Source organism: Cydia strobilella, chromosome 10 (assembly GCF_947568885.1).
Source record: "Cydia strobilella chromosome 10, ilCydStro3.1, whole genome shotgun sequence".
Classification (NCBI taxonomy): Eukaryota; Metazoa; Arthropoda; class Insecta; order Lepidoptera; family Tortricidae; genus Cydia; species Cydia strobilella.
In genome coordinates this window covers 10,438,083-10,510,171 of record NC_086050.1, presented here as the reverse complement: position 1 = coordinate 10,510,171, position 72,089 = coordinate 10,438,083, and the positions used below count along the sequence as shown (strand labels likewise).

Here is a 72,089-nt window from a genome sequence, read left to right as displayed (position 1 = left end):
GTAATCGTAAGCCCTCGCAGTTTTTACGACACCTTCGCGACCTGGCCGATACCGACTTGTCGGACGACTTTCTGCGCAGCATATGGGCTAAACGTTTACCGCCGCATGTGCAGACTGTTATTGCTACGATGTCAGATGCCAGTTTGGATAAGGTTGCTGCGCTGGCCGACCGAGTGAATGATATTGTGGTACACACACCTCATGTTGCGGAAGCTTCTGGGTCAGCTGTTCCTGTTCTCGCGTCGTCATCTGTACCTAGCACAATGGAGGAGCGTCTCAACCGCCGTATAGATGACCTTGTGCGGCAAGTAGCCGCCTTAACGACTGGAAATTCCCGTGGGCGAGCTACATCGCGCTCGCGCTCCCGGGGACGTCACAGCTCTCGCTCAAGGAGTCGTGCGGGGAGCAACGGACTATGCTGGTACCACGACAGATTCGGCCCCCGTGCAACCAAGTGTCGCGCGCCGTGCAGCTGGACCGAGGGAAATGCCAGCGGCGGTCACTAATGACGACGAGTGATTGCCAAGTTTCCCCTGGTCGTCTTTTCGTCACCGACAAGAACACTAAACTGACATTTTTAATAGATAGTGGTTCCGATCTTTGTGTTTTTCCCTTTACTTCTGTAAATCCTCAGTGCCGCACTAAAGATAAATATCAATTGTTTGCCGCTAATGGTACTCCTATACCTACTTATGGCGCAATTAGTCTTACGCTTGATTTTGGTTTACGTCGCGCTTTTCATTGGCGTTTTATCTTAGCCGAAGTAACAAAGCCTATTATTGGCGTAGATTTTTTAGCTTTCTATAACCTGTTAATAGATGTTAGGCATAAACGGCTTATAGATTATTGTACTATGCTAACCGCTCGTGCTTATTCAGCCTCTTCTTGCTCTGTGAGCAGTATTAAGTCGATTGCAGGTACAACGGCGTATCACGAATTATTGCAGCAGTTTCCTGAAATCACGAGGCCTGCGGGTGACCCGACGGAGCGAGCCGTGAAGCACAATACGGTTCACTATATCCGTACCACCCCTGGCCCGCCGGTGTACTGTCGTCCTAGACGGTTGGATGCAGAGCGGCTCAAAATAGCCAAGCAGGAGTTCGACGATATGGTGCGTACAGGTATAGCACGCCGCTCCGATAGCCCCTGGTCGTCGCCCCTTCACATGGTTCCGAAAAAGAACAACGGCTGGCGACCTTGTGGCGACTATCGCGCGTTGAACGCCCGCACCATACCAGATAGGTACCCTGTCAGGCATCTTGCCGATTTCTCACACAACTTACACGGCTGTCAGATTTTTAGCACATTGGACCTGGTTCGTGCCTACAACCAGATTCCGGTGTTTAAAGATGATATTGCTAAAACGGCCATCACGACGCCGTTTGGGTTGTTCGAGTTCAGCTTTATGGGGTTCGGGTTGCGCAATGCCGCGCAGACATTCCAGAGATTCATTGACGAAATCCTCGGTGACCTGGAATTCTGTTTCCCGTATTTAGACGACATTCTGGTGGCATCTTCATGCGCGACCGAGCATGAGAAGCACCTTAGGCAAGTATTCGAGCGACTGCGTGAGCATGGTGTCCTAATAAACACCGCGAAGTGCGTATTCGGTGAGGCTGAGGTTACATTCCTTGGCCATCGCATCTCCAGCTCAGGCACGTCACCCTTACCTGAGAAGGTGAAGGCCATCATGGACTTCCCTCGCCCCACCAACATCAAGGCACTCCGTCGTTTCTTGGGTATGCTGAATTTTTATCGGCGTTTCCTTCCACACGCAGCCCAGAAACAGGCACCGCTAAACGGTTTGTTAGTAGGTCATCATTGCAAGAGCTCTGCTAAGATCGAGTGGAACGCAGACCTCAACGCATGTTTTGAGGCTTGCAAGGCGAGTCTAGGTAAGGCTACACTTCTTGTTCATCCACGTCCGAATGCGGATTTGGCTCTGGTCAGTGACGCCTCGGATGTGGCGATCGGTGGTGTGGTACAGCAAATGGTAGGTAACACGTGGGAACCACTGGGTTTTTTCTCACGTAAGCTGAACCCAGCCCAGCGCAAGTATAGCCCGTACGACCGCGAGTTGCTCGCAATTTACGAGTCTGTCAAGTACTTTCGGCATATGCTGGAGCTGAAGCCGTTCAGAATTTACACCGATCACAAACCTATCGTGTATGCCTTTACTAAACCCTTGGACAAGTGCTCGCCTCGCCAGTTTCGGTACTTGGATTTCCTTGCGCAGTTTTCCACCGACATCCGCCACATAGCAGGTGAGGAAAACGTGGTCGCCGACGCGCTCTCTCGTCCTGTCGATGCAGTCAGCGGCAATGCCATTGACTACAACGCGTTAGCTTCTGCTCAGGAACGCGATGCTGAGTTCCAGCAGTTGCTAAAGACCGGATCGTCATTGCAGCTCAAAAGGTTAGTTGTTCCTGGTACAGCTGGTGACGCTGCAGTTTATTGTGACACGTCTGGACCAATGGCTCGTCCGTATCTGACTCCCGAGTTCCGTCGACAAGCTTTCGATTCGATACATGGACTTAGTCATCCTAGCCCTAAGGCTACGACAAAGCTTGTAACTCAGCGATATGTCTGGCCTGGAGTAAATAGAGACTGTCGCAATTGGTCTAGAGCTTGTCAACACTGCCAGCGATGCAAAGTATCAAGGCATGTGCACTCGCCTGTAATGTCATTCGCGACTGACACAGAGCGTTTTGCACACGTTCATATTGACCTGGTTGGTCCACTGCCATTTTCGCAGGGTTTCCAGTACTGCCTGACGGCATTGGACCGCTTTACAAGGTGGCCTGAAGTGATGCCAATTTCTGACATTAAAGCAGAAACCGTCACTCAAGCATTTTTCTCCGGTTGGGTGTCGCGATTCGGATGCCCCAAGCGTATAACAACAGATAGGGGGAGGCAGTTTATTTCCGAGACTTTCCGGCGCTTGGCGAAGTCTATCGGAGCTGAGCACATACAGACGACTGCCTACCACCCCGCAGCGAATGGAATGTGCGAGCGCTTCCACAGACAGATGAAGGCTGCCATTAAATGCCATGCGAGCGAAGATTGGGTTGAAGTCCTGCCACTGGTTCTTTTAGGAATCAGGACGGCATGGAAAGACGACTTGGCCGCTTCCACCGCGGAATATGTGTACGGTCAGCAACTGCGCTTGCCAGGGGATTTCTTTGAATCCTCGGGTCAAGATGCGCCAGCTGATTACACAGACTTCCTCACTCGCTTGCAGCTTATAATGCGCAAGTTACAGCCTTCACCAGTGGCTCGCCATGGTACGCATAAAGTGTTCGTGCATAAAGACATGGCTACGTCGACGCATGTATTTCTACGCAATGATGCCGTACGGAAGCCCCTGCAACCTACGTATACTGGGCCTTATCAGGTGATTGAACGGGGAGACAAGTTTTTCAAGATCCTTATTAAAGGTAAGCCAAATAATGTCTCCATCGATCGGCTCAAGCCCGCGTACATGCTAGGCGAACCCGATCTTAGTCCGGCTCCTGATCAGCAGCTCGCAGCGCCACAGCCAGCAAAGGCCGAACGCAGAACTCGCTCAGGACGTGTTGTACGTTTCCCTAGTTACTTGTAATCGACCTAAAGGTCTCCGAAGGGGCTGATGTAGCAACACATATTATATTATGTTTCAAATAATTTTATTGTTAATATTAGTTGCCCGCGCGCCGCGCTCCCGCGGCCGAGCGATGTACTTAAAAGTAACGGCACATCTTCGGGCGCATTCGTGCGCTCCCGGTTTTTCTTGCCAGATCAGTCGAATCCGCTACACGACGCCGGAAGGCCGCGCGCAGGCCAATCGCTCTCGCTTATGTTTTAAATACGTTTTACATGTACTTTTCTGTATTTCTTCTTCTATGGTGTCCTGTGCTATTTTCTTTCTTCCGTACTGTACTGACTATCTTCTGTGGACTGTGTTTAACCCTTAATAAACTTTATAAACATTAAACTGCGTATATGTTATTTAATAGCTCCGTTGCTATACAGTCTTTTATTTCTAAAGAAAGCCTTTTAAACGCCTGTTTACTTCAACGAAATTAGTTTTGCTAAAAGGGGAACGTCACCCAAAGAACACGAATTCCCTCGAAATTGCCGCGTTATTAAAAGTCCAGATTTCACTTTTCAGTTAATGAAGTTCGCTTGACATGGCTTAATTAATAAATAATTAACTTTCGCAGAAGTTTTAGTCACTGAAAGCATACACCTTAACTCATAATTTGGCAAGAAACAAAAATATGAAATTTACATTAATTATTATATTTTATTTATTATTTAGGTATATCTTAGAAATGGCCAAAAAAATTAAAAAAGTCCATTTAAAGCTTTCCTGGAAATTGTAAGTACAATATAGATGACAAAAACTAATGCTCCTCAAACGTAAAGTGTCAATTACCTATATACTTAACAAATTGCATAGTGGGACAAAACATGAAATATAACAATATGTATAGGTATATGTTTACGAATTTAATCAAAAAAATCAGATATAATGAGAAAAAGAGTCACGAAGAAAGCTATTAAGTTATAAAAGTGTATCAAAACCGTCTAGTTTTTATGAAAGGTGTAAAATTAAACAATTACGATTCGTACTAAACACAATTGCACGTTGCATTTAAATAAATTTACCTATAAATATTTGTTTTTGACTAACCATTGTTCTCTCTTACATTACTGTAAAATTATGGTAATGACTAATAAAGCTAATGTCAGTCGGTCCGTATAGAGCTTTTGAATATATTTGTTAGGATTACCTTAAATTCCCTCCATATATTTTCGACGGCATTGTGTAAATACCTACCCTTTTTATCCCGCCAATACATCGTGGGCGACACCACTTTGTTTTGAGTTGACTTGCAAATAACGTTTCATCAGGCTTTATTATTCCATGTTAATAAACTTAAACAAGCCTTTATGAACAGCGCAGTGAATGTGTTCAGAGCTTCAGAGGTTTAGAAATTTAAATTAATGGGTTGGCTTTAAAGTAGTGAGAATTTTTATTTTCGAAAACACAAAAATAAAGACAATAGCTATTGGTTTCAGGATTTTACAATGACAAACTAGAGCATATTTGTTATTACAAGAAAACATAATAATGTAAAATAAAGTCCTCCACCTTCGATTTCTCGTAACTGTTTTCTTACCGTCCGCATCATGCTTTGGACAACATTTAAGTAAATTTTCATAACTGTTTTTTTGCCATATTTTTATTATTATTTCGGGAGTATTAGTTTCTTATCCATAAAATACCATCGTTCACAATGCTAATTGATTGGAAATTGCCAAAAAATCTGCAATTGATCGAGCTTTAGAGACGATCGGAAAGTTGCATGTTTTTGTAAAAATGTATGCAATGGCGTTCTTGACTAACTTTAGGCACTCTTGGCAGAACTACTCAACCCTCTAATATTTCTAAGGCTCGATCAATCGAAGGTTTGTGGCCAAGTTTATACATATACATTGGTATGTATATTACGATGGGTGGGAAGAATATTCGAGGATAAAATAAATTTAACAATGAAAATCCAAAAGAATTTAATGAGAGTCGACTTGAAACTCGTCCAAAGTGTAATGCGAACGGTCAGAAGCATGTTACAAAAAGTTAATAAAAGGGAGCCTTTTATTATATTATAGCGTTTGCTTTCAAAGTTAGATATAATTGTTTTTCATTATAAAGTCCAGAAACCATTAGCTATTGTCTTTATTTTTTGTTTTCAAAAATAACAATTCTCATTAGGTACTTTAAGCCAACTCGTTAGTAGGTACTCGTACAGCCATGTGCTTAATAATATTTCATTTGTTATTTCATTTATTCTTTGTTTCTAATTCCATTGTGTTAATGAGCGCAGCCGCACCGAATGTACCTACTTACCGTAAAAAATCTTCAGTTCACCGACGCGAGCAGGTCCACATCGGGTTGCGTGAGGGCCTTGTAGAACCGCACCTTACTCTCCCATACCGCCTTGCGGCCCGGTGTGCTCTGTACCACAGGTTTGCGCCAGTTCTCGTTTGTCAAGGAGAGCGGCATGAGGTTCCTGTCCATTGCCACCACATCACGATATTTATTATTATTATTATTTATTTATTATACTTCATATCGTTTTCATCTACATTTATATATTAATTAAGCCAGAAGGAAGGGAGGAATACTTTAAAAACCAGAGTACGTCTCCAGGACCTGTTCGATTGATCGGAGAAAAATAAATAAACTGGAACATATCAGCAAATAAACGATGAAGAAATAATAGTGTTTCAAAGGAACCCTCAAAATCCACTATCTTAGGTGAAAAATATACGGCGAATAGGGCCGGAAAAATACAGAACCGGAACGGGAAACGGAAACGAGCGTGCTCTCGTGTTTATTATACATAGTACAAAACAAACACACGTGTACTTTGTTTTTAAGAGCGTTTACTAAATCGACCGAGGTTGCAATGCAATAGTCGCCCAGGTTGCGGTTCCTTCAGTAAATATTTCCTATTTATTTTTGATTTCTGTAGTTATTTATGTTTTGTTTTGTTCGTAACTGTGTCGCTACGTTTTTTAGTCAATTAATTCATTAGCAGCGCATTCAGTTTTATAGATATGTGTTCATAAAAAAGAACAAAATAATTATTATAAGTCGTTTTAACGCTTCGGAGAATCGCATGATGCGCATATTGGATATGCCCAGCCACATACACTTATACATCTAAACTTCCTCTTTTCTGTAGTGGGGTGAAAATATTTTGGTGTGTCATACACAATTATTACGAAAGGAAGTAAATATTTAATCGGTCAGATCAAAGCTATATACTCTTTCGAACGTACTTCGCTGTACGCCTGCAGCTTGTGGACTAGGTACACGTGTACAATACAATGACACGTTCAGGGTACCAAATACTGTTGAGGCTGCCGCGTTACTGTAGCGCGTCGGGCATGTCATAAGGGTCGGGTAGGTAAATATTCTTCTGTCTATTTTCATCCTGTTTACTGCTGCATACAAGGATTTAATTTCGCGTTTTTCCTTAGGATTTAATTTAATTACGCGTCTTTCGTCTAACCTAAGCCAAAAGACTTTAAGGTCTAATTTTTGGTTGGACTCATAATGAGCATAAATGGCATCTTTGTAATAAATAATTTTAAAGGAAAAAAAACCGACTTCAATGGGGGATGCCGCTGAAAGTTCACTTATTGTTGGTGCACTCTTAGATTCCAGACAATAAAATGAAAAAGACAGCATCTTTTGCCTAATTATGTAGAAAAGGAGGTAAAACCACCCATTTTTTTAGAAGCATTTCGTTATTGTAAGGGTCGCAGTTCTAACCTAACCTAACCTACTTTTCTGATAGCATTTCGTTTCTGTAAGGGTCACAGTTCTAACCTAACCTACTTTTCTGATAGCAGTTCTTTTCTGTGAGAATCGCAGCTCAAAAACCACCCACCCACCTAACCCACTTTTCTAGTAGCATTTCCGGGTCCGGGTCTGGGTCCGGGTATGAGTCCGGGTGCGTGTCCGGCTGTACGGGTCCAAGTTTGGGTCAGAGTTCGGTCCGGGTCCGGGTCCCAGTTGGGGTCCATGTCCAGACCCGGGTCCGGGTCCGAGTCCGGGTCCAAGTTTGGGTCTGGGTCCATAAGGAAGAGAACAAATCGCCAAACGTGAACTATGTGTCATTGAAGAGTTCCATTCTGATCATCATCAGCAGTTCCACTTCATCAAATGTCACTTTTTTAAATGTAAATGCTGGATTTGTTGATGAAAATACAAAAATCACTATATGTATCCCTTTCACATTTGAGGAGTTCCCTCGGTTCCTCGTGGGTCTCATCATCAGAACTCGAGCTTGACAAAAATATGTCTTAAAAACTTAAGTTGCTTAACAAACATAAAGAAGAGGACAAATCGCCAAACGTAAACTATGCGCATTCTGATCATCATCAGCAGTTCAACTTCATCAAATGTCACTTTTTAAAATGGAAATGCTGGATTTGTTGATAAAAATACAAAAACCACTATATGTATGCCTTTCAGAATTGAGGAGTTCCCTCGATTCCTCATGGATCCCATCATCAGAACTCGAGCTTGACAAAAATGTTTCTTGAAAACCTAACTTGCTTAACAAACATAACGAAGAGAACAAATCGCCAAACGTGAACTATGCGTTATTGAAGAGTTCCGTTTTGATCATCATCAGCAGTTCCACTTCATCAAATGTCACTTTTTTTAAATGTAAGTGCTTGATTTGTTGATGAAAATACTAAAATTACTATATATATGCCTTTAACATTTGAGGAGTTCCTTCGATTCCTCATGGATCCCATTATCAGAACTGCTTTTTGACAAAAACGGGACCAATCTGTATATATATACTTACAATCAAAAAAAGAATTTTCAAATTTGGTCCAGAAATGACGGAGTTATGGAGTAACAAACATTAAAAAAAACAACCGAATTGAGAACCTCCTCCTTTGAAATCTTGAAGTCGGTTAAAAATAGGTTGTTAACGGCTGTCTCCAGGAATGACGATTTGTTTACAACTGGATGAGGTGTGCAAGGCACGAATTTTATCTTTCACTGGCTTCGGTCTTGGCAGATTAGGCAAGGTCCCGTCCCACCCGTCCCCAACACATATATATCTTCTACTTTGGAAAGCCGCCAAGTAACAATAAGGTGACCTTATTTGTTTGGACGTCCTGAAGGTGGCATGAAGGATATGATACCAAGTTTATTAATTATTAATAATTATATAATGTTGGACTAAAGCCGCATTCCCATTTGTCTGCCGTGTTGTGTTATGATGCTTGGTCTTGATGGCTATTGTTCACATCTGTATGAAGTGTTATGACACATTTTTTGATCAGGACCGTCTTGGTTTCAAACATTCGTAATGCTTTTTTTATGAATCACAACATCACAAATCACAACACTCTGTCTGATCTTTTGTGACGTATCGCTGCGCCGACCACCTCACCCATCCTGACGCAGACCGGGATCGCTTGTGACGCGACACAACATAAGCCGTCATAACATACTGCATAAGAAAAATTTGACCGCTACCTATCATATTAAATGTATGAAACCGATACCATTATTCTGATGCGTCACGAAACATGTCTGGTAAATTTAAGCGGCTCAATAGGGGGCTAACGCAAAATTGTGGTTTTTATATTGAATTTTTACAAGTTTTAATCACAAGCCAATGCCACGTAAAAAAAACACACGTAAACGGCTATATCTTCAGTTGCAGTTGTTTCGCTCGGCGCCTCATATTTTTTGTTTCCCTCTAACTTCCTGGCTTTACGCCCCCTTTTAAGACAATGTTTTATGTAAACTGAATCCAACTCAATAATAATATCTAGTTTGGTACAAAACGTTTGGCAGTCAAAGCGAGACAATCGTCACTAATTGGGCCAATTGAATTGGTTGCCAATAACAAATCGCTGTCAATTACGGCATTGATAATTTTATTGCCTTAATCACCTGACAGATAGAAGGCAGAAACCTGGTGCCGGCATACTGTGTATATAAATAGCCTCGTAATGGGGTTGGCGAAGTATTTTACAGATGGCGCCAGCGTAGCTTGCCCTGTTAATCCCTAGTTATGTATTTTTTTATATATTATGGCCTGGATCACGGCCTTTTAAGCCAAATATCACAGAACAAAACTAGAGAAAGGGGCGAGCTATAATGGCGCCAATTTCTATGCAAACCTTTGACACTTGCCAACCCCATTAGAACCTTGCACAAAATAAAGTAGCATTTCTTTTATTTCATTGCTTTCTCAAAGAAATGAAATCATTCCAATTTACTTTACAAATTAAAAACAGGAAAATTTTGTATGGTGAGCCTTACGAGGACAGTGAATGATATTAAAATTATCTACTGGGGGGCTTTATTTAATCATTGTGGAGTAACGGAATAGTAGATTGTGTCACAAGGGAGCAAAATGACATATTTACGGCGAGGACGTACAATTGAATCCTAAACGAAGCGAAGGATTCTATAATAGAATCCCGAGAGTAGCGAGGGATTCTAAAGTAGAATCCTGAGCGTAGTGAGGGATTCAAGTGTGTTACGCCCAAGATGGAAATAATTTTGCTACCATGTGCCACATATTACTTTTCACATCACCTATGAGGTAATTATAATGTATAAAAATATTATTTAAGCTATAAAAAAAAATGCGCAAAAAAATGTTAAGATAGTGTCCTAGAACAGTAAAAGTGTTACTTTGATCCCCTTTTTGATTACCCAAGTCGATTTCGTATGGAAATACAGCTCGTAAGATGTTGAAACAAGTGTCACTTAAAAATAAAGGGTAATCTTAGCGTTCCCTTTTAAAATCATAAAAGGAATGTAAAGAAAATCTGACATGAAACCTTTGATCAAAATTGCATGTGAGCGATTTGTGATGTACAGGGCCCGTACATTTCATGCAGTTTACGCAAACATTTCGTAATTTATATAACATGCAGAGATTTCTTTTATAACACAACAAATTTAGATAGGTAACTAACCTAACCTATTGACGCGTATAAACTTTACTTGTTACGTAACGTACGTACGTTACTTGTTACGTAAAATACACTGTTAAAATCAAAAATATGTATTATTTAATAAACTAACAATATTTTTAGTTAGGTGACAATAATATGAAATGCAATTAGACATTTCTGTACTGATGATCAAGTATCTATATCAAAGAGGTTAGCAAATGATTAATTATTACGGAAAAACTAATTGGAATCCTAAATATACTGTAGCGTGACGTCAATTTTCGGTCAACGGCATGACATGTACCTATGGGCCCTGCTGATGTATGACTTTTTCTATCGGAACAAGTCGCCATGTATTCCGGCACCCCAGAGCTTTTTCAATAAGATTCCACGACTAATCTTATCAAAATTCATAAGCCTTGGAGAAGTCCGTGTACACGACATCGCCTTGACATTTGTTATTTAGTTAGGTTAGTAAAAAATCAGTAAAAGAGACTAAATTGGACTCGACACGACCTTTGAAAAATTCGTGTAGATTTGGAAACAAAAAGTTGCGCACGGCATATAGATTGGTCATCAACTACTATTTTTACTAATATTTTGCCAAATATAGGTACTTACAAATTTCTAAAATACTGGTAACATCTCGGTTCCTATAGACGAAGTTATGTGGATAATCTGAAGAGTCCTGTTTAGACTTTACGTAAGTCCAAAAATTGTTTGCGGTTCAATTTTATTTTATTTTTCGCGTCTCGAACGGGAGTTTCATTACATAATTATTATTTTTTCTAAGTGCTTAGAACGGCTTCTGAGAGAAGGAAAATAATCAAATCAGACTGCTGGACATATTGCTTCAATTTTTATGACATCTGTTTTCGGACAGTATATAGTTTAATTAATGAACGAAAAAACCAGAGTGGATAACGATTGAAAGAACATAGTTTTTTTAGATGGAACGTAAAGAGCAATAAGTAATAACATAAATACATTTTCAATGTCGCCTTCTAGGTTTCTGTTGTTTGTCCCATTCCCATCATAGTTTGAACAAACATTTAAAGCAGCCTGTGAAATGAACGCTCGTGCATTAAGCCAACATTTTCACGGCAGTTTCGTAATTAGTCTGAGCTAGTTTGTAAGCCGAGGGGCAAATTGTAGTTGCACTAAAACTTGAGGTAAACGGTTTTTGATTGACATAAGAGTTTTCACTTAATATTCATGGAGAGTTCAGCAGCATTGCGGATAGCCTATGTGTTTGACACTATCCAACTTTTGTACTCACTTTACAGAACCCGTGTTTTGGGAAACCCTAAATACCCTGGAAGTAGTTCAAATACCTGCGTGTTTCTGTTCACTTTTCAGTCATAAGTTTTGTTTTAAACATGCCGCAAGAATGCGTGGTATTTCTACGTTGCTCCGTATTATCCTGTTCGTAGTCTACGTAGCTCCGTAAATTCTTAATTATTTAACACAAGCTACTTTCGGTTATTGATCGCGATCGCGTTCGATAAATTCTTATAGGTAAACTTTATTAACAAAACATATCAAACTTAATTAGACTTGCTAATTTTGGTAGGTACTTCTGTTAAAGACTAAAGTAGGTAGAAAAGCTTGATTATGGTTGCGTCACTAATATGAAAAAGTCTTGATTGGTGTACCTACATATAATTTTGAAGATAACGACACAAAATAACTCGATGGCGTGTTAGTCCGCAATAAATACTTTTCAATTCACACGCTGGATTTTTCTTTCAATTTTGTTGCCCAAATTCGTTGGACAGGAAAGGTTTAATTGTTATATAGTGGTCGATTAAGTCGACTTGAAACAGTTGCTTTAACACAATCTTCAATGCCAAAAAGGTTTCATCCGCTAGATATTTTCAAATACAAACTACTTGTCATCAGGTAAAAATACCCGGCATTGTATTCAAATGAGTTTAGATGCAATTGTGAATTAAATAAACCGTCAGCTACTTATATTGCGGTGGAAAGTCCGTCAGCTGGTCACATGAACGTGTAAAAATAGGTAAGAAAAGACCGTCAGCTGATAAGCTACCGCGAACATTGAAAATTACTATTAATATACGGCTCTTTCCTGGAACCATGTTTTAAGCCGTACCTAAATATCACAAAAACCTTATTTTTTAAAACAACTGTGTCAAGATTAGGAACTATGTAGGTATTTTTTAAAGTATAATAACCTTAAAACCCCTTTGTTCGACATGCACTCAATATAATTATGCTACTGCCCTTTTTTTACATGAAAAATATTGTTATTTTTACGGTCTGTCTTTAATCTTAATTTTTAACTAGCGATTTTTTAAATTCACAACAGCATCTAAATTATCATCTAACAAAGATTTAATCGGGACGCGATGTCAGTTTTTTTTTCGCATTTGGATGGCAGACGTTCCTCAACCCACCAACGGAGCGGCAGCTGACGTTCACGAACCTTCATAATACATCTCCCTTAACCACTCTACGAGTTATCGCCCGGGATACGATTCATGCGATGACCGACAAAATTTTCGCCTGGCCCGCGGACTATATCTGTTACTTACTCAGGAATGCGTGATTAAAGCCAACCAACCAAGCTCAGATAAAGTACTACTACTATACTACGATGTCGACGACTCATAAAATTCCTTTGGAAACAATAGGACCTATTCCTATCCCTCTCTTATTTGTATTTCTATACAAATAGACTGAAGTTGTGTGCTCTGCTGATATTGCACTATAGACTTTATTATGAGAAGATGAAGTTCAGATTTAATACTGCACCAAAGATCCTGTCGACAGTTTACCTACTGAATACTGAACTTAAATACACGACGACGTACAAACGGCGTCGCGGTCTACAAAACTTCAATAAACTTATTCTTATTCTTAAGCCGATAAGGTATAGCAGGTATGCATATTATGCATACACTAAAAAAGGTAAGACTATGACGCGTGTTCATTGTTTTTGTGGGTATTAATGTAAATATTTAATGTATATTAGGTATACTTGTTAATGTTTACTTGTAAAATACGTAGGTAACGTATCTTTTATAGGTATACGAAACCTTTAGTAAACAAGCAAGTCTAACTCGCACTTGACAGATTTATGCGAAAAAGGAAAGGAATCTGCCTTGGCTTGTAAAAAGTAGTCCGCTTCAGCAGTTAATACCCAAAAAGTAAGCCTTCTATAGCATAATTCCTTCAAAATCCACGCTTTGGTTGTTTGCTGGAATATATAGTCCTCCTCATCGTTTTCGACGACGGCGACCCCAAATAAACATTATGGACGTTGTGCCCTAATGTGGCTGGCCAGGCCGAACTACTTGTTCTTAAATGTTCTATTGCACGCGTGACAATAAAGTTGGCCAGCTGCGTTGAACGTGTACACGTAGGAGGGCTTAGGTTTTTCTTTCCGCAACTGGCGTTTTATGTCTAGGCTGGTGAGGCGGTTATCTTCAAATATTTTGACACCGATATTTTGATATTTTGCTGGAATACGCTGTTAGTATAAGGCTGATACTAGTCGAGCTAGGAACCTAATTGACTCCATTCATTGTTAGCTATTCTGGAGTTTATGTGGGGTTATGTTTCACGTTGAAGTCGACTACTCATGTTAAGATTAAGCTGTGTTAAAGAAGAGACGGGTGTAATTTGACAATACGGATGCCATAGTTGTTAATGAACCTACGAATCATTTTGGCTTTATTTATCTAAGTAGTACCTAGGTAAAGAAGTAAATTTCATAAAAAAATGTTCAGTATAAACTAAGTACCTTATTTATTCACTTCAGAATATGGTCAGATATAATAAAATAAGGTTATGGTCAGATTTTTTTTCTAAAATAAGCTAGGTAGTTAAAGTTTGTTATTCTAAGGAATACATTTATGGCACAAAAAGTTATGACGTGATGTGGACTTGGCAATATTTTCATAGCATCCGCCATTTATTAAAAAGAAAAAAATCGGCCAAGTGCGAGTCGGACTCGCGCACGAAGGGTTCCGTACCATTACGCAAAGAACGGCAAAAAATCACACTTTGTTGTATGGGAGCCCCACTTAAATATTCATATTATTCTGTTTTTAGTATTTGTTGTTATAGCGGCAACAGAAATACATCATCTGTGAAAATTTCAACTGTCTAGCTATCACGGTTCATGAGATACAGCCTGGTGACAGACGGACAGACGGACAGTGAAGTCTTAGTAATAGGGTCCCGTTTTTACCCTTTGGGTACGGAACCCTAAAAAGGTTTTACTTGTATATTTTTTTATGTATGCCCGTTTCATAAAACGGGAACGTTGTACTAATTAAATAAAAATTTTACAATCATTATTTCCATGGCTTGCGTGAAAATGTGGACGGAGTGGCGAGTCAAAAGAGCTTGAGCTTTGGAGCTTTTCCTCATAAATTAATCCCATTTAGCATTTAGGGCGGCAGTGCCCACTAATTAGAGGGTTTATACGTTGGTTATGTGTATAAGAATGTTACTGTTGAGCGATCGCTGTGGTGTTAAACGAAGTACGAGTATATTACATTTGAAATTAACCTTAGTTCCAATGAACAGGACCGACCATGTAGAAACTTGTTTCAGCACACAGGGTGGATTTTCTTTCTGAGTCAGTGAGGGCAGCTCTACCAGATCCCGTGCTGCTACGCGAAAACGGTCTTAGAAGACTTTCAGACAAATATTTAAAAAAATTGAAATCGTGTTTCAGTATTTTGCTACAAATATGTATTTATAGTCTGGCCAGCCAACTAAGTTAATAATTTAAGATAGAAAAAATACTAGCATGACAGCGCAAATTGTAAGAAATAATAAATATTTGGTTACTTTGTAGTGACAAAGTTACAACTCGGAACTCGGAACAAGGTTACACCTAAGTAGATAAATACCTGCTCTCTAGCAAAAATTATTTCATGAATATGAATATGACACATAAATGAGGAACGGTGCACTTCAAAGAGCCCTTTGGACATTTGGAAAACGTGTCGTGAATTATTTTTAATTAAGTCTGAAGTAGCTTGACATATTATAGTGCAGGAAATGAGCAAACAATAAAATTACGGAGATATAGCACAATATATATACATTTATTTTTATTTAATTTCTTCCCCCTTTGTTCTACATTATGTTATGTCACATGTTTCCCGAAAACCGGTGAAGTGTGACGCGCCATTATGAAGAGGGTTCCTTAACTCTGTTAATAAAGGGTATTCAGTTTGCTTTTGTTCTGAACAGAGAATGTGTATAAATTAGTAATTCAATTCAATTCAATTATTTATTTCGAATCATTTTGATCCATAATGTACCAACTATGGGTTTGGCCGACTAGGCGACTAATCGGCGCTCGGCGGTCAGCTAGTAGGCCACAAACAATCATTTTGATCCTTGCTTTGCTATTTGTCATATTAGACCTAATGTTATAGCTAATGCTAATGCTCTGAAACCGCCCTTACAGGTAGAAATTGACATAGGCAAAAGTAACTAATTAAGGGTCCCCGGCAAGCTCGGTTCTCCATACAAACGTATATAATCAGTCACGCTCTCATTTTAAAACGAGTAGCTGGTTTGCTCTGAAATTTTGTATTTATAATAGGATAAGGTATATCTATGTCTGTAATTAGTTTTTATGTAGCTTCAGATATCATAGTTAAAAAAATACAGTGAATTTAAGTTTTTCATACAAAACTTGTTTTTGCTCTATTTCGTTTGTTTTATAAACTGGAGCTATATAAACTAATTACGGACCTAAATATACCTCATATCATTGTATGTGCAAAGTTTCATTACAATCCAACACGTAGTTTTAAAATGAGAACGAAACTCCGTTTGTTTGGGAAGGTGAAATTCGGCCGAGCTTGCCGGGGACTGAAATCACAAATACGTACGTCCAAACAATGATCAGGATGATTATGAAGTATTTAGCCAAATTCAATTTCAATGCATCTTTAAAAAATACCATGCAACTACGGTACCCAAAAAAGGAGTATGCAAATAGGGTTAACATTCACATAAACAAGCTTCGCGTTGACATTTACAGTTTGTTATTTTGCGTCTATATAATTTGCGAGACACGTGAGGTATACGAAAATATACGCATACAATGTAGAGATCCTCCATAAGATTGCGAAGGAGGTAGCGATGCGAGAGTAGACAATTTTCTTGTGTTTCGCATGCTCAAGCTTTCACTGATTTTTGTTCAGGAAAGTTGTTATTATTTTTATTTACACGAGGTACTTATTGGATTATGTTATATTTTGTTGTGTTACGAGTTAAACGTATAATCTTGCCTTGTTAATATTATTTTATCATTTGATACTTTAAAGATACTTCAAGGAACTTTTTACTTTAGTAACAGTGAAAATATTTGCTTACGTATTATTGTTTAGTATCTACGTTAGGAAAATATATTAGCCTTTAATAATATTACGCTTTAATAAATCACACGATTGTATGATGTTTACACGTACATTTCGTAACTGTTATTAATAAGTTATGTAACTTTTAGTTCAAAAAACTAGAAAAGTATATACTTACTTGAAGTTTCGTCTTTGTAAAGCTGAAAGAAAAATTCAGTATTTTTACTCCGCTCCTATATCATGTGTTTTAATAACCTCAAAAAAACCCAATCACTTCATTGTCTTTCTTTTCTTTGTCTGAAAAGACCCTTTTGTCTCAAAAATGCTTGTGCGCACTTAATTTAAATTAATATCGAATGTTCAACTTTGCTATCCCATAAAGCTGTGAAAAAAAAAAAAAACTGCTTGAAGCAGAGCAAAACTCCTAAATTTCTCTAAACTGACGAAAATTGTGGAAATAATTTATTGAAAATGATTATTGAAAGGATCTTTATATTTAAATTGTTTTTTTCTGTAGGTCATTTTACCCGACGATTCCTCGAATTGCGATTCGCAACTTAACTTGAAAACCATAAACAATTAGCTACGAGTCACGTTTTCCAACACGAACTAAAAAAAAAAAGATTAATTGGTTTGTTGCTTGTTTAGAAGTTTTGTAACTTTTCTAGATGATTGGCGAAAAATATTTACAATAATCTGGCTAAATAATTTACAGTCAATTTTCTTGTTATTTAATATTTGTGTGGCCCATGGATTGTTTTTTTAAAGAAGTGGGTAATAATACTAATAATACAAAACTTCCTCTTTAAAGTTGGCTAAAATATAACCTAAGTCATCTGAAGTCACCAACACGAGAGTTAACACGAGTGACACAAACATTGGGTAAGTATATTATGTTACCCCATATACGCAAGTATGTCATATCGTTTTTTTAGCCTGTTTGTGTGTCCCACTGCTGCGCTAAGGCCTCCCCTCTCCCTTTCCAATTCTCCCTGTGCTGAGCAAGACCCCGCCAATCCCGCTGGAACGCATCCAAGTCGTCCCGCCATCTCTTTCTCGGTTTGCCTCTGCCACGACTACTCCGGGGATATCATATCATTAGCCCACCGATAAAATTACCCAATTTATATAGTACATTTACACCCCATTGATTTTTCCGTAGTAGCGTAAAAAAGGAAATGAGAAGAGTTTCAAGAACAAAAAACTTTTACAGATCCAAAAATAATGTATTTTTTTACCATTTTGTTGACTCCGCTGAGTTGCCTGAGCCCGTTTGTAGACAATACACTCGTAATTTTATTTACAGATTACATAAAACTTCGAACATATATTTAAGAACGTCTTAATTATAATCTTTCACTCATAATAACCTGGTTCTATCGCAGAATATAACTGACAAGAAAATGACAAATTATTTTGTCTTGTTTGAGAAGCGGTCAGTATTCGCATCATTCAATTTGACTCATTATTTTGTTTATAAAGGTGACTGTCTATTTCCGACTGCCGCTGCACTACTGTTGCGAAGTTAACGCGGTGCCGCACTACTGTACTACCACAATCTGAGGGTCTATCGCGAACCAAGATGAAAATCGAAATTTCGTTATCTAACATCTCTCTCACTCTTGCATATTCGAGCGATAAAGAGGCAGATAGCGTAATTTCGGATTCGCGTTTTCCGGTAGGTCCTCTGTAAACAAACCGCCTTGATGCATCAATGTCATATTTTGTTATCTCTGAAAACTTGTCAAAAACCTGTGAAAGGTACAGTATGTATATGTATACGTTACTCTATGGTTTACTAAAAAGGCTAGTCCTGCACTCTGGCGGCAGAACATTGCAGTAATATCCCCTTTTATCTTAGGCTAGTTAAGTAATATACTAGCACCCAAAGGAAATGGATGAGTAGATTTTTGTTTGTTCCTATTTACTGACAAATTGGGTTTGCCCTTCGAGCAACACGGAAGGGAGTCGGCATTTGCACTATTTCCCCTCTGCCGAGGTAAAATATCAATTGTGCATGCATACAACTAGCGCGGTGCGTGTTGTACACAATTATTGTGTACAACACACACCGCGTGTTGCACACAATAATTGTGTAATTTGCTCTTTATTAAAAAGAGATCAAGGTGTGCAAGACTTATCTTCAGGCTTATGGTCAGGCTTTATTAGTTGTCGGCAGGGGCACATTTTCTACGTTAACCTGCATAGGCTGTTTACCTATATTATCGGTAGTAGTAGCTACAGGTTGTCTAAGATCGAACTCTAACAGCTTTGTCTTATCCAGATTTAGGATCATTCCGTTTGCCCGAAACCACTCTAAGAGTCTACAGGTGACAGATTGTACGTTCTCACACAGTTGTGCCCTATTTTCCGCGTTTACTATAGCGCAAATATCGTCGGCATACATGACAAAATCAACCGTAGGTAAGTCATAGGGGAGATCATTCATGAGTAGAACAAACAGGTTATTGCCTACGTTAGACCCCTGAGGAACTGACCTATCACCGATCGGCTCAGCCACTGACCGCTCACTGTTCACCTCCACAGCCTGATACCTGTTCGCCAAGAAGGAAGTAATGACCGCGAGTGGTATACCGCGGACACCATAATGCTCGAGTTTATTTGCAATAAGTCCGTGGTCTACCAGGTCAAAAGCGCGCGATAAGTCGAAAAAAACGGCAGCCACCCGCCTCCTGCCTTCCAAGTGACATAAAACGGTACGTAGCAAATGGCGAGCAGCACCCGTCGCGGTGAATTTAAATTTTAAACGCGGTATCCTTCTGCTATCAGAATGACATCCAAGTGTGACATTCAGTTAACGTGCATTTCGCTCGTACTACCGTGCATGTATTGACGCGGCCGAGACGCACGATAACTTAATAACATTGTTTAATCTTTCGATGTCAGTATAAATACAATATGTACATACATTCGAATTGGCCTGTATGCCGTCAACAGGCGTTATATATTGTGAACCCAAAATAAAACAAAATTGAATACCTCTGTATTCGCTCACTGACATCAGTAATGTTACACTGATATTTCTGTTAGGTAACTTATTCGCGCTGAGTACCCTCTCGAGCGGGTTACATTATTTATCACTCGAAAAGCCTTTTCTTTCTGAAGTACTTGTCCCAAAAGATGGTGAGAGAATAAAAAAACAGAGCTATATTTGAATGTCAAATATTCTGGAAAAATGTACCATAAGGTACGGAACAAAGATTTATGTTATAGGAATTAAAATAACTGTAGTAGTTAAAAATGTGGTATTTTCTATAAAAAGGGACCTTATTGTCGATGGCGCTTACGCCATTATAAACGATGCTCCGATATAAATACAATGCCGCGCGACGCTGTGCGGCGTAAGCGCCATCGACAATAAGGTCCCTTTTCATAGAAAATGCCCCAAATGTTAAACTTAATTTTTAGCCTTGAAACATGTTTTTGTGTTACAGTCTTGAATGAAATCGCTGATGACCTAGCGATAAGAGCGTGCGATTAGTAATCCGGAGGTCGCGGGTTCAATCAAACCCCGGCTCGTAACAATGAGTTTTTCAGTCGCTCTTCGGTGAAGGAAAACATCGTGAGGAAACCGGACTAATCCCAACAAGGCGTAGTTTCCCCTCTGGGTTGGAAGGTCTGATTGCAATTGCTATCGTAAAACCTAGTGCCTACGCTAATTCTTGGGATTAGTTGCTAACTTGCTAAGCGGACCCCAGGCTCCCAAGAGCCGTGGCAAAATGCCGGGACAACTTGAGGAAGATGATGATGAGTCTTGAATGAAATCATTTTTTTGCCATTTGAATTTCAGGAAGATCCTGTATTAGATACTAATAAACTGGGCTCTAGTTTTTGTCCTGTTTCTGTTTTTCTTTTAATTTTTTTATTATACAGGATGGCTAAAAAATAAGTGCATTCCTGTTGCCAGGGAGGTTTTGGGATTATACTGAGCAACTTTTACTATGAGACCAACCCCGAAATCGCGAAAAATGGCTGGTCCATTTTCTATGGGAGGGTATTAATTTTTTTCGCGATTTCGTGGTTGGTCCCATAGTAGCAATGGGATCGAATGCACTTATTTTTTAGCCACCGTCTATATTTCACGACATACTGAGACGTAACAATTGATTTTGTTACTAATGAGTTAATCGCTCTAATATTTAGACATGAGGAGGAGGGCGGCTCTGAAGAAGCAGTACATCGGAGATTTTATGTTTCCAAACATTTAACGGGCCTATCGTTTGAGCTTACTAAAATCTGTGGTATGTTTTGGTAAATCCACTGCATAAGTTTCAGGAGCACCCCAAATTCAAGGTAGGGGCCGCATTAAGCGGTGACTTATGCCGGATGCAGGTAACATACTTAGTGGTTTCGTAATGGTCACGTGTAAGCTTTTGTGGTTGGTCTTGGTGTGTTTTCGTAATTAAAACTAATGAGACCAAGAAGTGCTATTTTAGATAGGGTTGGAATATTTTAGGTTTGGTATTTCCGACAAAAGTGACGACATTTTAATAAACAAAGAAATATAATATGAGCTTGCGGTGAGCTTATTAATATAGGTAAGGGCTTTGTCCTCGTCCAGTCTTTGAGTATATTGAATATCAGTAATACCGTATTATTAGTCAGTCCAATATTTTTTAATTATTGTCTCTGGCTATTCTCAATAGATTCTGTGATGTCTGTGATGAGAAGTATGAAACTATGAATTTTATTTTTTGTTTTTTGTAAATTATGAGTTTGAGCGGAAATAACAAAACACGTGCCCATTACTTTCTCATTTTACCCAACATAATATAATCAAACGAGTAATTAACTAGCAATTTTCTTGAACAAAACTCGACAAAAGTTAAGAGGGTTTGGTCACTTTTTAGTACTTTGGAGGACAATTTCTTCCATTAGGTTGTTTGTGCAGCTAAAAAAAATACGTGTCTGTTATTTTAGACTACTCTATAACATATAAAAAATAAATCATATCGGAGACGGACAGTTGGGTACCTTTCCTTGTTAGTCACTTTTTCTTTAGTATATGACATGTATTTGAGCTTATAATTTATATGCAGTAAGTAAGTCTTACCACTTAAAAGCACAAAGTATTTGGAAAAATAATTTGATATGTTCCCAAAGTAGTTAAAATTACTAGTTATTTTAACAACTTTGGGAACATATCAACGGGGATAAAAACGGGACCCTATTACTAAGATGAGACTCCGCTGGTCCGTCTGTCCGTCTGTCCATCTGTCCGTCTGTCTGTCACCAGGCTGTATCTCATGAACCGTGATAGCTAGACAGTTGAAATTTTCACAGATGATGTATTTATGTTGCTGCTACAACAACAAATACTAAAAAGTACAAAACCCTCAGTGGGCTAGTCCGACTCGCACTTGTCCGGTTTTTTTATTAGATTTGTGAGTTTATTCTTATATAGTTCATATTTATTATTTTTAGCCTGTACATATATTTTTATTGTAATAAACAAAAAGGTAGATAACTAAGAAGGAGGTTCAGAATCTATTACTGTCTATCTAATAGAAAAACCTTTTGGCCTACCTCTGTAATCTGACAGTGTATACCTACTGTTGTAGTACTAGCGAAAGCGACACAAGTATTAGCGATACCACTGCTGTTTCCCTAATAGATAGTTGTAATGGATAAAAGATGACACCGAGGTATATTTGCATTTAATAGTCGTATTTTTCGCTTCTATAATTTTCATCGACGCGTTAGTTGTGGGATTTTATCTTCTGAACCGTTATTATTCTTTGCAAGTATATTTCCATATTGTCAGGAGGTGTTCTTGCTACGTTCTTTTTTTTATACTACATTCGTGGCAAACAAGCATATAGCCCGCCTGATGGTAAGCGGTTACCGTAGCCTATGGACGCCTGCAACTCCAGAGTTGTTACATGCGCGTTGCCGACCCTAACACTCCGCACTCTCGTTGAGCTCTGGCAACCTTACTCACCGGCAGGAACACAACTCTATGAGTAGGGTCTAGTGTTATTGGGCTGCGATTTTCTGTAAGGTGGAGGTCCTTCCCCAGTTGGGGTCTGCTCTAGATCTGGTATGACATCCGCTGTGCTGTGCCCTATCACACAACGCAATATGATATTCATAGTGCCCCTACCTCTCTTTTGGAGGTAGTTTAAGGACATACCCGGGTTCTTGACGAAATACTTCAACTGTACGCTAAAAACAAGGGACGGATATCATTTAGGCGCAGAGATCTAGCACGTCGATGCTTCTCTTAGATTTTGCCGACCAAAAACTAGTTTTAAATAGTTATAAATAGATTAAGACCTGCCAAATATGCAAGTGCAAGAATCCTGTATTAGAAATGATATCCATTTTTATTTTATTTCAATAGTACCTAGTTAAAGCTCGTAATTCTGCCGACTTTCTATAGCGGACCATAAGAAAGATTATACCTAAACCAAATTCTTCCATATTAAGATATATTATGGGCTCTAACGGTACCTTAACAAGTTTTGTTTTATCGTGATTGTTCAATTTTGACCCATTTACTCCTAATGCTTATGGAACTAGACCGTCACATGACATCGCGTGAGAACAAGCAATACAATCCTATTTGTTTTTTCTTTATTTTAATATTCTTTGCGAAGTTTCAAAAGTGGAAAATAATAATCTTAATCGCTAATAATGTGGCACCGGGCTTGAAGTAATGGAGACAAATTGCAATTTTATACACATTTGCTCACATGTAATTATGTGATTAAATTACCATGTTGATAAATTGTTGCTAAATTTTATGTTTGGTAACTAACGCCTTACTCTAAAAGGAAACACAAAATAATTATTACTTAATGTATTTTCCTTTGTTTATAATTATTGACTATTTGAATGATATAGTGATATTGATATTGTCGATTAAATTAAACTCAATAAATACACGTATTCAGGTAGTAATTCGTTGCTACCTGAATACATCCATTTATCGAGTACGATTGGGGTCCATTAAATTATTTACAAAAAGGTCTCGTTTTTTTCGGACAATCTTGTAATATATTATAGCTTTCGTTCTAAATGCAAAAGCAAAGTTAAAGCTAAATATGTTTTTAAATAAATATTAATTCCGTGACTACTACGAATAGCCTATAACTGATCCCCATTCGCAGTTCGTGGCCTTCAAAAGCAAACATTAAACAAGCTACCTAACTCATTTTTGTCGATATAATAGAGCGCCACAAAGTGTCCAATTGTTCAAAAGCGATAAAATAATAATTTCAAGTTCCTTTGACCGCAATCAGCGCTTGGGAAACTTGGTACATATACTTAACTTCATTCTGGGCCTGCTTTTTGATTCCTGGTCTTGATTTAGTCTCTTGTTTTGAATTTTCATTGGCATTATTGTAAGTTTTGTCAAGCTGCTGCGAATATCCGTGAGGAAGACTTGAAAATCTTCTAATAATAACCCGAAAAATTATTTAAAAAGCATATACCTAGTTTTTACTCGCAAAGAACATGCTAATATACTCTCCAATTAAGTTCAAACGGACGTTGGGACCGCGTCCAAATTTCATTTCAATTCATTAATGAACTTTCTCTCCTCTGGAACACAGCTTGCTTTAACCCCTCAGAACAATGAAAATCCTAAATTAAATAAGAGTCGCTTCTAATAGTATAAATTTGCATTCTTATATAATGGATAATATTAAAAATTGTATTTCTAAAAGCAAGTCATTTGCCTTATATAAATGTACCTAAATTATAATGTGAAAGAAGTACCTGCATAAGTTAACGAAATCCGCATTCAAAATGGGCACCGTTTTACAAAGTTTACTTTAAGGAATAGGTAGGCATGTAGATTGTAGGTGCGGTTCTTTTTAATGTTGACACAAAATTTAATGAATGCTAATTATTTTTACAGTAAAACAGACTTTCGTTGAACCATCAAGTACGCATATTTTACTCTTAACGCTACAAAACTCTCATATTTCAAAAACTAAGTGCACCATTGTGCTTGCATTATTTACTCCATAGTCTATATTTTGCTGTAAATTTACACTTTACGACACAAACAGTCTGCCCATTAAAGGAGGATATAAACGTAAGTATTTCTTGTTGCAGATTACGAGATGTGACTGGAACAAGATTGCTCTGCGCGAAGGATGAGCGTTTGTGGGATTCGTTCGAGAAGTCGTTTAGACTAGTACCGATGCAGCTGCGGAATCATGAGCACTTGGTACTGCATCGTGTTTATGATGTCCACGATAAGTACCGGCATTCTGTCACCGGCGCCCCTCAGGACGGAAGCAAACGAGCCTTATGGTAATGGTTTACTTTGGTTGTTTTCAAAATGCAACTGTTTATAGAGTCTTTGATACATAGAGATACTAAACTTAATGATTAATCTTGATATATTACTGCTTAAACAATTTTTATTTTATTTTAGTTTTTTTTTTACAGTTTTTTTAAATATTTGCTTGATCTTTGGTTTTGCCGACTTCCAACTTAAGTTACATACTAAATGCTACACATAATTTACATTTAATATGCTAACGGCATCTCTGTGTACTTACAATATACTCACAGCAGCAGCATCAACGCCTTGTTGTCCAAAGTGGCCCATTGTCCAAAGGTGCGCCTAGATATAGCGAATGCGCAGCGAGTGCGCACGCATATATGCTTCAGATTGCACACCCAATAAGCGTAACTCTTGTAAGACTCGCATAAAGCGCGCAATTTTAAAGCAAATTAGCGTGCGCATTCGATTTATTTGGACACACCTTAATCGAAGTGACCCCACGCCACTAATTATACCTACCTACGATATAGCAAGACTCAATTGGATATTCCCCTACCTATAATCTAAAGCGGACCTGAGATCATCAATTGCAATAGTTAAAGATGTACAGGGAGCTGCAAATTTGCATGGACACATTATAAATGAATTCATTCATATAATGGTAATACGTTATATACTTTATTATAATTGTGACGTAGTGAAATTATCGATGGATTATGAGTATTATGACAGTCAAAATTTTTCCTAATCCCCTTCAATCAAGTAAAATGCGAGTGACAATTAAATAGCTTCAAATCGGAGTGGTGAAGGTTCCATCGAAATTGTCAATTGCAATTGAATTGAAGTTAGTGTTTTAAAGAAAAAAAAAACTAGACAAAGGCGAAGAACACTATTGTGTATTAAAATAGCAAGATCAAACTATATTACAGGTGTAATACCAGAAGATCATAAATTAAGGATTGTACTAAAATTGTCTTCTCATTTTTTATGATTTTATGTAGCTTCACTTCTCAAGTAAGGAAACAGATGTCTGCTTTCATAAAGATTTGGCGTGTGCACAAATGCATGACCTCGATTTATACCCAAATGGTTTGCGTCAAGAGCCAAATACATTTATAAACTATTATTACTGCGCGCGCTTTCCTAAATACGGTACTGAATGTATCTGACATGTAAAATACAGGATTCATCTCGATAACATGAGACTTTGATCCTTTTAAAATAGGAAACAAAATGTATTATTTCAATTATTAATTTTAATTTATTTCTACGTTTATTTCAAACAGTTTTACACTACGTTTAAAAGTCAAATGCTAAACTTAAGTACCTAATCAAATGGGTAAAAGTTTATAGAATGACGTCAATGATTTACAAGAAACAAAAAGAAATTAACTTAACATTTCAGATTTTTAAAAAGTTAACCAAAAGACTAGTCGACTTCACTGGCGACCGAAGAGCTGGCAGTTTTCTCGCGCAACGTATTAGCATCGCAATACAGCGGGGAACTGCTGCCAGCATCCTCGGCACCATGCCAAACCACAACCACCCACCACCACACTACCACTGTTTCTAGATGTATTTTAGTTTTATTTAGTTTTAGATTTTAGTTTCATTTTTGGCTAGCCTTTGTTGCTCTAGTCTAGCGTGGTATATCGGCCACGGGCTAGTAATTGGGCGGAGCTGACTGGTTTTCAGTTATTAATTAGCGTATATAACATCTAAAAACTTTAGGTGTGTAACGGCTAAATAAGTAGCAAGTTAAGGTTACATCAATTTACTTCACCAATCACGTCGCTGTAGCTGATTTTTCTAGTTTTATTAAACCATCCGTTAATTCAGTTAATTAAATAAAATTTATGAACGAATTGCCGTGGTTAATTGATACTACAAATGTTTTTTCTGATTGATTTTTTATAGAATTCCACCCTAAATCCTAATAAAATTCAGATATATTAACCGAGAATAAAAGGTAATAAATAATAATGGAGACAGTAGCCTTATCCTCTTTATCTACACAGATATCGTTAGTGCTCTGAAATGCGTTCAGAAACCGTAGGAAATGACCAGCATTATTACAACGAATTTTACTATGAGAATTTTCTTATCTGTGGTAGTAGGTAAAATCTGTACTTTAATAGGTATTATTACATTATAGATTTTTGTAAGGTCATGAGTTTAAATTTGTAACAGCTGTCGGAACTCAAGTGGGTCTCTATTCTAGTATCCATAGATATTAAAACAGTTATCGATACGAAACGTCAATTCAGTATGTTTTTTTATTATAAACCGCACGACATTTTGATCTCGAGTGAAATGAGAATAGGGACTTCATTCGTTTGTCTATAATTAAAATTAAATGAGTAGTTTATTTCTGTATTTGTTCAAATTTATTTTTTATTGTATTATTTTAATATCTATAGTCTATAGATATTTTACAGGTAGCGCTAGTAGCAATGCAGGAAATTTCCCTACGGCTTCTGAACCCATCTTAGAGTACTTATGATAATATATGTGTGTAGATAAAGTAGTGTATGCAACTGTACATAATTAGGCCTTAAAACACTCGTGTGATTCTATTCTCTTACTAACGCTCGTTTCATAAAACCACACTTGTGTTTTAAGGTCTCCCATTATGTATCAGTTGTATAAAGTACTATTATAATTGTTGTCTTCAATGAGCTTAATTAGTATAGTGTTTAATGAATTTAGTAAAATTTAGTAAAAAGTAATGTAAATAAAATGTACAAAAAATATCATCGTTCATATAAGCAAGTTAATATGTACTTTGTATTCATAAAAAAATATTATTTTAGATTTTTAATTTTGATTAAAAACTGACCAAGTAAAAAAAGAACGCGGCAAGTAGTTAGTAAGCCTTTGTTCCTTCTTGAAATCAAACATAGTTAGCCGTCGTTCTTTAATAATTTGTTCTGCTCCAGATCGCCATTACTGGTACACGCAGGCGCAAGAAACGCTCCAGAAAAGGCTGCAGTACGCTTCTGACAAGAAACCTGTAGCCAAGTAAGTAAAGTTTTATCTTTTAAAACTATTTTCACTACACTAGTTCGTAATAGCCCTCTTTATTATTCCAAAAACTGACGATAAACTTACATTTTATTCACAAGAGTTGCAAAGTAACTTGATGCATATTTTGAGTTGTTACTTTGTGCATATTTTGGCTGGTGGAAATGACTTTTTTGGTAATGATTTTGACTGATGAATATTTAATAGCGTTCATTTGAACTTGATTTTTAATCTTAAAGTTAGTATTTTCCTCGCATTGGTATGGTAAACTGTTTCACTCGGGAGCAGTTTGTTTAACCCTCGTGCCTTTAAACCCTCGCAACTCTCAATATTCCACTTTTCGAACTTTCACTTGCTCGGGTATCAATCAATGTATCGGTATTAGCACGAGGAGTTATATTACAACTTGTAAACAAGATAACTAGGTAGGTATTATTTATCCTCAGATGAAATTCCGTCGAGGATAGCGGCAAACACCAGAAGGCCAATTATTCAAACAGAATTTTACATCAAAATGATGTCATTTTGTTATCATTTTCAATTCAAACTTACATTTACTATATTACTATACAAATGAATAAATTATAAGCAAGCAAATACTTATGGATTTTACCCGAATTCATGGAATCTAAATTAACATACACATTCTGATAGAAGAATAGAAATATTTCACTAACTAATCTTCACATTGGAGTTTGTACTGCAACTGAAATAGAACCAACACAAATTCATTGACTAGTTTTATAGATATTTGTTTATTTATTTAAACTTTATTGCACAGAAGGCATCCTCTACCAGTTAACCTTTGGGCCATAAGTACAGAGATTAAATAGTTATAGGTGCGAGAAATATTTACAATAGGTATAAGATAAATTGGATACTAAATACAAATATTTAAGTCAAATAATAATTAAATAAGAACTAATTCTAAACATAGGTACATATTGATATAATATAGTTACTTACATAGATAAAATACTTACAAATACAAATATACATACATATAATATACACATACAATGTATTGTATATATTTATAATCCTGCTATCAGATTACAACAACTTACAACTTGTTTTATGTGTTAAGCAACGAATAAATCCTCTGTGAAAAGATACCCAATGGTTATTACTTCGCAACACTTAGGTTGTTTCTCTTCAAATTTTTACTAACTAAACGTTTGCACAGGATACATGATTTGAATCATAATAGTAGTGACTACTGGAATTAGGGTTTTAATGCTGTTTACGGATGGGTTTTCATGCTAATAACAGACAGTAAACATTTCTAATTATATTTAACCACGAATACAATCTATTCAGCACATAAATTATTCATAATTATTTTGATCCAACTATCAGTGGACTTTTCTTGGTCACTTTTTCTTTGGAGTATGATATCTATTTCAGTTTATAATTATTTTGATGTTTACAGTTTCAACTTATTTCCCTAATTTGACATCAAATTACAGTCATTTATAGAATTTTGGCTGTTATTAGCGCTTGGTAAAATTAATGTTTGCTTTGTTATGTGGTTGCGGTTCACTTTTAGGTACTTGTATGCAGTGTTGGCCGAAACGTATTTGCAATTAACCATTAACCAGAACAAATTGAACCGTTAACTGTAATTACAGTTTACGGTACAATTTGTACTGGTTAATGGTTAATTGCAATTAACGTTCGGCCAACACTGCTTGTTGTATGTGTAGTCTTAATTCTTAGAGAAAACGTGTTTACGAGTACTGTTAAAATTTCTATTTTAATTAGGTATAAAGACTCACTGCTTGGAGTGTGAATTTGAAGAACCTAAGTTCTGTTGATTTCAACGATCATCATCAATATAGTAGCTATTACTTAAAAAAAGGTAAAAATAAAAATAAAACCGGCTAAGAGCATGTCGAGTCATGCTCAGTTTAGGGTTCCGTTGTTACCCTTCCGTCACGATAGGCTAAACAGGAACTATTAGTATATTAGTATAGTATGCACATTTCACTCGAGGCACACCCGTAGTGTGATTTGTTTGTGAGTGCAATCGGTCGACTGATGATTGAGTGTAAGAGAGTGATAGAGCGAGAGATGCCTGTAAGTGGTATTATATAAGTATAATTAATTTTGTATGTAAATACTTTTGTACCCAATGTATAAGTATTACTGTCTCCCAATTTGTGCCGCTGTGGCTCCTAGCTGTTAAGGTACAATTGTCAGCTTAAATAATAATAAACAAATAAATAAACAAATAAATTTCTGTTCAAAAGATGTGAGCATGCACCTTAAACCATAAAAGTAAAGACTGAATGCTATTATATACCTACTCGTATAAGTATTACTATATATTAAAATTGGCCACGCTGTTCCGAAGTGCGTTAATCGCCCAGACAATAAATCAAGCACGCCCCATCCGAATCGACTGAACGTGCGTTTTCTTGTCATTTCGTTCCGACCCGCAGGGCGCACCCCAGCTAGAAGGCGGTGTCTGCCAAAATATCATTGAAACAATTTTTATCACCGACCTTTGGTCGAATGAGGAAAATAAAAATAATTTCGTTTAATTTTAATCATACTTAGGTTACTTACTCACTCCTTACACACTTTTGGCAGTGTGCAGTGTTTAAAAGGAAAAGAAATTTCATTAAATTTCCAATTTTGACAAGGGTAGTATTCAATGAGCTCGAGGCCAGCATGATTGAAGTTAATAATAAGTAATTTATCTTCTTTAACATCTTTTGTTTTGTGCTACTTCCAAATGAAAGAAATTCAATGCTCAGAAAGTGTTCGAGTTGGTATAGTACTATAAGTTCACGCCGTTTTTTGGTTCCGTAGTCAACTAGGAACCCTTATACTTTCGCCATGTCCGTCTGTCTGTCCGATGCTTTGCTCATTGATCGTTAGTGCTAGAAAGCTGCAATTTGGAATGGATATATTTATAAATCAATAAATCCAACAGTCGTACAATAAAATCTAAAAAAATAAATATAAATTATAATACACGTAAAGTGTGGGTGTATTTTTGTGCCGCTTTAACCCGACAGTGTGGGGTATCGTTAGATATCTTTCTAAATGAATAGGGGTCTTTAACAAACATTTTTTTGATAAAGGGAATATTTTCGTAAATAATCGCTCCGAAATAAAACTTTTGAACCATGGGTCCAAAAAATATGAAAAAAATCGATATATAGCTTTTAGATTATTAATAATTAATTTATTAACATAATTTAGATATATAGCTTAAGACAGACATTAAACGAAATTTATAGCGAACATGATCAGTTTTGCCGTTTTTGAGTTAAGTTTCTCCTTCATAGTAAAAACACGCAGACACAGTTACAGTATGTTATTACGACATTAAATGGGTTTTTAAAGTTATTTGGCATTATTCATGTAAATAAAGTAAAATGTCAGTCAATTTGGTAACAATCTTCTATATTAATAGCTCCAGTTTAGCCTATTGTCACGGAAGAGTAACTACGGAACCCTACACTGAGCATGGCCCGACATGCTCTTGGCCGGTTTTTATTCCTTTTTACATTTATGAACTCGATAGATAGTACATATGAAAGAAATTATTAAAAACATCCTCGACACATAATCCTATACCGGAACAGGTGACGCAGCAGAGAACTGTTATATCGCCAAAATATTTTTTGTTGTTTTAAGATTATTGTATATCTGTTAGTATGTAAGGCATGTATGTATCTAGGCCTTGGTTGTCTGAAAATAAATAATATTTTATTGTCTAATAACCTTATTACTTGTGACAGGAACGTGATCCTGGTGGTCGGCGATGGCATGAGCCTGACGACGACCACTGCAGCCAGGATCCTGCGCGGCCAGCGGAGAGGCCAGACGGGGGAGGATACCGACTTAGCCTGGGACACGTTCCCAGCTGTCGCTTTAGCCAAGGTTTGCCTGTAACTATATCATACAACTCGTTTTTATTGACCGCACAGCGTGAGCGAAGCCTCTCTGTTTCAGGTCTTTTCTCTTGTACAGGTTTAATCTGCTAATTGCCTAATTATGCACAGTTACATACACTGTTTTATTTTTACACATATTATAAGCTCTCTATGATGTGTTTAGGATGTGTTTAGGAACCGCTTGTAACAACCGCGGGACTCGCGAATATGTAGTGGCGTCTCCGAAATATCATGAACTAAAAATTTTGCTATAGTTAGTCTAAAACAACAAAACTAAATAATTTTATACTTATATTAAATCATTTTACGGTTTAGACTCACTTGTTTTAGTCACTCGCGCGACATGTTTCGGAGAGCCTAGGTCTCCTTTCTCAAGCACTAATACTGCGAGCAGCGTTCACGACGACCGTGTGTTGCGGTGAGTCTAAACCGTAAAATGATTTAATATTAGTATGTCTCACAACAGTTTAAATTCGATAATTTTATACTTAATTACAAGATAAACGGAACGTCAATTGGCGGTAAATTGGTAAATGAAAACTATTTCCTCGCATGTCACGCAACCGCAAACTATTCGGCCACAACTACTGCCATATCGTTCGATGTCAAGTAGGTAACATGCGAAATTAGTCATCATTCTTTTAAAATTATGGCTTCAGTCCAGTGGGACTATTTTGCCAGTATCAAGGTCCTAGAAGCTTTAAATACGACTAAAATTGTACGGTTAGTACCTACCAGACAGTGCACGGTAATTTTATTAGCTCTTGTAAGGCGATAGCTGGACTTCACAAGGGCCACGTGCGGCTACTTGGCTTTGAGGCCAGAACCATCCAGAACGGTGGATAAACTCGTATCTAGATTTATCCGCACACATCCACATTAGTTTAATAAGCTATCAGTATCACACTTTAAACAACATTAATGAGCAAACCAAAGAAATTAATCACGACCCGATATCAACAAGATGCAACCCGAAATTAGTCAAAATTGTTTGTAAAAACCGGCCAAGTGTGAGTCGGACTCGCGCACGACGGGTTCCGTACCATTATCTATAAAAACGGCAAAAAAACACGTTTGATGTATGGGAGCCCCCTTAAATATTTATTTTATTCTGTTTTTTTTTTCAATATTCGTTATTATAGCGGCAAACGAAAAATACATCATCTGTGAAAATTACAACTGTCTATCACGGTTCATGAGGTATAGCCTGATGACAAACGGACAGACGACAGACTGACAGACGGACGGACAGAGGAGTCTTAGTAATAGGGTGCCGTTTTACCCTTTGGGTACGGAACCCTAAAAAACACTTCATTTCGAATCAAACGTCACCACGACTGATATTTCAATAGATGTCAAATTAAATTGCTTTGTTTTTCAGATTTATCAAATTTTAATGTAATTATAAAATCGATTTTGTTGTAATTTAATGAAGCAATTAATAACAATTTCACAGATAATAAATTTATTGTAACAAAACAGTTTATCATTATGCTGCTCGTAGTTTGCAGTTTATAATAATAATAATAAATCATTTATTTCAGGCAAAGCCCGTAAAAGTGTTAGTATTAAGCCCCCTCCACACGTGCGCGAATCGCGGCGCGAAGCCGCGAGTTTATGAACGAATCATAGAGGGTTTGTGATATGACGTGTAGATAAAAGATTTAGTATTTATCTTCAACCGACAATGTCCAGATGACAAAAATTAAACGTTTAATACTCGTATTTTCGCTGCTGTTCGCTTCGAAACAGCCTGATGACCCTCCCAGCAATATTGGCAATGGGTTTATGATTTAATAACACTTTTATCGACAATCTTGTTTTTATAGTTATAGTTATTGGCTAGATCTAAAGTGCTTATATAATTTTGAAGTCAATTAGTTACGATGTTAATTAATGACTGCGAGGTTGAAGCTTTGAGAGAATTTATATTCTACGAACTAGCTTTTAGTTGTTAGGAGACATTCAGTGTTGATTACCTAAGCATAATTGATTTACTTGAAATTAGGGGACAACAAAATATGTCCTTGTCAAATAATTGGTAATCAAAAGTAGGTAGGTAGGTATTATTATTAACACATTGTTCATTCATTCATTCATAATTAGAAATACCTACCGTAAAATGGGGTCATTTAAGAAAAATGGGGTTACTTTGAAAGTTTTAAAGACGGACACAAAATTAACATTATTCCTTATGTATTCAAACTATTCGTTTAATTAGTTGAATTACTATTTTATAGTAATATCAACCTAGTACCAAAAATCCCGCATAAAAATATATTATCGAAATCCAACTAATAAAAGTCATATCGTTTTACGGTAATGTTTGGTATTTATTTACACATTCGCTGCCAGAAACTATCTAGGCGTGTAGGTAGGGTAGGCTGCGTGCGACGCTCGTAGCGCGTAGCTCGCGCTGATAGCAATGAATTTATTAAATGTATCTTATGTATCTTTCTGAACAGACATACAACGTGGATGCTCAAACTGGAGAGTCTTCTGCTTGCGCCACGGCTCTTCTTTGTGGAGTGAAGGCACGGTACGAGACCTTGGGCCTAGATGCTGGTGGAAGGTTCAACAGCTGCGCCTCCGCTATCAACTCAAAAGTCACCTCGCTGATCGACTGGGCTCATGACGCTGGTAAGTCTGTGACACCCATGTGGAGTGAACGCACGGTAGTGAACGCACGGTACGATTGCCTGGGTCTTTACGCTGGTGTCAGCATTCAATAGTTGCGCGTCCAAGCTTTGCGCTACGCCCTTATAAGCATAGTGAAGACGCGGAACGAAACTAAACCTTTATTTTGGGTAGTTTCCGCAATTGCTCCTCTGCCGTGACCTGGCCATGATAATGCCCTTTAGGGCATCTCGCTGATTATTTGTGAACACATAAAGCTGATCAGATTATAATTAACCCATGCGTATGATCTACACTATATTAACTATTTTCTCATACAACATAAAATGCTTTCTACAAACATAAAATGTCAGTTTGTACGCTAAAAATATCTTCCAAAGGGATTGGTTGAATTTGGTGGACGGTGGGCTAGTAGTTATGAATATACCTATGTCAAGACCATCATTTCCGCTTCATATCTTTGTATAAAATGTCTAAATGTCTAAAATAAATATATACATAGGTTTCAAATAAATTGCTAAGCTATTGCTTTCTTGTAATTTCGAACTAGTTAAGTACTTCTACTTTTATTTAATCAAAGTCATTCCTCAATTCATTTGTATCAGCAAAGCACGTCTATGCCAAGACCTGGCATGTAAGGCTTAATAAAGCTAATTGATTTACAGCCTGTCAATGCTACCTGATTTATACCTATGTATGGGTACATTAAGATAAATTGGCCAGACTGGAGAATTGCTTGCGTACGGGATTCATAAGAGCCGGCAGGACTCGTACTTCAAGCAATCATAGGTGCTACATAGGTGATATTTATATATTCTCAACATATCTAATGTAACTTCCTAATATGACTGACTAATATTCCTAACCAAATAGAAGTTGCATTTTACGTTTAAATTTAAATGCTATGCCGCCGCTCATGCTTTGAACAAGTTTATTTAAATTATTGATGTAAGTAACATTTGAAATCGCTTTAGCACTTCACGTCTGAGTTAACACAGGCGTTGGAAATTCGATTACATATGCAAACTTATTTCTCGTGACGCTGATGTTAAAGGTAGAATGTTATGAAGATATAACATTTTTTATAATAGTACATGGTGATAAGAAGGTTGAAAATAAACGTGTATAAGTACACAAGTAATAAATAAATAATAATGTGAGGTGCCTACATAAAACAAACCTACCTACTTATTTAAAAGCGTAATGGTCCAAATGTCATTTATATCGACTATAGAAACATGGTTTCTAGGTTGTTATTCAAGAGGTAAAAAACAGTATTATCTTTGAGCAGGTCTACCACTTAACTGAAGCGGTTGATAAGATATTTTTATGATCAGGTCATCTACGGACTGGTTGAAGGCTTGACATGAAGCTGATTTGTATTATGTTAAGTATGTAAAAATGTTATATATAAATTAGCTTAAATCCCAAAACAAAGCTACCATCTACTATGCTATAAAATTACTACGCAATTTCTTTTCCAGCCGCCTGAGATAAGTGGAAGACCTGTAGGTTCATTATCTTACCTACGAGTATCATAACCTAATAGAGGTATTTTCTTGTAAGTCATGGCTTGAAACATAATCTGTTTTGATATCGGATTAGCAGTTGTGTGGTTTCTGTAAAACTAGATGACTGTTATTCTGAATTTCCTTAAATATAAGGTTTCCTAAAGCTATTGCTTTAGGTTACCGTATTCTATAGCGTACGCGGTATCACGTGCATATGCCTGATTATTCGATTAAACCTATAAAATAGGATACCTATTTTAAGTTCCTAATTTTTTGAGAATGTCAAAACACTACATCTGCTGATATAATATAATTAATCCAATTTTAGTAAACCTGTTGCTTAAAAGCCATGTCAATCAGTCGTGTTTTAAAAATGTAGTATGTATTTAAATTAGGTATGTCTGAACATCTAGTCTTCAGATTTTGGCAAAATGCTTACGATGTCAGCTGAAATGCAGTGCTGTCATGTGATGGATGTAGGTATCTGGAAAATTTAATATATTTTGGCGCAAGTGTCGTCGTTGAAATACCTTTTAAGATTTGCAGCGTTTTAGAAGAGTACCTACTTGCCGCAGTCTGTTTGCATCGAGCGCTCAGGCCATACTCGTAGTTAGCTTCTCAAATTGTTTAAATTTAGAATGTTAACCGTCCCAATTTGGGCCGGGGGGTTTTGTTAAACCTGAAACCTGATGAGCTTTATATTTAAGGGCTTGTGCTGTCGGTATCAAATAGATATTTAAATAAACATAAAAATCCAAATAAATCAATTAAGATATCCCAATCATGGAGACTGTATAAAGGAGCCAAATCTCTATGTATGAAAAGTGTCCATCAAAAAACAGTAATTAGGCGGCGCCACCATACACCGAAATACTACCAAAAACAACCTACGTAATTTGGTCGGGTTATTTGTTGCCTTATGTGGTTCATGTTATACTCATGTCCCAGAGCCTAACTAGCGCCACCGGAGAGATTAGGAACTATTATTTAAAGCTTAACGCGGTCACTTTTACAACAATTCTGCCATAAGAGATTGCGATCCTTTCTATACCATTCATAATCCCAATGCTTATTGTGTCACAGGAAAATCAAGCGGCATAGTAACGACGGCGCGCATCACTCACGCAACACCGGCAGCGTTGTACGCGCATGCACCTTCCAGATATTGGGAGGATGACAGTCGAGTTCCCCCAACTGTGAGGAAGGACTGCAAGGACATCGCAATGCAGCTGGTGGAAAATGAGCCAGGGAAAAACATAAATGTAAGTGGATTATGATTTATGAAGCCTGGTGCATTTTCTTGCTCCAGGGCGTTCAGCACCCTAACGTTATAACGTTACGAGGTTTTCGACTACATATATTATAATATAAAAGCTGTCCCGGAAGTAAAGAGACAACTTTCAAAGTCTTACTGGCCGAAAGTATTATAAAAACAAAAGAAAAGTTTTGGTGTCGTTGCATCTACGATTTTGTTATCTGTCATTAAAGCGGGAATTTCGTTATTGCATATTATTTTTTCAGAATGAATGATCAGAATATAATAAGCACTTGCGAATAGGATTATTTGGAATTGCCTTTCTTTTACGAGTCCCATACAAAAAAGGATATAGTAAAACACTTTCTTCAAGGAAAAGCTAGATAAACTAGTATATATATGTATAATAATACGACTTTCACGGTTCACATGATAAAGAATTATATAAGTATCCTTGAAAAACCAACATACATACAGGTCGTGCAAATTAGTAAGCCAATTTGCCGAAAGATGGCGCTGTACACAATTACGCTTGGTATGCTTCTGGTCAAGTCTTTCGTGATTCTATTTACATGAGAAAATTGAATGTTTGTACGGAACCCTCGGTGCGCGAGTTAAACGAACTCGCACTTGACCGGTTTTTTAAAATCATATTATCATAAGTGCCTACTTATATGTATATCGTCACCTTTTTGAAAAAATCTCGTATCTCTCACTGCTACTCAGTTACAGCGTAGTAACTCTGTATACATCCCATACATAGTTAACACATTTTTCTTTTGATTGACAGAACAAGATACGAGTTTCTTTCAAACTAGACAAGATATGTTTCTTTGAAACCATTATTTACATGATTATTTGTTGCTGTCATCATGCCTATTAAAAAAAAGTATACAATATACAAAGGCGAACTTATCCATAAGGAATCTCTTCCAGTCAATCTTTGAGCAATTGAGAGTAAACAAATAAAAATGATAGACAAGCAAACACTATGATAATCTGCTTCATGACGCACATAATATTACATTATTTGAAAAAATAAAAAGATTAGTCAAATCGAAAAACATAATAAAACAAAGATAAAAGTCAATTTGCAATAAAAATAGCAAACCCCACATTTACCCTTAGAGCACTTACAGAATTTACATACTATGTCCTCATATTCGTAACAATGTATATGGAGATCCTAAGTTATCTCTTTTATTGCTTTCAACACAGATTCTTAAGAAAACGGCATTGCCAAATATTTCGCAATCGCCTGGGACTGAAGTAGTAGTGAATCTTTATATTATTTTAACGAGAGTTCGGAAACTGCGTACTTACGCTTTTACTTGTTGTTTTTTTTTCTTAGGTGGGACGTGAAAGGGTAATCATGTGTATGATATACGTGGAATATGCTTGCCATGTGATATATGGGTCTTTGATTCCGGTAATTTTGTTTAAAATCTGACAAATTTGGCATTCTTAAAAGCGACCTAGTACCTGATACCTATACATGTACATAGTAGTTGTCAATAATAAGCACTTATACTCAGAATGTAGTAAATGTATTAGACAGTGTGTCTAAATTTACCAGAAAAACGACTTTCAATATAATTTATATTTTGAATTTAAAATACAGTAGAAAAATATTGCAAACTAAATATCTGGCGATCAATTTAGCTATTAATCCGTCCTAAGTAAATAACCCGTCTAATGGAGATATTGGATAAATATAAATAATAGTTAATTGCATTGCAAATGTCGGAGACTTCAGAACAAATATCCATACCCAATTTCATGCACTACAAACTTCGTACTTAGCGGCATTTACCGCAGTGTTATCATTAAATAAGCTCTATTCGGAGAAGCGGATCTAGACCAGGTACAGCTCCTCTCTAAATCTGCATTTTTATAAGATAATTTACGTTTATCACAGGTAATAATGGGAGGAGGAAGAAGACATTTCCTGCCCACCGTAACCCCGGATCCCGAACACCCGAGTCGAGAAGGTCGCAGACTGGACGGGAGGAACCTGGCAGAAGACTGGGCCAGGGAAAAGAAACGTAGACGGTTGCGAGCCCAGTATATACACTCTAGGGACCAGCTAGCGAAACTCGATCCAAGATCCGTAGATTATCTATTAGGTGAGAACATATAATTTCACATTAAATACCTAAACCTGTTGAGTAAACTGGACAAACAGTAGGTAAGTCGAGCGTCAACTATCTATCCCGCACTGTTACTGTTAACAATACATAAACATAATTAGTACTCAGATTTGTTAGCCAATTGATCAACAATATGACGTGACTGTATACAAATCTTCATGTTGCAAATATGTAAATAACCGGGTGTATTTCTGGCATAAGGCGATGTGCCGTTGACAATGCCGGTCTTGTGTATAGGCGCGACTTAAATATATCATGTCTTGAAACATATCTTTCAGTACAACGTTTTTCAGTAAATATGAGGCCGAACCCTAAAACAAAAAGCTATTATTCTGTAGGTAGATATACTTTTAACACATATAATATTAATTTCAGTAACTTCTTCCTTCATTCGATAAGAAACAGTGGGCAGATAGAACGATGATTTATGATTAAAACCCTTAACAGGATCAATACGACGATGACAAGCGATAATGAAGATAAATGATCGAGCAAATATAGTTTTTGCGGTCTAGAGTAATGGATTAGTCCAGTTAATAACAATATTCTATTATATTATATTATTACATAGGAGCAAAAGTTTTGATATTTTAGCATTTTATTAAGAACAGATTAAAGACAATATTATATTGAAAGAAAGTAACATTCTCATTACAACCAATACTTAAATGTCTCGGTCATGTTGGTTTATATAACTTATTATGTAAAAAAAAAAACCGCTTAAGATAATGGGGCCGTCATCGTCTCCATACAAACGTGGTTCTCATTCTCCTCTCACCTGCATACTAACAGCGTAGAAAATATTTTTACATAATTAGATGTATATTAACAACAGCTAAGCCCGTTGGTTTGACATTTTCCAATTTTTACTAGAGATACGAGTAGGAGCGAAAAAAATTGCGAATAAACTTTTACAAGCTTGTACTTAATTAACATCAGCACTTCTATCAAACATAATGATTAAAATCGCTTCACAACAGTGCTCGGCCAGATAATGTCCTTAGATTTCTTATTCAACTTATTATATACCAGCTACTTTGATTCGCCAAGCCACTCTAGCTACCTAGTTACTGCTCTGCTTTCTAACAAAAAGTCGGATTAATTTAAACAACTAAATACTAACCATAAGCTTCTTACACGGTGAAGCCCCACAATTTTTAAGCCGGTTAAACACCAGGAGTTACTTAGTCCAAGTAAAGTAAAAGCATAAACTTATCAGATTACGCACAGTTTTAAGGACCTTGAGGTATATTTTCAGTGGCTCGTTTGAGCTTCGGACTTACCTGAATCTGTAAGCAACTAAAATACTGTGATGTAGGTAGTTTACGCTACTCCTTCTTATGTGTGGTTTCATTTAAGGTACTCACAAAATCCTTATGCTTGTTAAGTTCATCCTGAAAACGGAACACGTTACACAGAAATAATAAATCATTAAATATAGAAAACATTTTCCTAGGTACCACACAGCAAATGCTCATATTTCGCATTATGGCTTTTTAGTGCCGCAAGCACTACTAACAGTTCTAACTATATGTTTGTTTTAGGTACAGTAAAAATATTGTGTAATTAATATATTACGCCCATGACAATAAGTGGCAACCGCAAAAACCAAACAGAATAATACATTTTAACGACTGCTCAGACCGACCTTATTAACCGACGTCACAGAGCGGACACGCTATACATCAAAAATCACTTGCGTTTCTATATGTGGACGGCACGTCTGTACACGCGCCATGCGTCATAGTGTGAGTAAGTTGCTTAAAAACAGTACTGAGCGGCCGGCAAACGGCCGTCAATCTGCTGTCGCGGGGCGAGGTAATTCGAGTCGGGGCGGGGCGGTGCGTGGCCGTTCTGTATGATAATACTATTACTTATTCTGTGCCGACGTGCGTGCGCACCGAACTCTGAAGAACCTAACCTAACCAATGTGCAAGCACCTAAACATAGCGTGCGGTAGCCGATCGTGCCCAAAGTTACCCTTTATCTATTCGCTTCCTATTATGTGCATAATAAACTGGTTTTAACATTAAAATGGCTTTCAAGTGACCTAACAAAACATTAATGGGTAATAAAAATAACGTTGCGTACACCATTTTTGTGAATTGTAACCGTTACATTATATTATTTTCAATTAATTCACTTTACCCTTTTGCCTTTAAAGCTTGATCTCAAAATGTGAAAGAAAGCTGACCCTTTTCCCGGCTTTATTCGAGGTTGAAACTTGCCGCAATTTTGGTACATAGGTATAATAACGTATGACGTATATCTGTTTCGTCATGTTTGGGTTTGTTTTATATACACTAGGGGTTTGTAGATTTTCTCAATTTTGTTTCATGTTTTTTTTTAAATAAATGGGTGGGCTCGTGTTAAATTAATGTTGAAATCTGTAATCGCAACAAGTGCTTTCTTTGTTTAGGAAGAATATCTTGCAAAAATTGTTAATATCAACCCCTCTTTTTGACATTTTTGGTTAATTTTTTCTTTGTAAATTTTGTAATTTAAACAGAAATAGATGTCATATACTGAAGAAAAAGGAACCTAAGTACTTAAAAAAACGCATCAAAAAACATTACATAACAAATAATTTGATTTGTTCGGATTTAAAAAAAGAAGTACCTAGATCGAACTAGTGTTGTCCACTGAAACAGACGGTTGTTGTCGACATGCTCTAGTTTTCATGAACTTCGCCGTATATTTAGAAGATGTAAGAGTTGTGAGCTTAACTACTTTGTAGTTTTAATAAGTTTTTTTTTCGGTTATCTTTAAAGTTCCAATGATACAAGTTATATAATTGACATCTAACAAAAACCTATCAGAAACAATATTTTAAGAAAGTAACATTCAAATATCACAACTGTATGCTGTATGCTAAACCTGCCAAATGGCCACGTGGAGTGGGTACGTAAAATAAAAAATGTTAGGATCTTTATCCTATACATCAGCCAGTCTCTACTGGCTATTATTGCAATATTTAGCACAAAATTGTATTTTTACTACTTACTCTAATTGTTAATTTGGTAGGGAATTGCTATTGCTATGATAAAAAAAAACAATCAACAAAAACGATAAATATTTCAGTACCAAATTATACGCAATAGCTAAACACGGAACAGTTAAGGAAGACTCATGCTAGAACGGGCCGTGCCCATTTTCTCTGACGGCTGATCGGTGATCACATGGTGCTTGCCATAGAGAACAAGGCGCCGGAAGTTCCGGCCGGGCCTCGGCCCGGTCTAGCGTGAGTCATCCATAATGGATGACTCACGCTAACGCTATGTCACTTCTAACTTGATAGAAATTTAATTTAAGCAAAACAGTGTTCGCTTTGGTTGAGATTTGAATATCAACTGAATATTCTATACAAATAAAGGTTTCCCATATCGTATTTAAATGTCATGTTTGAGTCTACATTTATTTATGTTGCATTATGGACCGTAAAACGCTATTTTATAGATGTAACTGGGGGAAAATTATTAAAACGGTCTTTAACAGAGAAAACCGACCGACGTCACAAAATAGTTTATACTATATACCATTTACAACCATAGACACCAGTGGGTACTTACAGGTACCCAAAGCTGTAAAATACTTGTCATTGAGGGGTCCCATTATAGTCTCCATCAGCAGTTCCTTTTCACCAAATAGCACTGTTGTTGTAATACAAATGCTGCATTTTCTGATGAAAAAAGAAAAATGGTTGTTCTATTTAAGGAGTTAGCCCCTTTCCTCGTGGAACCGAACTAAACCTACTTGGAAAATTTGTTTTTCAAATCAGTTTAGTAATAACGGAGTTCTGAGATGACAGACGTAAAAAAAATGCAAGCGAATTTAGAATTAAAATATTGAACTCGGCTAAAAACCTATTAGCTACTGTACTGCTCGCCTCCTATCTTTTTAAACGTATCTTCTTCTTCTTCCAGTGCCATCTCCTACCGGAGGTCGGCTATCATGAGGGCTATACGAACTTTAGACGCAGCCGCGCGGAATAATGAGCGTGTGCTCTGTTTGAACCACGTTCGGAGATCTTTGAGCCATGAGTTACGTCTTCGTCCGGATGATCTTTTACCTTGGATCTTTCCTTGGATAATGAGTTGAAGGAGTTCATATTTCTTGTTTCGAATGATATGACCAAAGTACTGTAGTTTGCGTTTTTTGACTATCTTTAAAACCTCGGCCTCTTTATTTACTAACTGCAGCACTCTTTCGCTAGTTACTCTATCCGTCCATGATATTTTCAGGATTCTTCTGTACACCCACATTTCGAAAGCCTCCAAGCGTTTACACATGTTCTTTGTCAGTGTCCACGATTCTACTCCATACAGAAGAACCGAGAAAACATAGCACCGTGCTAAACGCACCCTAGTAGAAATCCTCAACGAACGGTTGCACAGAAGATGTCTGAGCTTCATGAAAGCGTTACGCGCCTGTTCAATTCGACACTTGATTTCAACGCTGTGATCACTCTGGTCGTTTACAATGCATCCTAAGTACTTGTAAGACTGGTAAAACGTATCTAGTATTTAACCAATGTGTTTTGAAGTTTAGATACTTACGTGTTTAATGAGCTCATCTCAAAACATACACACACACACACACACACTGAAAGCGAAATTTTGACAAATTGTCCTTTCAATTTTGTACATCATCCGAATTGTATTAATAGGTAACAGTTTAGTGACATTGTTTTACACGATTAAGTTTCGTTTTCGTCCGATAAATTCGTATCGAAAATAGGCTAGATGACAAATTTTCATTAATGGTGTCAATCGATCAGGTTTATTTTTAGGATCAAATGTCTATATGGGCATGGGCACCCATTGCATTTAAAGCAATTCAAAAGTCAGAAATGATAGTCAGTCGTACTTCACTCGCGAAACGCTCCTAGCAAAACGATAAGTGAACGTGACGTCAGGGTCACTGAGAGCCCATTTTGAATGTATGGACAAAACAAGAAAATTGCGTTTTTGTCGGTTAAATATTGTGTTTACGTATATAATTGTAGTACAATCTTTTTTTGGATAAAATGTAAGGAATCGAATGGTACCCTCACTTTTTCCTTTTTATAAGTTAAAAAAATACTTAAATTTTGAAACTTTCGAGTCCTGTATTTTTGTACTATTTCCATATATTACTTTAATATCTACATTATTGTGTAAAATTGCTCATTTGCTATCTATGTTACTAGATTTTGTTATAAAATTCAACATCATATTTGATGTAGGTATCATGCTTAGTCTTCTTAAACATTTTTAAGCACATTTTTTTTGTATGGATTGTTTTGTTTACATAACTTGCCCCATACAAAAAATGGCGTTAAAAAACTCCTACTTTCTCCTAGCCCGAATAACAATACTAAGTATGATCTTAAGTGGTACGCTACTATTTGCGTTACACCGTTTATAGAATTATTCTATAAACGGTGTAACGCAAATAGTAGGATGCTGATAAGCAATAATGTGTTATCCCACATAAGCAACATTTTGAGAAAATGGCGTCTAAAGATTGGTTTGTTCTAAAAATTTAAGATTTTGTTCAAACTGTTGTATTTGTCAGTTTAAATACGACGAATACTAATGATTTATAATTATATTATTCGAAATAAATTTAAATTTATCGTAATAATCCGCTTTTTGTTTATTGCGAATTGCATTATGACATGAAACTTTCTCAAGAACGTGTCATTATACTTAACACAGTTTTGCTAATTGTGTATACCTGCATTTGAACTTATAATCCACATGTTATAGCACATAACTTGTTGTTGTTAAATACTAACTTACTTAATATAAATTTTGTTTTGCAATAATCAATCAAGCCTCATAATGCATTTATATGATATGTTTTTCGATTTGCAAGAATGATTCAAGTCCAGCAAGTAATTTAAATTCATTATAATTATTAAATTAAGATTATTTTCGAATATGCGTATATTTAAATTGTTAAACTTGGCATTTAAAATGAACTGTTAAGCAAAACTACAGTATTTAGCGGTTTTATTTAATTTATTTCGGCAAACTTACCTAAAAAATAAAACCCTTAAAATCTAGTGTTTTTTGCTAATTACGCTTTATAAATAACTTATTTCGATTAGCATTAGTATTTATCTCTTGAAAAGTACAACAATTAATAGATTTGTGCACTAAATTCGTAAAATTACTTATTATAAACACATTTTTTTACAGCACTTACCTTCAGAGCGCTTCTGGTAAAACAGAACTAATGGAATGGGATTTCCGCAATAATGAGTTAACCTCTCTTAAGACATTATTGACATTTTAGTATGCGTTCTGCTTCTGCCCATTACTGCAATAAGTTAAGGTACTAGACGCATTAATGCAAAACAGACAACATGTGTTAACGGATTTGTGTTAACCTTTTTTTCCTTCTTTTGGAATAGTTATAAATTTAAAATCACTAAGGTCATTTTTGCAAAATAAAGTAGAGCGGACCAGCTACAATATGACATTAAAATCTCATTTTTGAAGTTTTGTGGGTTGACAGTGTTGACACATTATTGCTTATCAGCATCCAGATATTAAAAAACGTATGTCTTACGTCACTTGTAACCTTTGAATATTGTCTGGAGATTAACAAAGGTTGCTACGAATAAAGGTGACTTAGTATGATTATCATATTTTATTACATTTATTAGGTCACCTCATGTCATGATTAATAATGTAAAGGTGACTTAGTATTAATATCATATTCAATCACATTTATCAGATCACCTCATGGTATAATTGAATATGATATTAATAGGTACTAAAGTCACCTTTATCTTAATTTAAAGTACCTAATTTAAACTAACACGATATTCACTCATAATTTTAAACTAAAACCCCTGTTAAGTCTGCCTGTGACCACGAACGTAACGTCACGTTCGAAACGTCAGGCCTTAAGTAAACGCAAGTTTGTACGCGATTAAGTCCCGTGTTAGTTTAAAACTATAAGTCACCTTTATTCGTGGCACGCTTCTGTCAGATGGAACGGGTGTGCAGATCGGCATTCCAGACACAGACCTGTCATTTTTATGCTAACATTCCAGAAGAGGCAGCCATATCATCATATCATTTATTCAATGCAACCATGGTATTTTACAAAGATGTTAAAAGTCTAATCAAGCTTGAAGCTCATCGCGGGGTCTACAAGGAAGGGTACGCGGAGCTGCAGGCGCGCAGCAACGTGTGAGCAACACGGTAGTGAATAAAAGAGTATAAAGTGAAACGATTTGTAAAATATGAGTTTGAGCCAAAATAACAAAACACGTGTCCATTATTGTTTTATGTTTTCCAACATATAATCAAACCAGCAATTAACTAGCAATTTGCTTGAACAAAACTCTTTACAGAAGTTAGAGGGTTGGGTTTGGTCACTTTTCAGTACATTGGAGGCTAATTTCTCCCAGTAGGTTGAGTTTGGGCAGATAAAGAAAACGCGTCTGTTAGTTAAGACTACTCTATAGCATATATAAAAATAAATTAAATCGAAGACGGACAGTTGGGTACCCTTCCTTGTAAGTTGTAACAATCATCGACTAGTTTTGAGTTTGGTTCAATTATTCACCACAACCTACTGGGTAAGAATAATTATAATGTAAACTGCTACACCCTAGTAGGGTCCATGTTTGTGGACACATGGACCCTGAACAAACATGGACCCTACTAGGGTGTAGCAGTTTACATAATAATGTAGATACTAGCTTTCTTTGATTTTCTTAACTTTTCCATGTCTACAGGTAAGACGCGAACGCATTACCCATACAATAAAATGTGCATGACCAATGGGTCAATGCCAATGGGAAAACCCTTTGAACTACCGTAAAACCCTGTTAAACTGTATTTATTTACATTACTTGAAAGCTACGGTACACGACGGACCTTTATTGAAATAGTAAAGAAACCCTATTTCTAAAACGCTGACCGCTGTCACCGCATCGGTAAAATATTTGTATGATAATGTAGGTACTTACACAGTAGCAGACCAAACCAGAATTAGCAGACTCGCAAACTCCTCATTAGCAACTTAACCGTTCTATGTAAGTTATCTTCGTGTTAAATTAATGATAAGTTTTACTTAATTGTATGCTGCCTACTTAATTAGAATTTACATGCAATGCATTTCTACTACTTTTCGATATTGGGCGATGATAATAAATGAGGGTAAAGGCGCAAAGCTTAACGCTGATGGCGCTTCAAGCGATTTATAAAATATCAAGAAAGTATAAATGGCGGACATAATGCCTTAAGTCATTCTCTACAGAAACTAACAATTAGTTCGGAAAAGAAACGCAGCAGAGAGATAAAAAAAGTCCCTTATTTATTCAAATATTCTAAATTCGGGGTTCCCGTTTTTAAACTCTTTTCATAAGTACGGAACTGGCAGTTTGAACTTTGAATAGTGTTTGAAACGATAACATGAAAACTTTGTGCAATCTTGATAACGTCATACTATATAGGATGGGATGGTTTCGTTTTTTTGGTGATAAATTTCCCAACGTTGTCAAAAACTCCATTGTTCGTTAGTTGAGACTGACATAAAACAAGCGCGGACGATGGTTGCGTGTGGTACTAAAATAAACTAAAAACGTCGTTCCATTTCGGCCTGGCGATAAATACAGATATTTGTTCCTGAGTCATGGGTGTTTTCTATATATATATATGTATACGTATGCATATCGTCGCCTAGTGCCCACAGTACAAGCTTTGCTTAGCTTGGAGCTAGGTCGATCTTATGTAAGATTGTCCCCAAATATTTATATTTTCAAAAACTTACATGAAGGGAGCATGTCGAGCGTAGTCTTACATTATAACCTACATAGAAGTGTAACCTAAATTTACGTGAAAACATCAGTCTTGTATGTCTTTTTCGGCTTTTCGATAATTATAGTTTAGGTATAGACAGAGTTAATTTTTTAAATGGAGCACTGAGGGCAGCTACCAGATTCATGCTGCTACGCCAAAATGGTCTTAAATTAAATTTACAATTATTGCCATTTAGTTATACAGATTTTGAAAAAAATTACAGCCAGTGACAAAATGGTTAATTTTGTCAATATTTTTATGCAGATCGATTCTATTTCACATAAACATCGATATAGGAACTCCCTGCCTGTCATTGAATTTTACTCTCTAAAATCCAATGTCTGCTCATTTCCGTCTAAATTACGTCTTAAGCTCGCTTACCACACTCGCGGGTTTTACTATATATGAACGCGTTTTAGTGAAACAAATTACTTATAGCGCACATTTTCCCTCCGAAAATTTTCCTCCTAATTTTCCCTGTTCTTCATTAAAGCTACATTCTTTACAGGTTTATTTGAATATTCTCACATGGAATTTAACGCGGAACGAGGCGCTGTGACGGACGCCGAGGAGGGCTCGGCCGATGGGTCCGCAGTGAAGGCTGACGACCCATCCCTCTCCGATATGACCCGCGCGGCCCTCTCTATATTGCTGAAGAACGACAAGGGATTCTTCTTGCTTATTGAGGGTACGTTATTGGAAATATTGAAAGGATTAGTGTTAAATCTACTTTTAAAATAATTTTTCACACTTAATACATAATAGAGGATAACCCAATTAAATTCGATATGTCTACTACATTTTAGGAATAAGAACCGATATTATCTTTCCTTCTATATATTCGTGTTATTTAATTGAAAGTTAGTTCAATCATTCTAATTGGAATATAGAAGTTGTAAAAGTGTAAGTAAAATACGTAAAAAATTAAGATCTTTGCCTCAAAGCTCAACATAAATATATATATACCTACTTAATATTCTAGACGTCTTGGTCTGCTAAAAACTTAAATTTTGTTTTAATTCAATTCAATTCAATTTATTTGTATCAGACATAAATAGTCCATAGAAATGTTAGTAACAAACAAAACTTATTTTCTATTATTTTTCTTTTTAATGTTGTATTCATTCTACAAAATATTGATAGCCCGTGTACGGGGTATTTTTGCTTAGCTTTCAGATTGTATAAAAATATACATGCATGTGGGATAAAGTGGGATAAATGGAGAGCGTCAAGTTTATTATTTATTACAATTTTAAGGGAAACTGCGGTAGAAGTAGGAAATTGCTACTAAAAAAGAGTTGTTACGTGACATAAAAGTGTCTAGGGAACAAATAGTGGCAAACGACAGAGAGTGCTCATTCTCTATGGCGAATTATAGATAACAAAGCAGAAATTTTGAATTGATTGACTGTGCAGGAAAATAGCGCAACATATTTAATCGCTCAAAGCATTCTTCAGCAGCAGTCCGCTCGGTTGTATGCGAGAGAAATGTTAATTGTTAACACGGTTTTTAACATTACAATAGTTCACGCATTGCGGCTCCGCTTGTTTTCCATGATTGTGTGCTGCTCTCTACTTGTATAACATAATAAGTCCACTTGTAATTTGTAAATAATCATAGGCGACAAAACTGACGTTGACATAATGTAACTTGTAACATTCTTTCATTCATTAACGCATTTCATTTCATTCCTTTTTTCATTTCTTAACTAATTTAATTATCTTACGTAATTTAAATGAGGAATTCTTTTATTATTTATATAATATATGTATATACAGGATGAAATTTTATTAACCACCGTTCATACTCTGCGTAGTGACTTTATAGTTCATACCGAGCAACTTTTATTATGGGACCAATGCCGAAATCGTGAAAACATTTTTGGCTGTCCCATAGAAATCAGCGGCATCACATCAGCCGGAATGTATGAAACAGGCAAATTTTTTTTTTCGCGATTTCAGCATTGGTCCCATAATGAAAGTTATTAAGTATGACCTATAAACTCACTACGTAGAGTATTAACGGTGGTTAAAATTTCACTCTTTATTTCGGCGATCTCGGAAACGGCTCTAACCATTTCGATAAAATTTGGTTTTCGGGGGCGAAAAATCGATCTAGCTAGTCTTATCTCTGGGAAAACGCGCATTTTTGAGTTTTTATATGTTTTCCGAGCAAATCTTGGTTTCCCAGAATATGTTACATATAAAATATAAGTACGCAAAGATATAATTAATAAAAAGTGAAATTCACTCAGCCAACATATGACTTTCATGTTTAATTTTTTCTGTGGATACCTAAGCATTAATCATTATCACTCATTTATCAGCCACTCTCTCACTTCATATTTGTCAAAATGTTTTATTTATGGTGATAAATGACAACATACGAGTTCTGTTGTTCCGAAATATCCATCATGTACAGCGTGTGTAGAAATAATTTTAACAAGGCAGCAAATAATATCGTTCGTTATTCGTTAGCAACTTTTTGATCACTTTAAAAACATTAACGGGAAATGTTTCCCGCAAAACTGCTCTTCAACTTCGCGAGATTGAAATGTAGCTATATGTCATGTGTTAGGTAAGAATATATTATAATATACTTAGTTTTCTACCTCAGATTGTTCGTGATCGCTAGCGTAAGAACTATAGATATAGCTACAATTTCGACCAATGGGTACCTAACAATTATTGGAACTACAATAATGAGAAAAACTCAATGAAGTTTAGTGAGTTCACATTCTCTGCAGTAGAAATTTCAAAGATGTATTTCCAAAAGTTACGTTTAAAATTCTACGTCCGCTATTACCTACCTAGTTACATAAATAAGAACATTGTTTCTCCGAAAGCAGTTTTATTTTGTGCTAAGTAGAATTTTATCTCAAGAAGATGCTTTGATTTGAGCCTTGTTCTGACGATCTGATTAATATTTCTAGCCGTAAAGGAAATTATTAAAACTTGGTTTCGGAGTGGGCAGCGGAAAATGCGGGTAAACATGGCGAGTAGAATGCGATATACTTAAAACTGATGTGATTTTTAATTTCATACATAACTGTTTAAATACTGGTGCATGTTCGGGCCTCCGGTGTAATCGTTTTCTATATTTCCTTTACTAGGTGGGCGGATAGATCACGCACACCATTACAACAATCCATACAGAGCATTGGACGAGACGTTGGAGTTGGAGACAGCGTTGTTGGCAGCATTGGAGCGAGTCAACCCAGCTGAGACTCTCATCGTGGTCACGGCAGATCACGGACACGTGATGACCTTTGGTGGCCAGGCCACACCTCGCGGCCATCCCGTTTTGGGTAAGCTTGTTGTTTAATTACTCGCACCGTTAATGCAGTAAGTACCTAGTACCAACAGCGAAACTGCAAATCAATATTGCTGTGTCATGTTCCGGGTGTAGGCAGATAATGCCGGGTAAACTTTGCAATTCTAACGTTCTAAAGTTAAAAACTTTTTTAAAGCTTACATTTGATCATGACGAGAAATGGAACAGAGTCATTATAAATTAATTATGAATCCAAATTCTCAATTATACTTTATTGGAGAAGAGACCCACCAGCCCACCACCCATAAAAACCGTATCAAATCAAAAATCATTGTATACCTTATTCTATACCTTATTCTCGCGTAATAAATTTCTAATCCAGATTGGTCTTCCACAACAGTTTTGTAGCTGAAAACCGACAGTTGCTGTGATTTCGTAATCGCTATTCCCAATTTTTCTGAGACGACGAACGTTCAAAGTTCAAAGTTCAAAGTGTTTTTATTTGTGAGTATATGTCATACGTTTTACATATTACGTAAACGTTTTACATATTATATAAAACGCGTGCAGTAATTGGACTTTTTACTGCGCTTTAAGTATAGTATTTGTTATTTTTTTACGTCTGCATGGGAGCGCAGTACTGCACAAAGGCAGAATTCGGAAAAAGCCTAATATTTATTTCCAGAAAGACTGAAGTATGCGTTTTTGATCTTATTGCATTTAGTTTGGAATACTTTTAGTTTCGAATACTTAATTACTTCATTTATAAAATAAACCACTTTAAATTGTTTTTTTTTTTGTGTTTATCTCGTATTTGCGGTTACTGCAGTTTAGGGATTGAACGGCAGAATTGCGTATCGTAAATGTACCATTGTGGGACACCGTGTACCAATAGACGCCACTTTCAATCTTAATTTCAAGCAATAAAGGTGACAAATGCGCAATCGACAATTGAAATTAGGCCTTCAAACAGTAGGAAATTGTCATTTAATTTATTACGGTTTACAGAAAAAGAAGACAGGATACCTACAATGTTTTGGTGTCTGAAACCGCCGAATGAGTTACGAAATAAATACAAACTGTCCGTACAATATTTTGGATCCCTTCGGTGCCAGTTTTGATTACGTCAAATTAAATAAACATCAGTCGGATAAGGCTCATCTCTCGAGACTTTTCGTTTCACCAAAATTTAGTAGAAACGAGTTAAATTCAACTTTGAGAATACAAGAATAGTTTAAATTTTAATTACAAATGAAGCATCTGTTAGAGCTTGGTCTAACTTTAATAGTAAGCTGAAATTAGAAGTACTGTAGTCTGGTTTTTTAACTATTTATTACGCCACACATTTTCTAAGCAAGAAACAAATGACGGTTCCATACTATTTTCCATGGGCAGTACCAAAGATAGATATAACTCCGTAATAGATAGATACAGTCTAAGGAAAAAACGTGCCTCGAAAATCAAGAAAATTTGATTCTCGTTCAGAGGGCGCTACTAGCTTTGGCCAACTGTCGTATAGATGGCGTTGACGGTTTCGTTTGTTATTTAACAATTTTAACGCATATCGGTGAAAGAACATGGGTCAAAATCATAAAAATAATTAATGCAAATAAAAAAAATCATTTATCCATATTTAAATACATTTTATCGCATTTTTATAAATCTTCATTTTTAGTTTTAAAGTGTGTCGACAGATGGCAGTGAATTTACTGGGGTTACAAAATTTACTATGACAGTACCGCTCTAGTATAAGTTACTCTATGGCAGTACTTTATAGTAAAAAAAAACAGAACCCGAACCCCCTTAATTCATTAAACTTTAGAAGCCTCTATTAGTTAATTTATGTTTTATCCCTTTCTTACAAAAACACTTACAATAAAGTACTCAATTAATAGCTAATTGAGAATAATGTTATTTAGGGTTAAAACGTTAAAATGAAACTGTATCAATTACAGTGACAGTGACAGAGCGGAAAGCACGCCGAAGGAAACAGTGAAAAATTATGATGTTCCAAATCAATTTACTGGAAGACTTTTTTACCAGTGCATTAATTTCAAACTTTTTTTTACGTTTTGACTGAAGGAAAAGCTGAAGAGGTTAAACAAGGATTAAAACCTAAAAATTAAACGAGGAAGTTTTTCATGATTTGGAAGGATTTGTAATTTTTGTTTTCTCAAAAAAAAACAAGGCATTTACCATTAATAGCAAAATTTCTAACATCTTTTGTACCTGACTACGGCAAAGCAAAACAGGGTTTACGATTTTGACTTGTATGTATGTATGTTCATCCGTTCCTTTATAACTTCAGTGAGGTGTGGCTTGAATAGTCTTGATTGTCCGCTGGTTGTTGGCTATGGCGCCATGTTAAATTTATGTGACGTCATATATGACGTCACATAAAATTATGACCTTAGTCCAATGTACTTAAAGTCCAAATAAACTGACATTTGGAACTCCGTATCTTGTATAAATAACACAACGTTGGCAGACGCTACAGGTTAAACAACATCTTTGCCCCCTTGTTAAGCAAATAACTATTGTTTGACCGCTATGTATGACATAATATTATTGGGCACAGGTGCGGATACGATGGTATCCGATATCGACGGCCTACGCTACACAACGTTGCTGTATGGCACGGGGCCGGGCCACGCGGAACCTCGGGCCATTCCGGCCAATAGCACCGTCACGTCACCCGATTCTGTGCACGCTGCCGCTGCGCCGCGACAATGGGCCACCCATGGAGGAGAAGACGTGCCTGTTTATGCCTTAGGTACCTACGTAAGATATAATAGTTTGCCTTATTTTTGTAACCCTATACAGGTTGTCTGGGGCAACTAAAATAATTACTTCACGCTACAACCAGACAGAATTATTCACATTCCACGATCATCACAGACAAATTCCAAGATATCTCACCAAAAAGCAGAGCAGTTCCTGGCTATTCTATCAAAGCTATCCAAAACGGATACTTCAAGACTTTTTTTATATACATCGGTGTTATTTTTGCCAGCATTTAAATTCGAGACATTTGACAAAACAACGAAAAATCCCGACTACTGCATTACGACATAACATGGTATGTTATAAATATTTTAGCTAATTAAATAAAATAAAAAAATTGGCCAAGTGCGAGTCGCACTCGCGTTCCAAGCTTCCAAGGGTTCCGTACATTACACATTTTTTAACAATGTATTTTTTTATGTGAAACGTGTGTGAAATGTCTTTAAAAAAAAACCCTTAGGGGTCGGATCAAAAACTAGGTAATTAAGTCCGACTCACGCTTTACTGTACATTTCTAATAGATTTTCCTGTCATCTGTAGGTAAAGAACTATTTAGCGTATTTTTTTTTTCAAAATTTTAGACTCAGTAGTTTCGGAGAAAAAAGGGGGAGGGGTGAATGGTCATTGTTTGCCTATTTCCTTAAATAACTTCTATATTGTTTATCCTAAAATTATAAACAAATATATTAGAGATTCTCACAATGAGCTCTTTCATTTGATATGTAACACAATATAGTTTGGATAAACTAAAGTTCTTAATTTTCTCATTTAACCCTTAAAAGTGTTTGCCCCCATGTTTTTCATTTATTTACGTTACATGTCCGTCTTTGGGTCACAAACTTACATATGTGTAATAAATTTCAATTAAATTGGTCCAGTAGTTTCGGAGAAAATAGGCTATGACAGACGGACAGACGGACAGACGCACTAGTAATCCTATAAGGGTTCCGTTTCTTTCTTTTTCAGGTTCGGAACCCTAAAAACGGTCATGTGCGAGTTCGTTCAACTAGCGCACCGAGGGTTCCGTACAAACTTTCAATTACCTGTTTAATGTAACTATAAACACGAAATACTTTTGATCAGAAGTATATTCTCGTAAGCATAATTGTGTACACCGCCATCTATCGGCTAACTAATTTGCGCGGCCCGTATGTTTGTTTCTTTTTCAGGGATAATTATTCTATTTATCATATAAACCGATTTCAACCATGTTTATTTTTTAGTGTAATCTCGTAGAATTTGAAATATAATACCGCGGTATAAGGTGGTTAAATTGCAAATTTTATATACGTGGATTATTTACGTACAAGACATTTTTTTGCTACGGGCCACCGTTTAAGAGTTATTTACGAAAAACTATAAAAAGGGACCCTAAACCCCCCTCCCCCTCCCAGTACCCGTAAAATGCCAGTTTTACCCCCACGGGGATAATTACCCCCAAGTTGGGAACCGCTGGCTTAATGTCTTTGTGAAAATTAAAGTTAATAAATAATACTGAGGCAGGAAATTAAAATGATCTCTATTTCTGGAATAAGGTAAATAAATAGAAATTCCATTTTTTATTTACACGTGTTATCAAGTTCAGCGAGGCCACGGATAATTTTATTACCTACGAGATTTATTTACCTACGTAATTATAAAGGTTTTTTATGAAACGTTGTTAAAATTACGATTGGATACAATGACATCATCATCATCATCATCATATCAGCCCTTTATCGCCCACTGCTGAGCATAGGCCTCTCTTCCAGTACGCCACTTGTCCCGGTCCTGAGCTAATCTCATCCAGAAGTCATGACATACAATGACATGTCCCCGGAAGTAACAAGATAAAGTAAAGATGAACATTTAGATCCGTATTTTTGTTTTGTTTATACTGAAATGATACCCTAGTACCCTACTACTCATCTTGGGTTTCCTTAGTAGCATCCTAAACGAGCCCGGAGTCTGTTTTGGCAACCTAATCCCGAACATCACTAGTTTTTAAACTACGGAACCCTAAAAAGAACCCTTAATTTAATAGCAGTTTAAAAATGACAATATGGCGGACGAATGTTTGAAATGACACCGTATTTAAAAAATATGTCGCTTAAATTTTCATTTTTTCTTCGCAAAGTGTGATGAAAAACATTGTGTGTAACTCCGGGGGTAAGAATTTGCACCCTTTTCCAATATTTCATTTAGGCTTTAAGATACTCATCGGTTATATTATAACTTACTTATTCTTATGTAATATAAACAAATGCAAGCTTGAACGCGATCAAGCTTTATAATGGCAATATCCTGTTCTGTACGAGAAGGTCTAGGGTACACGCAAGGCCCATTAAAAGTTTGCGGTTTTAGTAATGAGTAGGTAAATAAAATTTTACGAGCAGGCTCAGAAATTTTATTTTACCGGCCTACATTTACATATTTAATTTAATCAATTTGGTTTATGTAAGTTACTTAGATTGGAGTTTTGTAAATGGCTTCCTTTATGTGATAATATTGCTCTTTCATAACTATTAACGAAGATTTGTACGTACTTAGCGGCAAAAATATCGAGGGTCGCGTAAATGCCCGCTGGCGAGTAAAAGCTTGTGGTTTATGTAAGATGAACCTACAGGATACCGTTGCTATTTTCAACCCTACCAACAATAAAAAAGTGGCTTATCATTTAAATCTAAAGATAAATATCATAGATTGCAAACATCTCGACATTATCACTACCTAAATAAAATTACATTTACTACGAATACTTAGTTACAAAAGACCTGCCTGGCCTAGTCGGTAGTGACAAGGAAATGCAAACCGGTTTTTATTTGTTTGAAATGAAAACGGTTAATAACCGGTTATTAATCGAAATTTCATACAAATAAAAACAGGTTTGCATTCCCTAGTAGTGACCCTGCCTAAGAAGTCGATGGTCCCGGATTCAAATCCTGGTAAGGGTATCTATTTGTGTGATGAGCACGGACGTTTGTCCCCGTCATGGGTGTTTTATATGTATTTATATTATATGTATATATCGTTGTCTAAATACCCACAACACAAGCCTTAGGTATTGAGCTTACTGTGGGACTTAGTCAATTTGGGTAATTATGACCTATTTTTTTTTTTATATTCTTTTGTAGTCAATCAGCATATTACATTTCGTTAATATGATTTATAGGTATGTAGAAAAAAAATTAACGGCGCTGCGCTGGGTTTTAGGTACTTAGTACTTACCAAAGAACGGTATGAACGTACCGGTCATAGAATGCTAGTATTTCTATATGATGTGTGCTTGTCTGCAGGACCCATGGCGACGGTTTTATTCGCGGGCGTGGTGGAGCAGAGCTACATCCCCCACGCGATCGCGTACGCGGCGTGCCTCGCGCACCACTCGCGGAGATGTCAGGAAAAGATTAACTTTACTCAACCACAGGTAATTGTAGTACCTATTTACTATTTACTCATTTTGAGTTGTAGAAGTTAGCGATTTAAGCGTCACGTTTCCGCACTTCGATCGAGCGTTTCTACTTTTTGCAACCATAAGAATAAGAATAATTTTTATTGACAATAGAAAACAATTTTCAGACACATGGATACAGTGGATCCCAAACTAGGCTATGCCTGTGACTTGGGGTCCTAGAATGCAGTTGACATTAAAGAAACATATATAACATTTTATAACACCTATTTTATTTAAATTTGAATAATTAAACTTCAAAACTATACTACTATAAAAGGAAAAGGAAAAGTTAATTTAAGAAGAGATTAATTAAAATAAGAGGAAACTTACAGCTAAAAACGACTAATAAATTTACAAATTAAAGTCGGTGAGTGAGTATGTGTGAGAGAGCGTGTGTGTGGGTGTGTTTGTATATAAGGGTGTGAAAGAGAGAGGGAGGATGGGAGAAGAAGGAGGAGAGGATGGGAGTGTCAAATATAAATGTTTCTTAAGAAACGTTCAGTCTCGTGATAGTTCCAGTCCAAGCATGCTCTAGTCACGACAATTTTTACTTCCTTTTTAGTCATTTTTTGGAGGTCAACTATCTTGCAGAACTTGTTGTAAAGGAACGGTTTTAGGTAGGAACTGAAACGTCTACAGAAACTAGTCTTTGTGGGCATTAATGGCATCCTAAAACAACGATTTCTGAGCCTGTTGGATTCAACCGGTCCAACCGAGAGCGAGACCTTTCGGTGGGCCCTGGTGACAATTTTTACCAAAAAGAGTTTTCTAACACTAAGTAAGCAGGCCTCCCTGAAAAGACTGTCCGTTGAGAAAAGTGGTGACTTTTTGAGCATTGTATTAAGTACTGAGCGCTGCGCGCGCTCTAAATCTATCAATGATGAGGATGCTGAGCCCCCCCACGCCAAGATACAATATGTTAGAACCGACTGACAAAGGGCAAAATACACTAGTTTTAAGGTTTCACTATCGGCTACATCTCTCAGCAGTTTCATCGTGTATATGAGCTTCCGAACTTTTTTTGACGTAGCGGCAATATGTTGTTTGAAACATAGTTTTTCGTCAATTACTACGCCTAAGTATTTTAAGGTTTCTACGCGTGAAATAGAGTGGCAGTTGGTACAATCGGGACGAAGGGCAATGGCGGTAGGATTATTGCAGGTGTGAAGTACTAAACTAGTGTCACTTGGTGGACTCGATGCGCTGGTTTTAAAGAAACACACGTAGTTCGTTTTGGCACAGTTTAGGCTAAGGAGGTTGCAGCTCAGCCATTTCGCGGTTCGAAGCAGGCCCTGTTGAGCTATTTGAAAGACCTCGCCCCAAGTCGACCCGTGAAAAATAATCACTGTGTCGTCAGCGTAATTGATCATGTCAGCGTGTTGCATTTCTATTGAGGCTAGATCGTTCAAGTATATTAAAAACAATGAGGGACCCAGAATGCTCCCCTGCGGAACTCCAAAGGATAACCCCAATTGGTCGCTTGTGGCTGTACCCAGTTTTACGCACTGCCTTCTATTAGTGAGGTAGCTGCGAAACCACTCAAGTCCAAGACCCCTAATTCCCGAACCTTCAAGCTTCGTTAACAAAATGGGAATAGACAAAAGCTTTGGCTAAGTCTAGGAAGACCCCAATGCTTTTTAGACCCTTGTCCAGATAGTTAGCAACGGTATTATTAGTCAGAAGGGTAACGGCGTCTTCGGTAGATTTGCCTCTACGGAAACCAAACTGGTTATTAGAAATGATACTATTTTTCTCCAAATAGTTGACCAGCTGTTGATTAACAATTTTTTCAAGCAACTTTGAAAATGTACTTAAAAGAGAAATAGGCCTATAGTTGACCATGTCTTTTCTATTGCCTTTAGTACCGTTTTTAGGGTTCCGTACCTCAAAAGGAAAAATGGAACCCTTATAGGATGACTCGTGCATCTGTCGGTCTGTCCGTCTGTCACAGCCTATTTTCTCCGAAACTACTGGACCAATTAAGTTGAAATTTCGTACACATGTATGTTTGTGACCCAAAGACGGGCATGTAACGTAAAAAAAATAATTTTAATAATTGGGGCCACTTTTGGGGGGTAAATGAGAAAATAAAAAAAATAGTTTTTCAAATTATATTGTGTTACATATCAGTTGAAAGAGCTTATTGTGAGGATCTCAAATATATTTTTTAAATAATTTTAGGATTAACTGCTTAGGAGTTATTCAAGAAAATAGGCAAAAAATGACAATTCCCCCCTTTATCTCCGAAACTACTGGGTCTAAAATTTTGAAAAAAATACACTAAATAGATCTTTACCCATAGATTACAGGAAAACCTATTAGAAATGTGCAGTCAAGCGTGAGTCGGACTTAATTACTTAGCTTTTGATCCGACCCCTACGGGTTTTTTATAAAGACATTTCACTCACGTTTCACATAAAAAATACATTGTTTAATTTGTGTAATGTGCGGAACCCTTGGAACGTGAGTCCGACTCGTACGGCCGGTTTTCTTTGGTAAATAAATGCCTTAGTTTTATTGCAGTCTTGTTAAAAAATAATCATACGGAACCCAAAATGGGACAAAAACTTCCATACAAAGCTTTCCGTTAACAAAGTTTAATAAGGAGGACATTTAATACATTTCGATTTTGTTGCGTCATTTGTTACTTTTGGGGGGTAAACGAAAAAATTAAAATATTAAGTTTTTCTAACTATATCGTGTTACATATCAAATGAAAGAACTCGAATATATTTTTTTTATAATTTTAGGATTAACAGTTTAGAAGTTAACAAGTTTGGGAACAAATCAAATTATTTTATTAAATATTTTGATTTGTACTTGCCCTTAGAGCTGGTCAAAGACGCCTAGTCTTATAGTCGAGAAATTCAGACGGGCACCGCCGTGGCGGGGTGGCCTAGGGGTTCATGGCGTTAGCCGCGATAGCTAAAGACGCCGGTTCGAATCCGGCCTTCACCACTGGAGGGCTTCGTCACTTTTTCTATAATATATGACATCTATTACAGTTTTTAGTTAAGAAGTTATTCAAGAAAATATACAAAAAATTACCATTCCACCCCCCTTTATCTCCGAAACTACTGGGTCTAAAATTTTGAAAAAAATACACAAAATAGTTAATACCTATGGATCACAGGAAAACCTATTAGAAATGTGTAGTCAAGCGTGAGTCGGACTTAATTACTTAGTTTTTGATTCGACCCCTACGGGTTTTTTAGACATTTCACATAAAAAATACATTGTTTAAATTGTGTAATGTACGGAACCCTTGGAACGCGAGTCTGACTCGCACTTGACTGGTTTATTATCAGTTAAACCTGTCTTTATCCCTCTTCACCGAACACGTTTTGCGTACAATTCTTTCGCCATTTAATATCGCTTTCCTCTTTCTATTAATATTAAGCAAGCTCCGAGCAGTTCAACTTTCACAAAGTTGCTGGCGTGACTTCCTTGCCGGTTTCAAAGTTCTTCCACATTTTATTATAGGCATGTATTCCTGTATGCATGGTAGCAGATTCCTACGAGACCATCTGCTCTGGCAAAAGTTTGCCCAACAGAAGATTTACGCTATGAAAATCCCTTTTTGTGCCATAATCTTAATATTCATTTCATATCATAGGTACAAACCAAAGTATTAGTTAAAAAAAAATAGCCACAACCGAATACAGAACCTCCTCCTTCTATGAAATAGAAGTCGGTTAAAAATAGTTATTTATGGCATAAAATGAATTTATAATTTTATTATTCACGGAGATGCTTAAATGTTAACAGTTTATCCATCATATTAAAACAGTTCCATGAAAACTTTATAAGCATTATTAATTTTATACGTTATTTTTATTTGGCATGTATTTAACAGATCACCAGATTTAGTAAAATTTAACACCAAAAAAATCGTTTTTACCACCAGAAATAATGAAAGATCACCAAAATAAGAACTCCTATTTAATGAGAAATGGTTACCAAATTTGTACCATTTTTTTATCCTCTTAGAACAAATAACACCAAAATAATCATTATTAATAAAAAATATCATATCATATCATATATTAGTAAATCATCACCAAACTTAGAACTCCATTTTAATGTGAAATTATAACCAAATTTTTTAATCTTGTTATCCTATTAAAGCAAATGACTCCAAACAATTCATTGTAAACCCAAAAATACTTAATGATTACCAAAATTAGAACTCCATTTTAATGTGATATTGTAACCAATTTTTTTACTTTTGCTATCCTATTAAAGCAAATAACTCCTAATTAATCATTGTAAACCCAAAAATAATAAATACCATCAAAATTTAAACCACATTTTAATAAAAATGTGCAAATATTTATCATCTCGTTATTTCATTAAATTAATTAATCCACTTCGTCAGCTTTTTCTAGTAGCATTTCGTTTCTGTAAGGGTCGCAGTTCTAACCTAACCTAACCCACTTTTATAGTAGCATTTCGTTTGTGTCAGGGTCGCAGTTCTAACCTTTTTTTTTTGTTGCCCAGGAAAAATCTTCGAAAGATTCCCCAGCGCCAGGAGGAGGCACTGAGGATATGTGAGATTTCTACTCACTAAAAAACCTTCCATCCGCTGCGCCCTCTAGGTTACTTTACTGTAACATTACGAATTTACTGACATTTGTCTTTAAGTACGTATGTGTATGTGAATGCAAAATATTGCTGTATTTTGCAGTATTTACACAATTTTGATGAAGTGTGACAGTCTCTACTGTTGAGTGTAAATATATTTCGATTTAGACGTCATATTTTTGTTGCATACGTAAATATCAACACGCCTTAGAAAATGTTCGAGTTTTGGAAACGATGGTGATCACACATCCATCTTAAGCTATGCTCGCGAGGTCTACAGCTCACAGAGCCACTAGTATGCTATCTGCATTTTCTATTGCGTAAACAAGTTATCTGTTTAGTTTAGGTCATCGGTTAATTGGGACAGTTTCCTCTCGCCACACTTAGCGAGGGGTTCAATAACACTTTCCCCCTTTTCCCATTTTATTTTCAGAACTATTTACAAAATTGTATATTATCGACACATACTTAGAAAATGGATTTTAAATTCATCAACTTTAGTTATTATGGGGCAGTGTCATTGCCATTTGTCAAGTGGTATATGTTGAGAACATTTCAAATATTTTATAAAAATAGTTATTTGTTATACAAGGGTGCAAAGTTGTATTTTACCCGCGAGTGTGGAATTGAAACACGAGCAAGCGAAAGGATCCTATAGTTGAACCACGAGCGAAGCGAGTGGTTCTAAAATAGAATCCTGAGCGTAGCAAGTGTTTCAACACACGAGAAGTAAAATACATTTGCACCCGTGTGTAACACAAAACTTTTCACCTCACTATAGCGAGGAAAGTGCAACATCCACAGGCGTTAGATCATCTTCATCACTGAAATCACTCATTTTTTACGATATTATAACAAAAAACTGGAAATTCTGTATTTTTACGTGAGAAGTTTTTAAGTAAAAATTTTGTTGACAATGTTGACATTTCTGACGTATGAAATGTCATTAATGATGCGTTTTGAAATTGCATCGACTCAACTTGTGCGTTCAGGATTACATTTAACATCATAATTAAAAAACAAACGTTTCTTATGGAACTTTAAGGTTTATGACATAAAATCATTAAATAAAGCTAAATTTGGTATTTTTTATTAGATTCTCAAACCATTTGTTTAATGATAATTAATATCAAACGAATCATTATTATGAGCGTTTTACGTTTTGTTATCTGTCAAGCTACTTAAACATGCTCCATCCAAGGTCAAATTACTTTCCCCACTAGTGGATAAAATGCGTTTTTCCCCGCTTGTTTTAAAGGATAAAAGACAACTTTCCGAGCTAGTGAGGGGAAAATATCTTTTCCCATTTGTTAATACGTGTCCGGCAAATTTTGAAGAAAAAAGTCGTAAGTCAAATACCAACCCCTTCGAGACTATATTTCCACCTCCATAACTTTTTTCCTAAAACAGTAAAGAACCTGATTTTTGATTAAACGTTATAGGTACGCCACCAGAGAAAGTTTTCGTAGGAGGTACCTACAAACTTTGCGGTAAATAATTAATATTCGCATCTAGATTATTGGCGTTTCCGATTGAGTTTATTGATTTAATGACACTCTCGAGATCCCGAAATTTGTTGGTTAAGTTTGTTCGATAAAGTTGTGACAGCTTACAATTTAAATCTAGTACCAATACCTTTAGGGGTTGTTCATATTATAATATAATTTCGTTTATTTCGCATAATTAGTGACTTTTGTAAAACATTTGTATTGTTGAATCTTTGTTTGTTTTACCAATCCTTTAAAAAATAAGATAAATAAAAAGTAGTAGTAGTAGTAGTTTATTTCAGTTTATTAATAAAAAGGTTTTCTGCGCAATAAAATATTATATTTTTGAAAAGCTTATTTTACCTTATTTTCTAAAACATGGACTTAATCGTTTTTGAGTGTGTTTAACTACAATCATAAGCGCAAAAATTTACCCAGCAATTTGATACAGAAGTCGTGGTAAAAGGTACCTAGTTAGTTAGTTAGTTTATATATTTTTATTCATTTTATTCTAATGATATTATAACTCAAGATAGGTTATACGGTTATAGGCATTCCAAAATTGAAGCGCTTACCTTGTAAAAATTGTACAAGTTGCCTTTAGTCGCGTCTAGGCAAGCGAGAAATGAGCACGTGCTAACGAGCTCCCGCACACCTACACATAGAGAAAGAGACATGCTTATGTTTAACAAAGAGTATGACAAAAATGAATGGAATGCGAAAATTAATTAAAAATAACAGATTCCTTTGTAGGTATAGAAATAAAATAAATATGGTAGTAATTTTGTGCTCCTTATTATCTCCTTATATTTATGAATATAGGTAACCTAGCTATAGTTAAATAACTAGTTATATAATATCATTCTTTTATTTTTTTTACCAGTGACCATTTCGACATTACTGGTCAACAGCTGCTGTTTAACCATAAATCGAAGAATATTTAACCATAAAACAAGACCGTATATTTATTGTAATAATCTTGTTCCAGGTAGTACAACCTCCCAAATGTGTACCACCCGAAGTCAGCAGCGTTGCCGCGGAAGACAACCGCGAGGCGGCCAGCGGTCGCCGCGTCGTCGTCGCGTCTAGCGTCATGTCCGACGAACGCGTCCCCCGATCTTCCGCGATCGTCCACTTCACAGGCCTCATCAATATAATCCTTAATTTAAGCGCATTATGGTCTATTATCAATTAAAATCACAACACCTTACTTTTCACGATTTATTGTACACAGAATAGTTAGATAATGAAAATTTGTACAGGGAAGATTATAGAGATACGGATCCGGATCGGATTAATGTAAATAAAATTAGTCGTTGTAAATAAAGATGATAAATGTTTTAAGTTTGTTTTATTGAGCTTCAATCATATAATTTCGTAGTTTTGGTTATTACCATTATATTTATAGTAATATTAATTTATTTATATATGTATGTCTTGTCTGTGAATTCTATGATAATACTGATTTGTTTGTTTCTTAATTTTTTTTCTTTTCTTGTATATTTTTTATTTTATTTTTGTTTGCGTTCTTAATGATTTATCTGTATATAATTTTTGGTTTGTTTGTTTTATTAATTATTCCTTTTGTGTATTTTTGTAATGTTTAATATGAGAAACCTAATGCTCCTTTAAGGATAATGGGCGATAAATCCATGGGCGGCGGTAATCGCTTACCATCAGGTGATCCGTCTGCTCGTTTGCCTCCTATTTCATAAAAAAAAAATGATTTCTATAAAATGTGAAATAGCAAGGCTCTCATTTTTGTAACATTTTGTTCGTTTTTAGGGTTCCGTACCTCAAAAGGAAAAAACGGAATCCTTATAGGATTACTTTGTTGTCCGTCGGTCCGTCTGTCTGTCAAAACTCTTTATCTCGGGAACGCGTAGAGGTATCGAGTTGAAACCATTAGTCAAGTCTACAGTCCCTTTACGCTGTGAAAAAAACAAATTTCTAAGTTAACGTAAAAAAAACCGGCCAAGTGCGAGTCGGACTCGCGCATGAAGGGTTCCGTACCATTACGCAAAAAACGGCAAAAAAATTACGTTTGTTGTATGGGAGCCCCCCCTTAAATATTCATTCTATTCTGTTTTTAGTATTTGTTGTTATAGCGGCAACAGAAATACACCATCTGTGAAAATTTCAACTGTCTAGCTATCACGGTTCATGAGATACAGCCTGGTGACAGACGGACCGACGGACAGACAGACGGGCAGACGGACAGCGGGCGTCTTAGTAATAGGGTCCCGTTTTTACCCTTTGGGTACGGAACCCTAAAAAGATACGGCCGTTAATGCCGTATAAAACGTATCGACACTCTCAATGGAATCAAAATTTATAAGGTACTTCCTGTTGACCTAAAACTATGAAATGTTGCAAGTGGTCTTACACTACAAATACAGGGAAAATCTAAAAACTGTAAATTTGTAACAAAATATTTGAATTTGTACGGAACCCTCAATGGGCGATTCCGACTTGCACTTGGCTGTTTTTTTGTGTATATATGGCATTATTACAATTTAACCCCGTGAAACGGTGGTATTCTTACAAAGTTCTTTATAGGAAGCCTATCAATTAGCTTCAAACGATCCGTTATTAGGCTCTTTTATATCTTCTTCTTCTTCCTGCCTCTGTCCCAGTTCATCTGGGGTCGGGCCTCCTTGTGCATCGGCGCCAGGATATTCTATCCCGGGTTGTCACTGGTGCAAGCTTCTGGGCTTTCAAATCCTTTTCGACGGTTGACCACCAAGTGGCTGGTGGTCTGCCTCTTCCTCTAGGCCCTGTATTGATGTTAAGTACAGTCTTCACAGAGTAGGTATCGTCGCGGCGCACAACATGTCCATACCAGCGGAGCCTACTTTCTCGGAGTTTTTCTGTTACTGGAGCCACTTTGAATGAACCTCGGATATGTTCATTCCTTACCCTGTCTAGGCGCGTAACTCCTCCAGCCCATCTCAGCATCTTCATTTCTGCCGTGTGCAGTTGCTGTTCGTGCTTGCTAAGGGCTGTTCAGCATTCCGCGCCGTATAACATGGCAGGTCTCACGGCCGTTTTATATACTTTGCCCTTGGTTTTAATTGGCATTTTAGGGTCACATAGAACTCCAGAGAGGGAGCGCCATTTCAGCCATGCTGTGTTTACGCGGTGATTTACATCCTCTCCTATGCGAGTATCAGATGTTAGCATGGATCCTAAGTATTTAAAGCGGGTAACGGTTGGAAGCGTTGCATTGTCGATCTGTATCTTGCAGTTTAATTCTTCTGTGCCACCCAGATCGCATTCCATATATTCTGTTTTTGTGCGACTAATTCGGAGTCCGTGCCTTTCGAGTTCTGTGTACCACTTGTTAAAAGTTTGTTGTAGCTCCGATGCCGACTTTGCGATCAATACGATGTCGTCTGCATACAACATGCACCAAGGGATTTCTGATTGGAGATGTCTCGTTATGTAATCCATGATCAGGTTGAACAATAGGGGGCTCAATGCCGAACCCTGATGGACACCTACTTTCACCTGGAATGGACCTGTGATGCCAGCGGGACTTCTAATTTGCGTCGTAACTCCTTCGTACATATCCCGGACTAAGGATATGTAGTTCTCGGGTACATTCTGGGCTCGCATTGCTTGCCAAACTAACCTTCTTGGGACCCTGTCGAATGCCTTTTCTAGGTCTATAAACGCGAAGTACAGGTTTTCCTTGTTCATTCGACATTTCTCCATTAAGACGCGGATGGTTTGGATGGCTTCTGTTGTTGACCTACCCGCTGTGAAACCGAACTGGTTTTGTGTCGTGCTAGTTAACGTCGTCAGACGGGCACTTACTACTCGTTCCCACAGTTTCAGCGTATGCGACGTTAATTTGATCCCTCTGTAGTTGTTACACTCTGCCACATCACCCTTATTCTTATATATGGGGCAGAGGAAGCTTGATCGCCACGAGGTTGGTATTGTACCCTCAGACAGAATTTTATTGAAAAGTGCCGTAAGCCAGGGTAGGGCAGTCTTTTGCAGCAATTTCCAGATGTCCGCTGGCACTTCATAAGGACCAAGGGCTTTGTGCAATTCCATCTTAAGTAATGCCTTTGCTATTTCTTGTGGCTGAATGTAATCGAGTGGGCCCTCTGTAGGTGATAATATTGGCAACTCTTCGCTAGGGAACTCTTCATTTAACAAATGATCATAGTATGTTCGCCTTCTCCCATTTATGTCTTCATTAGAAGTTAAGAGTTTACCTAAGCTGTATTAGGCTGTATTAGGCTCTTATATGCGAAACAATAAATTATAATGTCTCTGATTAGCATAAAAATAAGGTATTCACGAGTTACAATACATTATATTATTATTTTCTTAAAATTTACGATGGTGATGTTAAATTTTTCAATCATCCGTTTTTGCCAAGAAACGGGCTAGGTATACCTACCAATAAAAGTTTCGTTACTTATACGCTCTTAACTATATCAAAGCTAGTATTATCTAAGTATGTATACTTAACGAAAAAAAAATAACTGCAGTTATAACTAAGTTAAAATTTATCTTTACCAGAGACGGCGCGTCCATACTTAGAACTTAACTCTCTCCGGCTAACTTGATATAAAATATAAATTAATTGAACTACAAAAAAGTGCATGCAGGAAAATATATGCAAACAAAAAAAAATACAATCAAAATAAAGCATTCAGGAGAGACATGCGTAAGTGGAATCAATATTTTTTTAGGCGTGGTGTGTGTGTGTGTGTGTATACGCTACCTAGTATGAATAATTTCTTCTGTCTGATTGTAAGACTGAGAAAGAAGCCATTTCTTAGTTTTCGATTTTAAGATAGAGCAAGAGAAGTCATCAAAGTTACATAATTTAGAAACCCTATTGTATAGGTAGACTGTAGGGTGTAGGAAGAATGGAAAGCGTTTGGCGAAAGCAGTATTAACTCGAGGACAACAGACAGTCAGGTGATTAAGACGTTTTTGTCGTCGTCTTACGTGGTCACTACAGCAGTTCGATGAGATTCAGTAACAGCTTTTACTACAATAAGTTGACGAACTCTCAGAAATGATGTTTTTCCGTACAACTCGTCGGTGGGATAACGGAAAGGTTTCCTCAGCATTACCTTCAGTACAGCTCGCTGCGCCCGTTCAACCTCTATCATTGCAGTTTTGGCAGCGCCACCCCAGGCCGCAATACAGTACTGAATAATAGATTGGCAGAGTGCAAAATATACTAACTTTAAAATATCTCGGGATGCCCCACCCCTTATAAGCTTCATAACGTAAATGACTTTTCTAACCCTGCTAGACAGTGTTTTAATGTGTTGTCTAAAGGACAGCTTTTGGTCAATCATCACTCCGAGATACTTGACCGTCTCAGCACGTTCAATGGAGTCGCATAAACCGTGACTGGAAGAGAATGCCAAAGTGTTACAAGAGAGAGGTGCTGATGAAAGCGTTTTATAAAAAGTAAAAAAAATAGTTTTTTTGGTATTCAAGGTGAATAAATTATTATCCAACCAGTCCGCTACACGTGACATACCAATTTCTGCCATAGAAGTTACCTCAGCCCACGAACGCCCACTGAAGAGGACCACAGTTTCATCAGCGTAACATATAAACTCTGTGTTCTGCAGCTGGATTGAGAGAATGTCATTCATATAAATAAGAAAGAGCGTTGACCCAAGGATGCTTCCCTGTGGGACACCGAAATTGATGGGCAACCCGCTACTTATTGTATCGCTGACTCTGATATGCTGTCTGCGATTTGTGAGGTAGCTTTTGAACCATCCCAACGCCGAACCTCTTATGTCAATGTGTTCAAGTTTTTTAAGAAGAATCGGCGCTGAGACGGTATCGAAGGCTTTAGCCAGATCAAGAAAGACCCCAATACAGTGTCTTCCGGGAAGCAGCTCGATCAGGGAAGACTTCCCTGATCGAGCTGCTTTGCAATTAGGTCCGACAATAGTGTGTCGGCATTTTCGGTAGACCTAACCCGTCTAAACCCAAATTGTCTGTTAGATAGAAGGTTATATTTTTCCAAGAAATTTGTAAGGCGTTTGTTGACCACTTTTTCCAACAATTTAGAAAAAATGCAGAGGAGGGATATCGGACGGTAGTGGTCGGGATTATTTTTCTGGCCAGATTTGAAAATAGGGGATACCGCGGACCTCTTCCAAGCCTCAGGGAATGAGCCTGAGCGTAAACTTAAATTGAAAATATGTGCAAGGGGAGAACAAACTAATTTACTGATACCTTTTATCAGGGCAGGTATATATCCATCTGGCCCAGGCGCACTCTCATTTTTTAAGTCTTTTATAAGACAACTTACTTCATGGGGATCAGTTGGGGTAAGAAAAAAAAAGGATTGAGCGGGGATTTTACTTTGTGTACAAGATGACGCGAGATTTTGCTGAGTAGTATTGAGCCTCTTCAACATCTGATCAGCAAAATTTTCACCTATCGATGCAAAATGACTATTACACAAATTGAGATTCCTGACTTGTTGTAGAAATTTTTGTAAGTTCACTGGCATCAGAGCTGTTTAATTTTTTTTAATCATGTCTGTTTTTACTGTTTTACCTATTTTCTTGGCAAGTGTAAAACATTCCCGTACCCATTAATCCGCGGTATGCTCATAATAAATTGAATTATCTCTGGGTTGCCTAATAGTAAAGTTGACGTTCCGGCACTAATAATAACGTCACTTTTATATCACATGTTACAAATCCTAACTCAATTAGGTATGTTTTAGGCAATAATTTTGGAATATAATGTTGCTTTCAAGTTTAAATTGAACTCGCTTTAAAGCTTTCACGTCGCGGTTGTTATGTGGTTATGGCCGCATGTCACTTGTAAAGCCTTAAAAGGCTTAACTTTGTTTACCTTATACAATTTGAAAACGTTTCTCAAGATAATGATAATTAACATTGCGTCTAAAAGTTAGAAAAGATAAATAGCTTTGTTAATTCTTGTTCTGAGCAGAAGTGTCTGCTAATAAAATTATTTTCTTATTGTTTAAATATAAAGTTAGGACTTAAGCAGAGTAGGGGTTAAAAAGGGTATGAAAGTTTGTGTGGGGGTCAAGTTTTATTTTAAGCTAAGAACTTGAAACTTCCTAAAAACATATTTTTATAAAATACAAGAAAAGTAATTTTCGCGTTTTTGAAAAGTCATCCCTTAAGACGAAAGTGGAGGACCCGCGCGAAATAAAAAAATGCCATCTTAATCTTTATGTATTCTACGATACCTACTTAACTCTGTCGCGAGCGCGGACTTCTTCTGGCCTAAGGGTGTGGTGTGATATTTCGGCGGTTCTGTGGGAATCTACCGAATCCTACACCAAAACAGGTGGCGCAGCAAAAGATTTGTGTCGCCAAAACGATTTTTAGTAGTTAATATCAAGATTATATTCATTGTAATGTATGCTGTTAGTCTATTGATGATGGGCCTTTGTTGCCTAAAAATAAATAATTGCTGATTTCGATTTTTTTAACACATAAATTACATTTATGGCGTTTATGAAATGAAATGAAAAACATTTGTTCAGGCAACTAGTGGCCCATAGATAGAGTCTATGTCTGGCTCTAGAGAGAGTCTAGTTTATGTCTGACTGTACAAAAGTAGTACACGAGTAAACACGGAAATCGTCAAATTAATTGAAATATGCAGCATATTTATGGAAGGAAAATCATGACATTTCGTACCTAAGTTCCGAGAACTTTCGATCGGCTATCTTGTACCTGCTTCATAAAAGATAGAAAATAACTACTCGTTACATGTACGTAACTTATACGGAACAATTTTAAAGCTTTCTAAAAGTTTCCTCAATTTGTAAATTAGCTTGTTAAGATGTGTGGAAATGTTGACTTTAGGCTTTAATCGAAGGGGTTTTGTAAATTGCGTATAATTATTTTGTTTTTAATTTTTCGATAAATTAAGCCATAATTCAACGAAGTGTTTAATAATGTAATTTGTGGCAAACAAGTGAATATCGGGTTACAAAACCATGTTTTTTTTTCATCTCTCCGTTAAGGTTCCATCTCTGAGCCACCTAATATAAACTTTTTATGAACCAAGAACTCAATTAAGACCTAGAAAGTGCTTAACTTTCCTCACCGAGTTTTTGACAAAAAAAATC

The 72,089-nt window shown here is 36.7% G+C and overlaps 1 protein-coding gene across 1 annotated transcript; it reads left to right on the top strand.

Annotated features, from left to right (window-relative positions):
- The first annotated feature begins 24,774 nt into the window (after positions 1–24,774).
- LOC134744726 (alkaline phosphatase-like) lies at positions 24,775–65,310 on the top strand. Its single transcript, XM_063678646.1, has 11 exons — positions 24,775–25,139; positions 28,056–28,137; positions 31,896–32,037; positions 34,517–34,691; positions 37,283–37,461; positions 39,373–39,580; positions 48,917–49,096; positions 51,522–51,716; positions 54,261–54,455; positions 57,742–57,878; positions 64,959–65,310. The coding sequence occupies exons 1-11, from the start codon at positions 25,043–25,045 to the stop codon at positions 65,163–65,165; spliced, it is 1,797 nt and encodes a 598-aa protein (XP_063534716.1). The 5' UTR covers positions 24,775–25,042; the 3' UTR covers positions 65,166–65,310.
- Positions 65,311–72,089: the final 6,779 nt, after the last annotated feature.

Coding starts and splice junctions, on each gene's coding strand:
- LOC134744726 (XM_063678646.1), top strand. CDS start 25,043: ATGAGCACTTGGTACTGCATCGTGTTTATGATGTCCACGATAAGTACC. Junction 54,456..57,741: donor CGTGCCTGTTTATGCCTTAG/GTACCTACGTAA, acceptor GCTTGTCTGCAG/GACCCATGGCGACGGTTTTA. Junction 57,879..64,958: donor TTACTCAACCACAGGTAATT/GTAGTACCTATT, acceptor ATCTTGTTCCAG/GTAGTACAACCTCCCAAATG.